This window comes from Columba livia, chromosome 4 (assembly GCF_036013475.1).
Source record: "Columba livia isolate bColLiv1 breed racing homer chromosome 4, bColLiv1.pat.W.v2, whole genome shotgun sequence".
Lineage (NCBI taxonomy): Eukaryota > Metazoa > Chordata > Aves > Columbiformes > Columbidae > Columba > Columba livia.
Genome location: NC_088605.1, coordinates 67,086,483 through 67,147,430, shown reverse-complemented (window position 1 = coordinate 67,147,430; position 60,948 = coordinate 67,086,483). Strand labels below are relative to the sequence as shown.

Genomic DNA, 60,948 nt, shown 5'->3' with positions numbered 1-60,948 from the left:
ACGGTAATTATAGAAAAGCATAATTGCACAACACAAGCACTAATCAAAGCTCAGAAGAGTACTTTGGCAATCATTAGGATTTCAGAGCTATTAGCATTTACCTTTGTCATTGGGCACCACACAACAAGCATTATTAATTTCATGTCAATCTAGCACGTAATTTCCCTGATCAAATATCAGTTCATAATAACTAACCCCAAAGATTAGTTTATCTGATTTTTGTGAAGTATTTTAGAAAAAAAACTTAACTGGTGATTGCTTTGGAAGTAGCAATGTTGTCCTTGGTCTTAGGTTATTTCTCGAGGTGTACAAATTCCATCAGTTTATTTGCATCTGCTGGCCTAAAAATGCTGCAGAGCATTGTCCATGCTTTCCCTCTTCATGTCTTATAGGTATAATTTTCTGATCTTCGTGTGTCTGTGAATGTGTTAATAATCAAAGTATTCTTAAACTATGCACATATTTTGTGCTGCTGTGGTACATATGTAACTCATCATTTCTGCTCACTGTTAACTTCTAATCTGATGTACAGATAGTTCTAATTTATTCTATGTAGAGAATTTATGTGTCATTTGTTTGTTTGTTTGTTTGTTTTTCTCCCCTACAGACCAGCTATTCTTTTGCTCAAACCTGCCATGACTGCCTAGCATGAGGAAAGAACATTTTACAGTTCATACTGTCCAGGGATGGAGATGAAGGAAGCACTTGAGCAAATCAAAGTTGAATTTAAGAAAGAATATGAAGCTGGAGGACTCATGACATGCTCATGGAGAAGGGATGATCAATCATTAGGAGAGGAGCTGGTTTTCAATAAGACTGAAGAGGTACATGAAAGCAGAAGTAAACAGTTGAAAGCAAGAGTAAGTAGTTTGACACTGTGGTTTGGAGAACGGGTATCCGCTAGTGCAGGGGTGTCAAACTCATCTTCTTCGGGATCCACGTCAGCCCCTGCAGTCTAATGAGTAAAATGAGTAAATATAATAAATATAATGAATAAAATAATGAATGATATGCTTTTTTCCCAGGTAACGAATTGAAATAGTGAAATTTACTAAAGCACAAACAGCTAAAGCACAGTTATTTAAGCTTGTATTGTATATAAGTATTTGGGGTATGTATAACGGTCTTTACATTCAATAGAAGAAAAGCCGTGTTTTGTGCAATAACAGAAACAAACAAAAACAGGTCTCTAAACATGAAATGTGACTCTGTGGACCTTCTTGGTTCTTTTTATAACCCTCTTTATGCATTAATTTTTAAAAATTTAATCTGTTCTCTTACTGACATATACAGGCTTTAAAAAGTTCTATACTGTATGTACACCTTTGAAAGGGAAGGGTTGTCTATAGGAGAAGATATTGGCTGGTTAGTGAAAATATATTTCAATTTGTTGAAAGCAAGATACAACTTATCAAAATGTAGGTGAGGTCATTTCCCAGTGTTGGGTGTAGTAAGTATTGAATATCTTTTCCTTCTCTCAGCTGACTCACTGTCACAGTGCTTTTCTCTGGCTTGTGGCAAGATTGTTTTTCTGTTAGCAACTTATTTTTTAACACACCATTCTGACACCTTGACAGTTCATGTGCTAAATCAAACTTTACAGTTACTGGCAGGCAGTTATTAGATGTATTGCACTTAATTAACTTTGCACCTAATTACAAGCAGTGCTGGCCAATTACAAAGGGCATAAATATATTAGTGCCCTAGCTGTCACATCATGAGAATGGCTGTTTGAACAAGTCAAGCAAAAGCAATTACCACATTGTGTTCATGGTGGAGTGTAGCAGAGTGCAGAAAGAGGAATGCACTGTTTTACTGTTTGTAGGAATTTAGTTTTGCACTTTGCATTTCAGGTGACCCAGATTGAGCAAAGAGTATGATAAAATATTTCCTTTGATCTGTATAAACACTTCAGGAGTGCCTCATGGTGAAGGGAAAGCAAAAGTTGCATGGTAAGAGCTGACTTAAGTTTTGTCAGATACCCACCCTGTGTATCTGTAGATGATAAAGCATGAGGATTCCAGCATCAAGGAAGAAAAGTGGTCTAACACAAGGTAGATTCTACAGATCATAAGCAAAACTTGTGATTCAGAATGACACTGTGCAACTGTTACACATACAATCGTTGCCAAAATGAGAAGTAAAGCAGAATTTGGTCTTGTCTGTAGAGGGGTATGTTGTAAAGAACAAATGTTAGCACTCAGCTGCTGTTATGTGGAAATCTGTCTTGTGTTAGCACAGGAAGAAAACATCTCTGCTGGAAAAATAAGCAAGATACCCAGAATGATTTTATAAATTTCATAAGTGGCTTTGTAAATAGAATCTATGTAAGAGAGATGTTTGTCTGTATCAACTGTGTGTTCCAACCACCACATGCTCTCGTTTGTATAGGAAAATATAGCATGTTACAGGTGGCTTAACTAATTGTTGATGCATATATAGCCATAGAGGGATGTTGTCTTCATTTTGCAAGAATCCTGGCTAAGGAGGAAAACTGAAAACTGTTAAATATATATATATATTTTTCATTCCTTAAAGATTTCCTTTGTCTGCTTAGCAGCAGAAGAGCCCCTGAATTAGCAATGTTTTGCAACAAAGCTAAACAAATCGTTTGTTTTCTCTTTCAACAAAACTTAGTCCCACACTTACTTTATTGAGCAATGCATAGACAAACCAACTTAGGCCCAGTCATAGCAATTTCATGGTCAACAGACTGTACCATTTGTTTTGTACAAGATATATAATGCTTTGTACAAGACAGTACTGAGGTCATATGAACCAGTTTTCATACATATTGGCCAAAAAAAAGGTCACTAGAACTTGACTTTGCTTGAGGCAAATGTAAAGAAACAGAGGGAGTCGTTATGTGGTGCTAAATTAGTGTCTGCAGGGCTTGTATGCAGTTGTTATTTACAAGCTCTGAATAAAGAGAACTGTGAGGGTGTATGTAAACCTTTCCTAGCCCAGAACAGCCATTCATTCTTACTTCTAAATAGGCTGCCTGTGTTGTTTCTGATAACTCATGGAAAAGGTAGCTGGCCTTTAACAAAAGTGTTGGATGCCTTTGCAATTGCACTTGCATGAAAAAGTCAATTGACTCCTTTGTGAGCAGCTGCATAAAGTAGAAAGTGTGGAGATAATGTGTTTTCAAAAGTAGCATTACATCATTGATAAAAAACATTGCTTAATTCACCTTGGGTGGCCAGCAATTTTAACCCTGTGTAAAATTAGAGACATTGCTGTAGAAAAATAAACCCATGCAGGAAAGTGTCCTGATGGAATGATGTGGGGAGACAAGCACTGGCAGGCAAGTAGCCCGTGCAAGGGCACTTTGGCTCTCTAGCCCCTCTTCACTAGAAGAGTCAGGAGCTCAGCCCAAGTGAGAATTGAAATCAGTCATGGGTTCATGTAAAGCTCTATTATTTCATTTTTCCATGGCAAAATATACACTACTAAGTTTTTCACTGATGACAAACTGTAGGGTGCAAGGAATTAATGTGAAATAATGTGGACTTGACTCTTCCAACACACAAAGTGAGTTATGTTCAACACTAAGTGTGTTAGAATGTTACTTTCTTAAGTGAATGCACTGGCACCAACAAAAAATAGGTGAATAATGTTTAAAAAATAAAAGTAAATCTAAAGCCCTATGCATTTGTGGAAAATCAGATAAAACAGCAATGAGAAATTATTCTAGCAATATATGTCTGTATCTTATGCATTTGAATTTTTTTTCTGATATGGGTGGTCATTGCTTTGGCCTTGCTACATGGTTGCTACTTTCATCCACTTGCTATTAGTTAAAATATTCAATTTACGTAGTCAGTTTATGTATATATAAGCTTTCCATTGGATAATAAACCCATGGTGGAGGAAATGGGAATATATACAGAAATACATATCACTACTTCTCAGTTTTCAAATAGGATATCAGGGCAGGGGTTTCTGTGGATGCAGGGTGAGAGGCTGCTGGCTGGCTGGTGTGTGAGAGCATGGGGACCAACGCCTTTGCCTGCTCCCTCCTGGACTGGCTGTGATGAGAGGCACTGCTTGGCAGCGCCGGGAACAACAGCCCTGCCAGACACCAGAATCCAGCTTCTCCTCAGGGCTTGCAGGGACTCAGCAAGTGCTTGAGGTCCTGCCTCGGAGAGGACAGGTGCTACAGTCACTCAGTGCACTGCTGGGATCTGGTGCTTGCACAAGGCAGGAGCTCGTCCCCTCACTTGAAGTGTGGTCATTGTATTAAGCATTGATCATGTGCCGACAACAGTTGCCCTGTTTTATTCCTTCTCTCCCCTACATGCACATCTGCACGCACACAGAGAATGGAAATAATGGGGAAGGGGCTGGGAAGTCAACTATGGCACCTCTTTTTCCCACTTGTGTAATATTTCACTAGCCACTGTGGGGTCCTTTCGTTGTCCATATTTATCACATTTGTGTTAATGGAACGTTGGCAGAAGACAGAGCTACTTAGTTCTTTTTATTCTGTAGATGAGAGATTTCTCAGCCATGACTTCTGAAGATGTATAATCTTAGTGCACTCCTAGGATTCAGAGCCTTCTAAGATCCAAGGATGTCATCTTACCTGTCTTGTACCCTGTTTTGGAAGCACCTAAAGAAAAACTGCAGTGATATATGAAGAATAGTCAGGTATATAAAAGCTCTCTGTTTTGATTTTGCATCCAAGTCTGTTTTGTTCATGGAACTGCATACTTTATAGTTCGACTTTTACACTCTGTTCTAATGACTCTTTCCATCTGAGTGCATCATACTATAGGAAGCTAATTGACTTTGACTTCTCTGCTTCTGTTCCCAGTGGGATAATACCAGTTGTAATTCTTTTATTGATTGTTTAGAGCAATTAGCAGAAAACAAATTTCTCCAAAGAACAGATAATTTGCTTTTGTTGCTCTCTACCATTAAAGCTAAACAATTTGTTATCTGAGAAAAAAAATAATAGGAAACACATTCCATCTGTTTATTAGCTGAAGAGAGACAGGTTACCTCATCATTAATGTCATCGGTAATTAGCGCTCTTGTGCTGCCACCATCTGCACTAGTGGCTGGCAATCTGTCAGCAGCTTCAAATGCCAGGGCTGATTGTGTTTTTCCGTGCCAAACAATGGCAGACCGTATGTGATCCTGAAATTTGTAAACAGTAGTTGGCTAATGTAATCTAACTAGGCAGTTTTGTTATATATGTGGCTGCTACCCTGGGAAGGACATGCGACTTTAAACCTCCAGGGCAATTCCCTGTCATTGGGTCACCAGCACCAGGTCCAGAATGTCACTCTCAATTAATCAGGTCTCTGGTCACAACTGGTTTTTGTTTGCTTCCGGGATGAGGTCTGGAAAGGCGCTGCGGACAGAGTGACAGGACCTGCGCTCACATCAGCATCACTGCTCTCCATGATAACTGGCAGGTAAACTCCAACATGTCTCACAGAGGCCTTGTTAATCAGATAGGCTTCTTATTGTTATATAGTAGGTAACTTCTCGTTCAACTCCCAGTTGAAAATAATGGATTGTGTTTGACACCAGGCAAAGTTTCTTCAAATAAAAAACAAAACAAAACAAAACAATCCAGGGCAAAAGGAAGTATTTCTATAGTATTTAGGCACTAATCTTAGTTTTGTTCTGTTATTCTGGATCTAAAAAATACATCCTATTTGAGTTTGGTTTTGTTGCTTTATTTTGGGGAGAAAAAGATCTGAAAATTCTGAGTGCATAATCAAATAGTTTCTGATGGTCAAACACTCTTGAGATCCTACATGCAGTGATTTAAAAGCTTATGTAAGAATACATGTGTGGTGAAGGAGAGCTGTCTGCCATGTTTAAATTTGCATCATAGTTACTATAAAATAAATGATTATACATGTAAGTGGTTAGTGAGTTGCTCATTCAGTAATTTTTCATTGGTAGCCTCCTGTTCTATGCATTCAGCTTTGTGAATAATATATACAAATACAGGTGAAAGTTAAATGCTTTCTTTGGCACGATTTTGAAGCCTACATTAAGTTGTATTACTTCAGGAATTGTATCATGGAATATTTCAAATAGTGATTATCTATGAAGAGTATTTATTGCTAATACCTGGACATTTTTCCGTCCAGGGCTACTGGAGCAGAAAGCAGTTAAAAATGCGAGGTCCCACTGGCATTGTATAAGAATCCATTCCATAGTTATATGGCAACATGCAATTTCCAAGGGACTGCTAGAAGTTTGTATTTGATGCATGAAGCCTAAGTATGGTCAGGAAGTAATCTCTCTCTCTGATGTGAGAATGTGGAGCTGCCATTGAAAACTCCGAATCTCAGTGAAAGGTGAAAGGAAACATGAATTTCAGAGAGTCCATTACAATGCATTTATAAAGATCTGGTGTTAGCATGAGGTGCAGTTGGATTAGTTGGTCTCTTAAAAGTGGATAGACCTAGATCATTAGAGGCAATAGCAAAATGGGGAGGAGTATGAAGCATACAAAGAAAGTTACAATGTCGCAATATATTAAATCCCCTTCTGTAAAAATGTTTGTATGTGTGTGTATATATATATATATGTGTATATAATTTGGAAGATGAATAATGTAAGGAAGGTGATACTGCAATGAACAAGAAAGTAGGAATGTTCTATGACTTAATATTCTAAAATGTTTATTTATGAAAGGTAGTTTGCACTTGTGGACTGCTGCAGCTTGCATTGAAATATTCATTTGGGTTTCAATAGGTTTTAGTCTCAGCCCATCTTTTCTAATGTTCATTGGATAAATTCACATCATGCAAATTTTTTCAGAATTTTCTGCCTTCTGATACCATAAGAAATAGTCCGTCCTAAGGAGTGTACACAAAGGTGGAATAAATATGGCATGAAAAAATCAGGTGTTTAATATCCAGTGGGAATAGCAATATGGTTTATAAATCTTTTTTCCTCCTTCTTTTGGTGTCATTTTAGTAATTTGTTTATGTGGTGTGTCAACTTACATATCATAGAATATAGTTTTAAAGATACATATCAGTTTAACTTGAGGTAATGGTGGATAAATACAGAAAACAAAGTCATTCTAGCTTTGGCTTAGAGGAGTAAAAAGAGGTTTTAATGATAGTGTAGGGATATTCCAGAATTTAATTGTAACCCCTCAACAACTTTTCTACATGTAAAGTGGAAAAACATTACAGATACTAAAATTAAATATCATGCCTATACTATAAATCCAATGTAAAGGTTTATTGTATCACTGAGCTCTTTAAAATGTTAACATTCCTTGGCTTCTTTTAGAAGCATTAACTAATTCCAGGTGTGTCACCTCAGACAACAAAGCCCACTGTTATTAAGCATCCATCACACAGAGCATGAGGTAACAATTCTCAAGGGGCATGTTTATATGTGAGAATATGTTTTTATGGTGTGGTGACTAACATTCTTTTATTTCTCATTAGTTAAACTGTGCTCTATTATATAGAAATTAATTTCTGTTAACTTCTACATTCAGTTAATGTATACACATCATTTAATGAACAAAATATACTTTAAAATATTGAATTACAGCCTTTCTGCCCCTCAGGTAGTAGATGAGGCTGTCAGACATGGTGGTATAAATTAATATGTAATGCTGCAAATTCCATTTAGACCAAGAGGACTGAAAGCAGCTCCTAGAGGCAGGGCTGGAGCCTTCTACTTGAGACCACTGAAATGAATTGAAAAGCTTATATTGACCTCATTAAGTGCTAAAATAAGGGTAGGGGTGAAAGACAAATATCTGTGGGGAACAAATTAGGGATGCAGGTTATATTTCTCCTTTAGCACTGGAAGTTGGGCTTGGAGATGAGTAAGTGGTCAGTCACGGGTTGCCTAAATAATTATTCTAAGGTATTTCTAAGTGGCTCTTTGTGAATCAGTATGATTTAGCTATTTACAGGTGCAAAATGCATTCATTTTTTTTACTTGAGCTAAAGAGGAAAGCTTAGTGTTGTCATCATCACAAACAATGGGGGCCATGATCTGAAATGCAGGTGGCTGAAGTCAACACAGATGTTCACAGAATCACAGAATGTCAGGGATTGGAAGGGACCTCAAAAGATCATTCAGTCCAATCCCCCTGCCGGAGCAGGAACACCCAGATGAGGTTACACAGGAAGGTGTCCAGGTGGGTTTTGAATATCTCCAGAGAAGGAGACTCCACAACCCCCCTGGGCAGCCTGTTCCAGTGTCTGTCACCCTCACTGAGAAGAAGTTTCTTCCCAAATTTAAGTGGAACCTCTTGTGTTCCAGTTTAACCTATTACCCCTTGTCCTACTGTTGGTTGTCACCGAGAAGAGCCTGGCCCCATCCTCGTGACACTCACCCTTTATATATTTGTAAACATTAATAAGGTCACCCCTCAGTCTCCTCTTCTCCAAGCTAAAGAGCCCCAGCTCCCTCAGCCTTTCCTCATAAGGGAGATGCTCCACTACCTTCATCATCTTTGTTGCCCTGCACTGGACTCTCTCCAGCAGTTCCCTGTCCTTCTGGAACTGAGGGGCCCAGAACTGGACACAATATTCCAGGTGTGGTCTCACCAGGGCAGAGTAGAGGGGGAGGAGAACCGATCTTGACCTAAAATTCACAAGTATCCTGCCTGGCCTACGTGGACCATGTCAGGATTTTGCTGCCTGGCAGAGGTGAAGATGATGGGGAATGAGCAGCCGCTTTAGACCTTATTATCTCCTCTGCTTTTTCTATTACTTGCACTATAATGCTGCTGCTATAGAAAGATCGGGAAGAAAAGAATTTAAATTAAAGGAAGCAAGATTTAAAAAACAAACAAAAACAACAAACAGAAGGAACCAAGGTTGAAAATAGGGAATATAGAATTGAGCTCTAATCCCAGAAGTGATGTGATTTCTGTTTGCAGACTAGCGTTCATTATGCTGAAGTCAGATACTTCTGCTGCTTAGGTCTTTTATTAATTCATGTAAAGCAGAATATAGTGCCTCTGATATTGAATCTTCTCCATTTCAGGCTAAATCATATATTACTTTTCAAGACACCTGTGGAGTTGGGATAGAAGAAAATAAGCAAGACATGACATGATTTTTCATTTAGAAAAATATCATGCAATCATATAAGATTGTTATAAATTGTTTCTTGATTGTGAATTATACACACAGAGACAATTAATAATCAATTGCATTCAAAGATAAGTTAAGAAAGGTCATCTTAAATGTGACTTATTTGTCTCTGATTATCACCAGTCAAATGTAATTACTTATTCGTCAAATTGCAGCTCTTGAAAAATGGGTTAAATGTCACTGTAAATTGCAGTTTTTTTAAAAAAAGGTAATTAATATATATTTCTTGACAATTTTTAGTTAGGTGTTTTGGTTTTTATTTGTGGTGTTTGTTTGTTTGGTGTTTTTTTTGTCTGATTATACAACCAAAGCTCAAGCAATTAGAGCTGACTCAAAACAGACACAAAATACCCATTTAATTGTAATAAGACTTGGACCTAACTAAAGGAGCAGGAATGTCTTAGCACAATATACAAGGGCTTGCAGTTGGCAGAGTCTTAAGTAGATGCCACAACACAGTAAAATTTAATAACAAAAATACTTCTGCTTCTGACAAATGAGCAAAGTGTTGTGAAATAACTTCACTGAGTACTCTTAGTAACTATGATAGCTCCATTATAGGCACATGAAATTTGGGATTCAGCTCTTAATATCTATATTAAAAGAGGCTGAAGACAGGCAGAATAGCTCCTTGCATGAGTAAATGACCAGCAAAGTAGGAACTAGGGCCTTTCAAGAAATTAGCTCTGTGATAATTTAGTTAGATTATTGCAAGAAGGATATTTTACACTTAATTTCTGGTTATGCACTAATATTAGTCCTCAATGTGTAATGATCTACTACTGAATTTCACTTCCAAAGTACAGTAGGTATGTATATATATGGGCGTGTACTAATAACTTCCCTGGTTATCAATCAGAATTTGCCAATAATGGAAGAAAATTTTCAGACCTATCTTGTTCTCTTTATAGTGGGATGGCCTGCAGCTTTTGGCTTCTGAATTTTCAGGTGATTTATTTTGAATTTCGACCCCTTCCCTCTTTGCCCTGTGGATGTTTGTACAGTACAGCCAGAGCCAAGAGGAATGTAAAACTGTAAATTTATTGAAGTATTGCAGTGACGTCAACACACTCCTCAAGAGTCATATCCTTGGTAACATACTATTTGAATTTTGCTTTAGAAATCTAGCAGCATGGGCAATAGCCTGTCTTTGTGAGGGTGAATGAGCAAGCACATACTCAGAATAATCACACCAGCAGATGTTTATAGGAATATCTGTAGGCAGCACGTTTACTTGCCAGATTGCAAGGTATCAGAACATTTGTGAATCATTTTAGTCATCAGACTCTCTCTGACTAATTCTGGATGTGTTCCCTCACCATTACAGATATGAGCCTAAGCATCCTGCATGATCTATGAATGGAGAGCTCTTGACAAAAAAATTAGGCAATATTCATAATGGTGAACACCAACTCCACACATTTTAGCCTACCCCTCCACCTTTCTTTTTTATTTCACTCCCAGTTTCCTCCCTTGCTCTTTACAGCTTTTCTTCATTCTGTGCCATTGTTGGATACCTCTTCTTCAGATTTATTGTACCAACAGTCAAGGTTTGAGAGTCTTCTGAGACATGCTGGCACTGGCATTTTCAATCTGTAAAGCTGTTCAGAACACTTCAACGTGACCGTCTTCTGGCAGTGCTGTGAGCAGCGCATCAGTGGTGGGTATCAGATCTGAGCTAATGCAGGTCAGATTTCATGGTGCCTGTTGATATTTATGGGGATGGAAAAAAATAGAATGGACTTACCCAGATGTTGTAGCCTATTTCAAATGCAAGTAAAAGGATCATGAAATTGAATCCCTCATCCATCATAACTGCTGGAGGTAGAGCGTAGCTGGGTCAAAGCCAACCCCATGCACCAGAGCTAAGCTGTGAGCTAAGGCAAAGAGAGGTTTAGTAAGAATAATCGTTGATAGAAATCCACTGAAGTGACTAGGGATGTGTTTGCCTACTGATGCAATCCCACTGCAAGCTTACTTCACCTTCTTTGACCACAGTGTGGGAAGCTTCACTCTCTTCCCTTCATATCACAAAGCATCTCATGTTGAAGGGGGAGCACATGTTATACTCCACACCAAAGCAAAAAACATGTAGAAAAAAATTGCACTAAAGCTTCTTTCAACATCTTTTCTGCTGAGAAAGGTTGGCTGACAGGGATATTAGATTCATCCATTTGATTCTCTTACCACTAGCATTGGCATGTGAACAGAGAAAATTAGCAGGTGTTTTTTACTTTTCTTTAAATGTTTGGATCATGACAAACAATTTGATTTTGGGTACAGAGCACTCTTTAGTAAATGTAGCCATACCTAAAATATGCTTCTTTGGTATGAATCAGAGCTGTGTCCTGGAGCCAGAATAATCTTGCCTCAGGTCCTGGTGGACCTGAACTGACAACCACTTTATTGACATCTGTGGTAGGACAGAGAATTGCCTCTTATTTTTTCTGACTCTGTTACACCTAGTAGTTGGATTTTGGATACCACAATCACTCCTTAGTGATAAAAGGACACTTTATTTTGGCTTATATCCTTTGAGATAGAATGAGTTTTGAACTTAAACTTCTGTAAAGTTTCACAAATTCAGATCTAAGAAGATTTCACAAAATTCTTTGTACAAACATGCATGCTTACTGTTGAATGTTAGACTCAAAGCTCAATATAGATTATTTTCAATTATGAATCTAAGCTTTGAGAATGCTTTTTTTTGGGTGTCAAGCTGATACAGGAAAAGAGGGTAACCTTTCCAATCTAGATGCATAGATTGCATATACAAACTGGAACGGAAATTGCCTACAGAGCCTTCATGCTTCAAGTGCATTGTGTGAGTACTTTTATACTCAGCCGTGAACCCATTCTGTGGTAATATTCCAGTTTTTTTGTTTTATAGTATCAAATGAAGACTGAGACATTAAAAACAGGGTGTAAGAAAAATGGAAAAATGTCAGTAAAAGTAGCTGATGAAAACCTTATTAAAAAGCTATGCATGTCAGACCATGTTCCTTCTGTAATGTATATGTTTGTAATAACAGCTCTGAATTCTGCAGGGACCTATAGGGGTTGAAGAAAATTGGTCAAGCAAAAAGAGAAGTTATTGGAAACTTGAGTGCTGTTGAGTCCCATAATATGCAAACTGCACATCTGCATAAAATAAACGTGTGCCCTGCTGATAGCTTTTATATTGTTCCCCTTGTGTACATCAATTTGTTTGCTGCATTGATTTTACTCTAGTAAATGTTTTATGGTGGGAATTATGTCCTCAGTTGCCATAAGTTATCAAGATTCATTGTCAGTTTAATATCAATAACAAGGCAAAATGTGAAACTAGACAGGACAGACAGTGCCACAAGGAGAAAGGTGCTCTCTTACCTAGAATGGAAAGCTTCTGGTGTTAGTATATCTGTTAGTATACCTTTCCCAATTGAGAAACAGACTAACAAGGGGAGAGAATGATCAAAGCATGCAAGTATTCCTGGAAGGAAGCTACAATGTGGAATCAAGTCCAAGGACACTGACATGAAGAGTCAGGCTGTGCAAAAGGAAAAAAAGAAGGAAAACAAAACCAATAAAAATGTGTAGTGAAGGGAAACTACTTATTTGTCTAAAAAGACAGAGACTGAAGAGACAGGAATAGGGTCTGAAGTTGGAAAAGCAACAAAAACTTGCACAAAAAGAGGTTGTCTTAATATACCAAAGTACCAAAATTATTTATTTGAAAATCTTAGAGTAATGTGAATTCAAAATAAAAGGAAAAACCTTGTACTCAGCAAGGTTTTGAGATGGGACAAGCACATCTTACAAGGAAAGCCTTAGGCTCTTGGTGTCTTTATGGTTCTACTCTGTCTGAAAAAGGCTGTTGATCTGAGGGAGCTGCCTTGAGTAAACCTGATGATAGCAAGCCATTAGGAATTATGAGGCTAAAGAAGTGGAAGAACGCAAGAAGTTCAGTATTTCCTTGCCTATAGGAACATGGAATGGTAGAAGGCAGGAGAAGAGAGGCAACGTGGGAGAAAAGGCTAATAGCTTGCAAAGATGGTGGTCTGTTGTAGGAAGTAGTGTTCACTCCTCTGGCAGGTTGAATGCAGTGCCTGTCAGATGCCTGTAAATGTGGTCTTGAACTGCAGTCCTGGACTTCAGCCACATACTTTTAAGTAAATACTTTTTCAAAACATGGTGTTACAGGATCTGCCTCTACAGAACTCACTTTGCACTAAGTGGACCTTATGGGACATACTCTGGCTGAAGAAGATGATCTATGTACTCAATAATCTTTCCTCTTCTGCCTTGTGGAGAAATCTTGAGATTGGCCAGCAGGCCCAGAACTAAGGATGGTGCTGAGCTGCTGCTGGAGAGATTATTTTATACTTGAGTACTGGAATTTCTTTTCAGTCCTGCCATCATCAGCATCGGCTATTTGTTTGTTTCTTAACCCATGCAAGGTACTTCTTTAATATTGGAGTTGAGAATTAATACATACATGCCTTATAAAACATGAGGAGTCTTATAGAAAATGATACATTAGCAAATCAGAATGATTTTTAATTCAATATTAACTATAAATTTGAAATCAGAGTTACATTCCAGTGTAACTGTTAGCTCCACTACGCTTGGAATAGTCTGGGGACATGCACTGAAGTTTCAGTTGATCCCATAAGAAGTGAGGAAGGGCTTCTCTTGCATGGCACTCATTTCACCTGCTGTCGGCCACCCAAGGGCTGGGTGTCTAGCACAGGCAAATTATCTATGATCTTCTATGATTACTGGAGAGAGACAGGAAAACTCCATTCCATTTATCTTATGGTATCAAAATCCTCTTTGCTCTTCACAGTAGAAACTGGAGCTCAAGTCTTTATACAGCCTGAATGGTTTATGAAAGACAGGTTGGCTGTGAATTCCCTAGAAGAAAAACAGCACTGCTTGTATAAGAGCTTTTCCTCAGGTTTGCTCAAATACTAAGTAAAAAACTACCATCTGTTTGGCTTCAAACTGAGGAAGAGCAATGTTTATACAGCCATGCCCAAGTACATGACAGAAAAAGCAGGTATACTATTTATTTTCTGCTCTATATAAAGAAAAACATCAAATGAACAAGTCTATTTAGTGTGACAGGCAAATTCTCAGTGTAATTCCATTTAAAATTCAAGTTTCTTCTGTTTTTAAATATCATTTGACAAACAAATAAATCTTAAAAGTTGGTAAATACTAAACAGGGAAAAATGTGGCCATATCCCTGAAAACTTTGCAGCTGACTTTCAGAATACACAGACACTTATGTAACTGTGGATATTACCAGCTGCATTTCCAAACTACCGAGCTGTTTTATCCACTTGGTATTTGTTTTATTTCCACTTGATAATGTACTTGAAAGAAATCTGCCTGAAAACACCAAAGACCATTGAAAGAAGAAACACTCTAAGTTGTTCCAACTAAAATAATATTGGTTTAAATATGCTGTATGCAGGCACCATTACCTGAACATGGGTTATATTGCACAACAGAGCTGATTGCAATGATAGATTTTCCCCCTAAATATGTCTTCTCCAGACAGCAATACTTAAGTAGGCACAGTATGTCACATTTTATGGCTAGAAGAATGCCCAGGACACTAAGTCAATCTCTTTCAATTTGGTGTCTCGCGTCAGTGAACTAAATACTGATTTAACAGCTGCCACAGACTCCGCTGCACATGTCATCTGAAGATGCGATGTACCAGAGATCATGCCAGGTGGTACATCAAAGTAATGGGAACTGTTTTTCTTCAGTAGACTGGACACAATGGGCAAGTAGAGTATGCTTCACAGAATAGCATTAATCGGTTTGTCCATAAAGGAAAGGAATAATCTGTGTACAGTATCAGGGTACATGCCCCAATTGTAAACTGTGAAAATTAAGTCTTTTTTCCTTTATTTATTCTATTTGTCTCAGGGTTAATCACTGTAGCAGCAAAATAACTCCTTTTGGTCTTGCACAAAAGCTTATAATGTATCGCAGAATTAGAATCACAGGTGGCTTGTTGTCGGTGAGGCAAGAAGTTCAGTTTAAGATACTATAACATGGAGGTTTATTGTTTATTACCTTAACGACTGTATAATATGCAGAGACATGCAAATGTTTGAGTTCAAATGGCTGTTAACATTCTTATTATTATTGAGTACTGGTATAATAAGGAAGTAACTCCATAAAAATCCATAATTAAAAGGTACTCTATATTCTCTTGGTAGTAGAGTTTTAATCTGTTAACCACAGAGGTATTGGATGGGAGACTAGAAAATAATTTAAATGGACAGCAGTCCAGGTACAACCAAAAGAAAAATACACTTTAAAACAGTGATTTTATATATATATATATATATTTTTTTTTTTTATTTTTTTTTTTTTTTGGCAAATAGAGCATGCTGAACACAAACCATGTTCTTAAAACCCATGATGCACAGTGTCAGGTGAACATAGAGTTTAATGTTTTCTAGGAGACCAGTTGGAGATGATTGACCAGGCTGACACATTTGTCCCTGAAACACAATTTGGGAATGAATACCTAAAAATATCTACTCTGCTGTTAGCCTGTTTTTGTTTTTTTTTTTTTTTTTTTAAATTTATAACCCATGTCATACTTCTCTCTTAATTTTGAGTTATTTTTTAATGAAGGAGTTTAGTTGGTTGGTTGGTTGGTTTGGGTTTTTTTGGTTGCTTTTTGGTTGGTTAGATTGGTTTGGTTTGTTTTTTTTCCCCCTCTGTAAGCTATTTAAATCTATGTTGCCCTTCACACAGAATGGGAGAGGGTCCATTAACTGTACCAAGAGAAGTGAAATAAAAAGAAATTGAGCACCAAATTCAACTGAAATGTAAGCAAATGCAGTTTCATTGAAGAGCGAAACCTGCTTTCCCATTTATTTAGCCAGTATAACTCAGTTTTTTTTTTTTTTGCAAGAGCCTGCATAGCTAGATGACTGGGCAAAGTTACCTAAACATGCTGTGTTGTCTTAGGCCTGAAGTCTTATGACAACCCATGCTTACTCATCAACTGTTTCATTCTCCTGAAAATTAGTGATCTTAATGTGAAATGTATAGTTGCACAAATGCAAGAACTTTGATGCTGTGTTCAGCATGTCTCCATAATATCTATAGTGTGTGCTGTTTTGACTGAAAGTATTTTTGAAAGTTAAATCTTCAGTTTTCAGTTCCAAAATTGTAAGGACTGGCAACAGCTATCCAAAAGTGGCATCAAAAGAATAAATGTGCTTTGACATATTTCTTTGTTCTTTTAAAGTAAATTAAACAATTAGTCCAAATGAAGCACTTAATCAGTGAAACCCCGAGGAATTTCTTGGCTGCTGACAAATTATGAATAATAGTAAAAGAAGAGAGTGCAGAAAGGAAGGAGGGGTCATGAAAGTAGATAATCTACGGGTGACAAACAAAAGCCATTCTCAAGGACTCTTGAGCTGGCTTAATTTCTGCTGAAATGTTCAGTTTATGTTTCAAAGTGTCCAGTAAGCCAAAAGTGTTAGAGTGTGAGCTTCTGCAAAGTGCTTTGTGCACTCATGTTATTTCTGTTTTAAATAACTGATTATCCTTCGGTTTCATGTAAAACACTCTCAGTGCAGATCTTTATATCTATTAGTAGAAAGCGTGTTCACTTGCAAATGTAGCGTGAATCGTATAAAGACAAGCTGAGCTTTCTACTTTTTTGCTCTCTGTTAAATCCCAGGCACCAGTACAGGTTAGGGGTTGACCTGCTGGAAAGCAGCACTGCAGAGAGGGACCTGGGAGTTCTGGTTGACAACAGGTTGACCATGAGCCAGCAATGTTCCCTTGTGGTCAAGAAGGCCAATGGTACCTGGGAGGCATCAAGAAGAGTGTGACCAGTAGGTTGAGGGAGGTTCTCCTGCCCCTCTGCTCTGCCCTGGTGAGGCCCTATCTGGAGGTCTGTGTCCAGTTCTGGGCTCACCAGTTTAAGAAGGACAAGGAATTACTGGAGGGAGTCAAGCGACAGGCTACCAAGATGATTAGGGGCCTGGAGCATCTTTCTTGTGAGGAAAGAGAGAGAACCGGGTCTGTTCAGCCTGGAGAAGAGAAGGCTGAGAGGGGATCTCATCAATGCTTATAAATATCTCAAGGCTGGGTGTCAAAAGAATGGGACCAGAATCCTTTCAGTGCTACCCAACGATAGGATGAGGGGCAATGAACACAGGATGAAGCAGGTTCCGTCTGAATATGAGGAGAAACTTTTTTACCTTGAGGATGCCAGAGCACTGGAACAGGCTGCCCAGAGAGGTTGTGGGGTCTCCTGCTCCAGAGACATTCAAGACCTGCCTGTACTCATTCCTATGCAATCTACTCTAGGTGAACCTGCTTTAGCAAGTGGGTTGGACTAGAAGATCTCTTGAGGTCCCTTCCAACCCCAACCATCCTGTGATTCTGTGATTTTATTTTGCCATTTTCTTGCCTGACTCCACCACATTTTGCTCTTTGCTTACCCTTCTATCTTGTCTGACTGCAACTGTTTAGGGCACAGGATCTGTCAGTGTTGCTGTAGGTCACGCTCATTTCATCTGCAGTCTTTCATTGAGTAGGGCCTTCATTCCTGAGGAAGTTGATGAGGCACGATAATAACATATGAACTACATACACAATATATGTGTGTATGTATTGATATCACTCAGGATCTATTTGTAATCTCTGTATAATCTGATGGCATTTTCACTCTTCTCACCTTGGAAAAAAAATGTCTGCTTTTAAAAACCTGGGATTCTTGGGGGTGTTGAGGTAGCTGTTCAGATTAGGAATGAAAATATTTCAAGAAAGTAAGGTCTGCATCTTGTAGAAGAACATGCTGAAATGCAACTAAGTGGCTTTGCATCCAGAACACTTCATGAAGAATGAAACAGAAGTACCTATGCAGTGCTTCAACTGTTTTTAATTCTGATTTTAGAAGTTTATTAATTTTAGGAAAGGTGTTAAATCGCAGATAGTTTGATGAGATACATTTATCACAGATGCATTAAAAGACTACAAAAGAGCAGAACTCCTATTTTGCTACCACGCACCTCATGTAAAGGACACAAACTACAATTTTTCACTCTTTCTGCACACTCCGAAACTGTGTCATTGTTGCTTTAGACTTCAACAGGGGTGGACAAGAAGGCACCATGGTTTGAAATAGGAGAAAGGAGGGAAGGGAGGGGACTACTGTTCAGCTGTACTTTTGTCTGTCCTCATAAGCTGATTTTGTTTTGCACAGATCAGGAGTCATCTCAGGACCGTGTCTACACTTGTCACCAGTTTGTATTTTAAGGGATAGTTGTGTGGGTGTGTGGCACAATGTAACTATTTGTAGACTTGGTTACTGTGCAACTGAGCATGCACAATTAGTTTCAAACTTAGAAACATTAGTCAGACTATGCCAGAAAGTCCCAATATTTTAAAAGTACATGCATGTCATTTTACTGGAAATCTTTTTAAGGCTGTTTCATTACCTATTACAAAATTATATCTGACATTAATGCTTCATGAAGTGCCCCTAAGATCTGCTGCACCAGTCACCCATCAGGTGCTGCGGGCCAAACCCGCAGGTTTTGTAACTCCACTGAATTCAGAAGTTTGCATGAGGAAAGAATTGGGTCTGTTTTAGCTAAGTGTAATATAGTGCTCTTTGCAACTTCCCAGGTGTATAATTCTCATAGCCGTCTTTCATAGAGTAAAGGACATTAGTTTTAGAAACAGTAGATTTTACAGATCCCGGGACATTTGCCCTGACCATCATTGTGCTTTGAGAAAGTATGATCTCTGGCTAACTTTCACTTGTGGGGAATTATATCACAGACATATTAACAACCACACCCCAGTTAAAGTGTGTACCACTAGGGATTGTCTTCAAGCACAATAAGCTCACTATTATTTCCTATTTTAAATTCTGTGGTACGTAACACAAATTTTTAAAAAATAAGGAAAAAAAGAAAAGGTCACAGTGCAGTTTCATTTTGTGAAGGTGGAAGACACAAGGTAATCTATAAAAAAATAACACCTGAAAAAGACACTGGATAATTTTGGAAATGAAAGATTTTAAAAGCCCCACAGTCTCAGCAGCTTTAATAATACCTTAGGGTTGTAATCACCTTTCCTGGTGATAGACAGACAAAAGGATGTGTTGTTGGAACCTGGTCCTATTCTGGGAAGTGCCTAAATCCATTTTTAATTTTATTCATACAATTAAGTCCCATTTCTGTCATGGCCACTTCAAGGTGTGCTGTTGCCTTGTCTGCTTGAAGGGTGAATGGAGACTTTCTGTTCTAATTCCTACAAAGAGCCATGGGTGCAATATATTCTCAGGGGCAGGGAAGGACTGTTGATTCCTGCCTTGTGGCTTTTACCAGCCAGTTCATCCCAAGGAGGTGTGTGATTGGAGTCTCATTTCTGTTACACTTTTCCAGACATCCTCACTGGGTGACCTACACAATTCTGTAAACTAAGTCATTCCTGCTTTTAAGACAACTTAGCTCGTGAGGACTCAGGAAGTCCTTGATGTTGCCAGTAGCCATATGGTCCCATAATTAATTATAATTGAGCTGATCAGTACTTTGGAGCAAAATGTTAATATTATATGTATTTTTCCTGTGTTCACATTTTTTCTTCTTTGCAGCCATACAGCTAATTTTGAAAATTGATTTTCCCAGAGCTAAAATGGGAGAGAAATGAAATGGGGAAAATAGGAGGAAAGAACTGGGAATCTGTAAATGAAAGATTTCTTTTAAAGTGCCCAAGCAAAAAAGACTTGGGAATGGGGAAAGAAAACTTGAAATAAAGTGAATCGCAAGCAGGATAAACTGTGTGGAAATTATTGATGGAATTGCTTTCCAGCATTTCTACCATTTTTTCTCAGCAAGCCAGAATAACAAATTGTTGGCATAGTTCTAAGACGGACATTTTAGTGTTTCTTTCACAGTTCTATTTCAGGGCTATGGAAGAGAGATTCCAATTTGTATTTAATCCTTAAACTTACACATGTGCCTTTTCCTAGTGAACAGAGAATCAGCTATGCACTTTATTGTTTTTTCAGCTTTCTCAGCAGGGAAGATTGGCCTCTTTACATTGGAAGACGTCTGCCTGTGGTGTACGCATTTCAGAGCCTTCCCACCTGCTTTTGACAAGCTGGATGAAATATATCAGTAAGTAACATGATTTTGAAACAAAAGTAAAATTGTGTATAGTCAGGAGTAACTGAATAAGTTAATTCACAGTTCAATTTGAACAAACCTGTGACTAATATTAATCCAGTATTAATGGATTATTAACTCAACATTTATTAACATTTATATGCCAACAGATGAAAATGTTTCACATATGAACAAGGTACTGTTCTGTTCATAATTAAATGTTTGCCTGTGTAACATTTTAGCAGTAGAATAAAGAGTAGCTTTATGTTGAGCCAGGCTACTGATTGGAAGAACTGCGCTGTATTAAAATGGTTTTATTCAACCCTTCCTGCTCCCACTGTGGGAACACAGTATTGTGTGCAAGGGCCATCCTAGTGCCTTCTCAGTATTAGGGATGATAATAAAGTCATATTATTTCATACACTGCAGAATACATTCAATTGATGCACTTGTAATATTAAAAATTAAAAGCCCCTTAGGCAAATACTAGAAACACACACAGTTGTGTTATCTAAAGGACACCGCTGATGTGGGAGGAAGGAGAAGAACACAGCGCTACCCGAAACTGGTTACCAAATGGGCGCTGTGGTATGTGTATGAATGGCAGTAAGACTGTGTTTAAGGTGATGTAATTGTGAGTCAATCTGACAAAATAGCTACTAACAACAGCCAAATTCAGCCAGCTTTCCTCTGACACAGAAGAGTCAGTGGAAGCCTCACAGAATATACCAAGGTCATGCAGTCTGTTCAAAATACCTTTCAGATAGCATTTTGGTTCTGATCCTATGGAGACCTAACAACTTGGTTAATTTTGATCATCACACATGACCAGAGAAGTCAATTTTAAGCCTGCCTATTTGACATGAAAGAAGTACTTTAACAATATGTAAATGTTTAATTTCCATGTGGTCTGATCCAATTAAGTCAAAATGGCATCTTTGCATTAATTAAAAAGAGGGGCCCACCTCAGTTGTTTGAGTGCTCAGTCAAAATAACTGCCCTGAAATTAGGATCAGAAGCTTTTAGTTTTCGTTATGTCCTTTAAATTATATGCACCATATCAGGTGTAAGGGATTGTTTTTGAGTCCTACCATGATTTGAGGTATTTTTTCTCCCTCCCTGCTGTTCATGCAACACTAAACCTTGTAGGCAACGTTCCTGACAAGACCGGGAAGGGAACGGTGCATACCAGAAGGTAAAAGAAAAAGAATGCCCTGTACAGTATGATCTTTTGTCTTTACTTACTTGTTTATAATAACGACAAAATTGTTGGGCTCTTCAGATAATAATCTGTTTAAATCTCTGGGAAAGTGCTTGTTTTTATCAGCATTAATTGCTTCCAGTGGGACTAAGCACGAGTAAAGGTAAGTCTTTGTATCATCAGGGACAAATTAGTAAAAGTACAAAGGAAAGAGAAGTAGAATGAAAATAGTTCTTATTATTCTTAATTTTGCTGTTTATTGTGTTCTGACCCTAACAGCACACTTTTCTGTTTCTTGCTTGTGATGTTACCTATTAGTGTTATAAACATTGTTTAACTTGGAGGACTTTTTTTCCTTTATTCATTCTTATTTTTCATGTATTTACATAAATGCTACCAATTAATGTTTGGTTTTGATGCTGCTTTCAGTGGGAAGCCAGGCTTGTGAAGATCAAGTATCCAAAGAGTTTACTGTTCTATTCGAGGAACACAGCCGCTGATAAAAAGCTTGAGGTTGATTTTTCCTTAGTGACTTTACCTGGATGCATATGGAGAAACATGAGGTATGCATTAGCTAAGGAGGAAGTATATTATTTATTTCATTTTTTTAATCATTGTGTTTACAAATTTAGGTGGACTATACTCCCTCTTTATTGGACATTTTTGAAAGATTACTGATGGAGGGATTAAAGAGTAAGATAGTTTTAGTCTTGTAACAGTTTCATACTCTATATAGTTTACTAGATGTATAGTATTAGGTATAGCTATAGATGTTTTACATTTTTATTGTATATACATATGACTAGTGTATCTAAGATGAATATTTACCAATACTTTCAAAGAAAAAATACAGCATTTGTTTCCTGCTTTTATTCAGAGCCTTATCTGACAATTTTGTAGTGATAACCCTGCTGGCTTGATTTAAAAATCTGTTTTAATGTAACCAAAAGTAAAAGGAAATCAATATAAATAGAAAATAAAAAACCATTTTTTTCCCCAGCTGCTCACTATCACTTCTGAGAATGAGCAGGCAAGTCAACGTTTCCATGAACGCAGCAGCCCAGACATGAGGTGAATCCCTTGCCCAGAGGTTCTTCAAGGCAGCAATGTGAGCTGGTCAGTCTGCCTTCAGTGATATAACAAGGTGAAATTTGTTGTTGTTGTTGTTTCTGGTTATTAAAATTCTTGAAGGCTCATGAGGGTCAGGTTTAGTAGCTAACTTATTTTCTCTTTGTGTAATACATAGCTTTCTAATATAAGCACTATATAATCTCTAAAACAGTGCATTTTTCAATGGTATAAGTGCACCTCACTGCAATCACTCTCTGGGACATTAAAGAATCACCTATATGTAAAAAGCAAAATGTTATTGCCTCTTTTATTGTGGTTCCTGATTACCTGACTTACCAATCACACATAGGATTTTCCTCAATGGAGGTAAGTTTCACTGACCACAGGACCAGTGGGCATCATGATTCACGAGCCTGAGGTCAGACAAGTACCATGATCAATTCCTACATTTAAGAAAATGTCTTTCTGCTTCTGGTGCACAGCTGCTCTCTAACTAGTCAGCCCTGTCACCCTCGCCCTGGCTATTTCACCTCAGAAGGAGAAAGCAGCCCAGTCACAGGGAGTCATGCTGGGGCACACAGTGAACATGGATCCCAGTAATGGCTAAAGTAGCAGAAATCTTTGACCACATGATGAAAGGACTTCAGGCAGGAGGAATGAGAGAAGTCCAAGCTCTGAGTAAAAATAAATAAATAAGAAAACACTGCTGCAAAGAACCAGAAAAATAACTTTCTTTTCTTTTTTTTTTTTTTTTTAACTTTTCTGTGAGAGATCTTATTCTTTCACTGGAATCATTAAACCTTTCTGTAATTAAGTGTAAAGCTTGTGGTGTTCACATACCCATCTCTGTAGGAATTCCTTGAATATTTTGTTTAGCATGCAGAGGCATAGCTTACTTTGACCAATGGTAAGAGACCATCCTTGGTTTATTTTTCACTGGGGACTTCTACACCACACAGGCTTTCTGTTTGACCTTTACATTTTCTTCAGAGGACAAGAGGTTGAAGCCTGCAGGACAACCAGAAATACCCAACATGGCACAGCTGCTCTGGAGAAAACCTGAACTGCTTTTGAACACAAGAAGCAGTAAACATCTGGGGATCATTTGAAACTGTAGCTGCTCACTCACTATGGAAGACATGAAAGAAGCAGTTCATGTTTCTTTTCTGGGTAGGGGATTGATCTTTATCACCACTTTCCCTAAACTGTATTAATAACAATCACCAGGGACAGGATAAGTACGTATATTTTAAAAAGCAGCAGTAGTTGCCCCAGGTCACAGAAGTAAAAGAGGAATTTGAACCTGAGTTTTACTTATTTTTTAGCCAGAAGCATGGACCTCTTTTGTTGGATACATACAAATAAATCAAGTTAACAACAGCAACCAGAAAGAAAAAGTCCCTCCTGTAAAGCCTCCAAAATAATGACTCTCTACTTCACCAAAAAGAACTACTTTTTTTTTTTTTTCATTTTAATTTTAATTTGAGATAGATGTATTTGAGAAGGTTGTTCTTGCTTCCTAGAACATTTGGTCTAGTATGTTCTATACCAGGTCACTGAGATTGTTTCCATCTGTGGAGCCAATAATCTCTGTAGCACCCAGAGAAGTATCCTCCAGCCACCCAACATGCATGGCTTGCTTTGTGTGGAAACCAAGTAGAGGAGGAGAAAAGAAGGAATGGTCTTCTGTAAACATACCTGGTGAGGTCAGTTTACTCTACTGTTATGAAATATCACAGTGAACTAGATGATATCCAGCTGTTCATTCCAACTTAAATTATTCTATGATTCTACTAGAAACTGTGTACCTCGGTAGCAGATCAGAGATCAGAAGTGATGCGGAATCTTGCTGGCTGCAGGAGCCAGACTCTTGGTCAGTAAGAGATGTTTAACTAGAGTAGCCTCTTTCCCAGCCTCTGCACTCACCACGCTACATTGCTGCCTATCTAATAAATGAATTGGTTTTCTTGGTCAGAGATTTTTCAGGACCATGTGCAAGTAGCAGACATGTCTTAGCTCAATGACCACTGACGCTTGTCAGCCACCTGCTCTCCTATCAGTGAATCTCCAAGGATGCCAAGGTCTAGTGTCCTTCCCAGACTAGAAGAGCAGTGGAAGCTGTATAGATATCAAAAGCAATACAAGATAGTAGTGACGTAGGAGATTTTCTAAACTTTTCCTGACTATTTTTAAAGGAATCTTTTCTGCACAACTAGGGCTCGGCAAATTTCCACAGCAGCATACTTGGGTCTTGCTGCTGTTACAGATATTAATGGATGTTAACTTGGTTGAGTCCCACTGTGATGCTTTGAAAGCATACACTTGTGTGTATAATAAATTAGTTGTTTTCCTTGTTCACAGATTTTTTGGGGAGTAGAACTACAAAAACATTCCTTCCCATAACACAGAAGCAAGGGCCACATATCATACTGCATTCCTTCCAAATGGAATATTTCTTTGCTGTACCTGGAAAGAATGTCAGGATCCCAGCTGATAAAAATTGGATTTCAGTGCAGTCAGAGGGGAACATGAAATCACTGAAGAAACAGACCACTTATAAGCCCACCAGCACAACTTAAGGAATGGTCCTTATCTGTCACAGACTAATTGGCTGGGGCCTACTCTTTCACATATCAGATCTCTCCCTGCTGGTCAGAGAATCTGGAGTAAGATAAATCTATGCCAGAAATAATTTATACTTATATGTGTATATCTGTTCATAGATCACAATGTGGCCTGCTTCTTATACGCCTCTTCCATTTGTAAACATCATCCCTAATTTAAAAAGGCGATGTATACATCTACACTACAGTAAACAGATTTTGTAAAGTTAGACACTGCGGTCGTTCATCTTTATTGGGTCACATGTCAGTAAGGGTTTTGTTAAGTGCTCTATTATTTTGAAAGTCAGTTTAATGACTGCATACTATAAAAGTTAAAGCAATTATATGTAATGCATAATGAACAATATGACTTCCAAATGTTCACATGTAATGCACATCAGATTTCAGCTGAAAAAACAAAACCAAAACAAACCCCTCAAGGTTACAGTATGCTCTTTAGAAGAGCCACATGTTGTAACCTCAGAGCCTCAAAATATCAGCTGGTTTCTGTGCATGATCAGAGCCATGGAATCTATGCCATATTCTTCCCTTTGTTTTCTTAAATCTGGCTGCAGTGATGATCAGATGTGTGGTTCTGCCAAATGTAGTCAGTGTTTGATCCACATACAGATCAGTGAATTGATCTATATTTTTTTTTTTTTTCTCATGGTGTAAGTCATTCTGACATTTTTTGTAAAGGTTTTAACAAAGACAGATATGGAAATAAGAAATGACCTGTTCTAGAATCCATCTGTAGTTGCTTTTCTTATATTACTCTTGGTAAAATGAAAATATGTATAGATACCAAATGAGATCAAGGACCATTGCACTCTTATGCTGGAAGAGGTAACGTTTTGTGAAACATTTAAAATCTAAATACTGTGGATAGATAAAAGAAACAGTTTTACACCTTCCTAGAAAGAAGAGTAGAAGTGAACAGTCACGGTTGCCAAGAACACCTTGCCTTTGTCAGAAGAACGTCTCAAAGAGGCCAGTTGCCCTCATTCCAGTCCTGCAGCAGATTTCCCACCCATCTTTCCTGTCCTATTTGCTGTGTATCTGCTTCTACTGTTCTTGTCCACCACTGATGCCTTTTTTACCATCAGAGTGTTAATTTTGTTTTTATTGTCAGAACTATAGATTTAAGTTACCATAGTAAACTGAGCCTGAGCCATTCAGGAACTGCTTACCTGTCCCTTTGTCTCAGCTTTTCTCTCCCCAGATACAGTGGCACACAGGAAAGAGGTCGAGCTAAAGGCAAGGATAGCAGCTGGATCCGCCATCAAAATCAGGTCTGTTTATATTCATGCGGTGCCACGCTGAAGTTATACATCAGTTCAGTCAAAGAAAAGTTTCAAATAAAGATCATTAAATATAAAAACGACAGTGGGGAAGCCTAGCTGGACCACTCAGATATCTTAGAATGGATTTCCATGAATTCTTCTTTTGTAGGTGAACATATGTGTCTGAGAAATATGGCCTCAGGCCATGAAGTTTTGAACACTTTATTGAAATGAAATGATTGTGATTTTGCTGAGGATTGCATTGAAAAGTTTATATGAGGGGTTTGGCATGATTATTTTTGCACCTACAGAAAAGCTGTAATCTTCTGTTCTGAAGTAAATCAGCTCCATGGGAACTTTGTAGCTATTCAGATTAGTTTCACGCAAGTTGCTTATGAATATTCCCTTCAGGTAAATAAACCATCACTACCCAAATAGGACATTTAAGTATCACATTTGGAAACAAAATATGTTATAGGTTGAAATAAATTTTTATACATGGAGTTTTATTTAATACACCATTAATGTGATTTTAGGTAAAGCTGTCCAACATGGCAAAGCAAACGCTTGAAAGAGTTTTTATTTTACTACTTTGCTTATAGTGTGGTTGGTATAAACTGCTTTTGTTAGTTTAATAACAAGGGTGGGAAGAGGCCAAGTGCTGGGAGATTAATTTAAAAACTAGCCTAGAAGAATTAGTCACAGGAGAGCAACTTCAGGGTGTCTGGCACATATCAGCATTTTATTTCATTGTAACCAAAATATTGCACATGGATTCATAAAACACATTTGTTGGGTTTTCTTTTAAGTTTCGTGGTTTGTTCTTTCTTTTAAAACCTGTGGTAGGTCAGAATTAATGGTAGCAATTTCCTTTGCTAATGACTTCAAATATACTCTTTTTAAACACAAGTAGATGCCTTTTTAAAAAAGGACTGAAGGCCCTTCTAACAATAGCAAGATAAAGCATGAAATGACACTTCTAAATTATGTATCTACATTTGTATTAAAAACTTCAGTAAACCTCAACAGAATTATTTTTTAAACTACTGTAAAATGTATTTAGTGTTTATATGTGAACTGTTATGTATTTATATGCAGATGGTCTTTGTACAACAATACTAACATCCATCTGAATGTTATATGTGAGATCATTAAAAAATGTGTGATTATTGGTATGTAACAGAAACTTACGAGTTTAAAAAAAAATATTTATTATCTCTCTCATTTTTCTGGTCAATCTTTCTCCCTTTTGACAGAGAGGAAGAAACATCACAATCCGTTCTTTTAAGTAGGATTTTGTAGTTGTATAAGCTGGTTGTTTGCTTTCTGTATTTTAAAGTGTCCAACAGGGTAGCAGAAGGATTTGTTGGTGTTCTTGTCAGGAACTTCATGGTTATGTGTATAGGGGACATACCTCTGGGTTAAGCATTTGTATCCTTGGACAGCTTGAAGGCATTTTCATAGTACAAAATTGTGTTACTTGAGATCTTATATCTGCTTATGTCACAGTTTAAAGTAATCTGTAGAGAAATTAGGGTTTTTCATATTTTATTTTTAGTATTTAGAGCATATGATCATTATTAATCAGATCCAAAGTAAGTGCCAATAAATTCCACAGGCTTATAAACCAGAGATGTATCAAGTGGCTTTGTTCTGCAAAGATGAAGGAAGTAAATTACTTCTTACATTGTACAGTTGCAGGCTGTGATTCCATAATTGTTGATACAAACAAAGTCTTTGCTGATGCACGGAGTGATGTAAATGTGATCTGGATTAGGCACAGGAATACGGTTGCATTTCAGCTGAGTAAGCCAGCACATTTAGTTCAATCTTTCTGTCATTTTTATGTTTTCAGATGTTCTTTAAAAACATACACACATCTTAAAACCAAACCAAAACAAAACCCCCAAGTCCGTGGAGTGAGCCTCCTCCAGATTGGTAAGTTGTATTGCACGGCTGCAGCAATTTTGAGCCAGTAGTAGAAGTCCATAAAGTGGAGGTTCTTGTCTGGTCCATGACTTAAGAGAGAAACAAGTGTCTACCCAATTAATGGACATATGGTTCGCCACCATCTAGCTAGGGGTGTGGACATATTTAGAGAAGACACAAAATTCTGGCTACAGCTGGCCCGTTATCAGCAGCACTTGTGCTATCTCAGCAGAAGGCCATGAAGTGTGATTTCCAAGCTGGTAAGGAGAGATTTGCTCAGATAAATGTCTTATGAGAGGAGGTGGTAGCGACTACAAAAAGGTTAATTCAAGTGAGAAATGTCATACATTAGAAATCAAAACAAGAATTTTCTCTTAGCAAAAAGAGCCTCAGTCTGATAGGTGTACTTTGGTGATGAAAATGCTGTATTAAAAGCACCCTAGTCTCCTCTTTTTTCCCCTTCCAAATGGCAGCTTCAAATTTCATCAAGGTTGCATCAACACTTCATCTTTCTAAGAAAGATTAATAGTGTGCCGTAAAGTTTCCTGTGGGTCTGCATCTGTCTGAGGACCTTTACAATCTTATCTTCCCAGCAGGCTTTTTTTTTTTAAACCCAGCAGAAACAACAGTGGAGGTTTGCCCCACTGACCTCAGGCCGTCTCTTTCCAGAGTCACAGCAGCTTGTTTTCCGAGTGGATGTAGCATTGCACTTCAGAGGTGGCTGCTTTTTAATTATTTTGGTACTGTTTGTGAAGGGAAGAACTAGATAAGGTATTCACTGAGGTTTTTTCAAAAGAAGTGATTAATAATCAAATTGTTTGCTCATTGAGGCCAGTCATAGGCTTTAAGACGAGCTGAGGCAGGGTACTAGTGAATGTTTAGGAAAAATCCACCCCTGCACTGTTGGGTTAGTTTGATATAAACAGGAATCAAATGCCTCTTCCTTTGTTTACCACTTCATTTATTCTATAGAGTTTTCTAGTTAATAATGACTGAAAATAAATTATTCACCTCTCCATTTTCCAAGCGTGGAAGTGTCAGTGCACTCCTTCCTTGCTGTAGGTGTTAACATGTGTAAATAGTGTTTCTACTTTGTATCTATAGCGTGTTAGTTTGTGGCTTGTGCACAAAGACTGGTTGTGTTGGTTTTCAGGTACTGTTTACATAGTTCCTCTGGAACCTGGTTTAAAGATATCCCTTTTGATTCATCTGCAGAAAGAAACATATTTTTATGGCTTTGTACAAATGACTTGAAATCGTTGAAAAGTGAAATGCCATTTAAACACATTTCTTTACCTTCGTTTTGCCAGTGTCGTTTTTCTGAATCACCTTTGTAAAGGAGTGGCAAAATTTTTCATGCATTTCTAAACAGCTCAACACATGCAAGTTTTTATTTAAGTACTTTTGCTGTCAGATGTTTTGCACAAGTGCTGTCCTGGGGCAGCTTGTTGTAAGACACAAGGTTTCTGATACAGGCAAAGTGCTACTGCGGCACCTGCAGAGGAGTCATGGCTGTTGAGAGCACAGCTCTGATTATAGTTTATTTCCTGTTCTCAAGCATGGCGCTTATCCCACCCTATCATATGATTTCAAAGGATCCATTGAACAAACAACCTACATGCAGAAGTGATGTTTTGGGCTTTTTTTTAGCTTATTCTTTTTATTAAGCTCATTATTAATAATGAGGGTCTGATCATAATCCTGGAAGCTTTACTACTCTTCATTTGCCCTCTAAACCTGGAGCAAACAAAAATATGACCTGTGATGAGAAGGAGATTAGTACTTCCATGTCAAGTATTTTTACAAGAACATAGTGGTTGTGAGTCCTCCCACACCACTCTAGTTCTACTTCTGCAGTGTCTTGAGCTTTGATTTCTGAATGATTTTCCTCAAATAAGAAAAAAATCTTAGACAGTAGATGGTATAGGAACAAGCTTTGATGATCTGAGGATTTCTGCCTCATGATGCGTATGTGCATGTATTTTCCATCCCATGCTTCCAAGTCCCAGGTAATGCCACTGGGTAGGAGCATGATGTGTCTGAGCCCTTGTGGAGAAACTTGTGGGAATGTTGCTGGTTGTTCCAGGAGTTTCGTTTGTGCCCCACAAAGGCCCACACACTCACAGCACACACGCAGATCTAGCAAAGCAGGGACTGAGCAGAACAGCATCAAAGGCCTTTTTGTGAAAATAGGGACAATGCTATAAAACTAACCTTGTGTTAACCTATTGAAGAACAGAGAACCAGAATTCTGAATGCCAAAATATAGAGAGACGTGTGAAAGGGAAAACTTATACAAAAGTAGACTAGCTGAATAAAACTATTTATCTTTAAGCCACACAAGTCATGGTAATTAAATTAGGTCAGGCTGGCTATAAAGCTACAAAAAGCAGGCTGTAACTAATTTAGAAAGAGACAGAGAAGACCTGAAAAGAAAACAGATTGACAGCCCCCCTATTATTTTTTATCTAATCAGGGCGAAAGAAAGAAGGAAAGAAAGAAAGAAAGAAAGAAAGAAAGAAAGAAAGAAAGAAAGAAAGAAAGAAAGAAAGAAAGAAAGAAAGAAAGAAAGAAAGAAAGAGGGAAAGAAAGAGAGAAAGAAAGAGAGAAAGAAAGAGAGAAAGAAAGAGAAACTAAACCTCCTTGATTTTTTAGGCTAGACAAAAGCATGTAGTCACATATTTGATGTGTGAAGGTTTTCACATTGTTACTAGTGTTAACTGAGGGTTACATGCATACAGATTTTACCCCAGAGAAAAACAGAACAATTGAATGGCTTGAAGTTCAGAAAGTGGTGGAAAGTTTAACAAAGAATAAAGCTGATCTGAGCTTTATCATTACATTATGATTTCACTGGCTCCTTTTGAGCATTGTCATCTGCTGCTATGTAAAGATAAATCCTAAACAGCTGTGGAAAGAGGACAATTAGATTTCTATTTAAAACCATTTCTTCACAAACCCCACCTGCCAGTTTGTATTAAAATAACTCTTTTTGAAAATAGTTTTGAATATTTACTTCTAATTTGAATGTGTCAGGTTGTATAGGGTGTGGGAACTACCATTCTCGGAAGTTAAGAAGGGAAAGATAAGGAGTTTATTTATAGGTGTGAATCCAGGCTAATTAAATGAAGTTTAAAATAGTATTTCAGTTGATTTCTCCAATAGTTTTCATCCTCCAAGTGATTAGAAAAATTAACATTCTAAGGCTGTCTGAAGGGTGAAGAGGACTGTGTGAACAAAATGGGGGAGGGAACAGACAAAAAGCCCAGCTTGGTTTGTGTTGGTGTTTAGTAGCAAACAGCACTTTCCCACCCCGCTTCTCTTTTGTGCCTGTTTTAGTTTTAAGTAACTTCTAAAGGTTTTCCAGCAGCAGATGACGCTCAGCCACTACATTCATATGAAATAAGAAATGAATTTTGTGAAGAAAATATTTGAGATTTCAACACAAGGGGTTGCAAATTCACTGTGAAAGTGGAAATTCTTTTCCATTGCTACCAATAGGTCCCTGAGGGTGAAGTTTTGACCCTGGCAATGTCAATGGAAACTTTACTCTCTTTCATTAAGGCAAGAGATATCCCTCATCATCATACTTGTGACAATGGAATGTGGATAGTAAAGGACAAACTGTCCCATTGGGGTATTACTATTGGGTAACACCTTTTCTACACAATGAGAGAGAGAGAGATTTTGTGACATGATAAGAAAATATAAAAGCGCATAAAGTCAGATAGGAGAGCAGACAGGGAAAAGCAACATTAACCATTTCTCCTTGCAGAACCTGTCCCTGGGTCTGGCCTGATACCTTGAAGGTAGAGAAAGAAGGAAGCAAAATCATATGAAAAGGGCTCTAAGAGGGAGTGTGGACTCTGTTCGCTCCAGGAAAATGTAATATAGAGAACATAAACAGTCAGAGCTGGCTTGCCATTGTTTCAAAGCTGAACTGGCACCAGCAAACAGGGTTTATTTTTGTTTGAGAGAAGAGGAAACTCAACCTTCAACTTGAAGGGCACTCAAGGCTCCTCATCAATAGAAAGACAGAATTTTAGCAAGAAGCTGCAAAACTAACAAACCCCAGAGCATTGGCCCAGAATTTGGCCCAAACACAGGCTCAGAGATTCTCAATTTTTTGTTCCAAAACTTGTTGGCAAGACCTTGTCTTTCATTCTTCCCCATCTCTGCCTGCTTCCTCATACATCTTACTCTTCATCACTCTGCTTCTGACTCCACACTGCTTTGTGCCACTGCCCTTGTCCCACCGCCTCCTCTGTGACATCTGCTGTCACTGGCAGCAGGCAGAGCCAGATCAGGACAGCAGGATGTAACCTCTCAGGCTCTGTGCCCCTGCAAATGTTAACACTGCAAGACCCTTTTTCCTTGTCTGTCACTTTAAGTTGCTTGTGTATAAAGAATTGTTAGTAGAATGGATCACCTTCAAGGACAGAGGCATTTCATCTGACTTGTGCAATATTGAATTGATACAGTTATGTTGTGAAGAGGTCAAGATGACAACCCTTTTCCTTGGAATTTTTTCTGCTTTGAGAACAGATTTGAGAACAATTGCTGTGGTATTTACTGGCACAAGACAACCTGCTCTACCTTAAGACTGAACTTTCAGTTTTGCCTTGGCACATCCTGATTTTAAATAAGTTAAAGCCTCTTGTGAATGTCATAAGCTCATAAGGAAGGTCGGCCACCTTTTTCAGAAATGTGTGTCTGCCATTCTGCCTTACTCCTTTCCTTGAGACCTTACCAAGTAACATCTTTGCTTAATGTTTAGTGAATACAGTGGAGCTCTGATTATATCAGAAACTGCCAATGGAGATGGGCTGACACCAAGCTAAGAAAAAGCTGTTACCTCTGTAGGCACAAGACGAGGTGCAGAGTCCTGCTAAGAATTACTAGCGAGAGAGTAATACAGAACCGGACTTTTAAAGGTAAACCACACAATCAGTTCTGAACTCCAAGATTTCAGTACAGCAATTTACTGTTCTGTGCAGTGTCCTCATGTAGGCAATATGTGCCAAGGGACCGAATTAAACCTGCTGAGTTTTGACAGGTTGGCTTTTACTTCATTTTTATTGGTTATAGGTAAAAGAGGACCTGCCAGCCTACTATAGATTCTAGAACTACAGAGTTTGGACCATAATATCTTGGTTTATTAGGTTTCTTTAAAAATAACCCTCCTATTTAACTAGAAGCTGTAGTTTCTATTATTTTTTGTATTTTATACTTAAGATAAATTGTAGATGGCACAAAGCAGTGGAAGACCAATAGCCTTTAGAAGCACTCTCCAAAATTAGAGTTTGTGAAACACTTTCCAAACATCTGCACCAACCTTCCAGATGACTGGTTAAAAAGATCTTCCTTTAATCTAAACCATGTTCCTTGGGATTTCTTTATGTAATTAATTCTTCGTCTTCTTTTTATACTTTGCCAGTGAGAAACTGAGCAGTGGTTGTTACCTCTGAGTCCTTTCCACTGACTCTTTCAGTTTTGGCATGTTGCTGTACAGTTTCGTTGCGTGGGGATCTCCTCAAACAAGGGAAAATTGTGAAACTGTCAGATCAGATTTCATATATTACTCTTGGCATTATACTCACTAGACCTGGTACACAGTGCATTTTGAAAGACTCAGATCTTTTATAACCATTTCCAGTCTCATACATACATTTTAAGTTCCTCATCTGCAGTCACTGGGAATATGATTATTAAAGCTGAGGTAATTTGGATGTTTTCTTTCTGTAAGGACATATAGAGTGATCAATAACACCAAAAATAATTTCCAACGTTTCATTATCCTTTCTGCTACACTTCTTACTGGTTTATTGACACTGAATTTTTTTTTTCTCTCTCTCTTTTTCTTTAATCAAGGTGCTTGGATGTAAGAATAGGTTAACCCAGTTTGGTTTATATTCAGCAGCTTTGGCTTTTAGATCAGATTAATGCTTCCTTTTATTATGCTTTTTGCTTTGTAATTTTCTGAAAAGTGTTCTTTTATCTCCATGTGTCTTTGATTTAGTAGATTTACATGCTTATATAAATGGCAAAATGTTGAAAACTATTTCAGCAAAAAAAGGGCACTAAATTTTTCTATATCTCTCTGATACACAAGGTAGTATAAAATCAGTGGGATTTGTGACTGCTTTGGTGGAAGGGCAGTGTTTACGTTACTCAAGGTATTGGTCAGAAAGTATGTCTATGGAACTGAACACTGAGATGGATTTAGAATTATGAGCTCCTACTAGGCCTTGTGATACTATAAAATAGAGAAAGCAAGGACACTAGATTTTTTTTTTTTCTTTCTAGATGGTTGTGTCAATCTGAAAGCCTAATGATCACTCATTAGTACCTTAATTATTAGCCATTTTGTGGGTTGGGATGAGTGTGATTTCTCTGCACTACTGTGTTCCTCCTCAGTTCAGGGAAATCAACCAAAACTGAAGATATGTCGACCTTTTGAGGCTTAAACAGAAGACAAGACCCTTGGTACCAAATTGTTTAAGTGTATTTATACAGTGAATCCCTTGGCCAACTGAGTGGGCCACACAAAGGATTTCCAGAGCTGAAAACATGAATCTTGACAACTTGGGCTACGGTCTAAATTAAATGAAAAGGCTGAGCTTGCTGAAGAACACTAACAGACAGAAATCCCATGTTATTTGTGGGATGGTAACTCAGCAGTTGCTTCAGAGATCAATCACACATGACTTCTTTAGGAAAGAAGAATACATTTTCTGGAACAAATGACTGGCAACAGGTTATTCAGATGTCTTTTCTGAATGTAAACAAAACAAAGCCATATTATATTTAATGCTTGTGTTATAAACAAATTGCATCCATTTCTGAATACTCTTCTTCATTTCCTTCACCCATATGAGCACTTAAATTTAGAAGCAGGAGTTATTTTGTAAATCTCTCTCAAGTATCTGATTGTACTTTCGTTCTTATTTGTACAGGTCATGGATGAACAAGTCAGAGCAGAATATCTATGTTCCTTTGTTATGAATACAGTGGACTTTTTGATTGTGGCTGTCACTGTTTCCAAAACCATTCCTTAGTATCCTCTCCATCCTGTCCAGGAGATTAGTAACTTCCTTAGAAGGATTATTTTCATCCCTCCTGTTTTTCCTTTCCATTTTTCTTGGCCATCTACTTGGCCATGTAGCCTACTATTCAAGTTCCATCTGCTTTTCCTAGCTCATATGAAAGTCCTTTTTGTATACACCGAATGTTGATCTCCTACCCCAGTGTTTGTTTTGACTGATTCTTTTACCGGTTCCATATCCTTATCTTTTGAAATTTCAAGTGGTATATTCAGATAGCGTATAGTATTTCAATGTAGCTACTTTCAGTTATGTTTATTACTTCATACATCATCCTGAATTGACAACACTAATCTGCCATCTTGCTTAGTGAAGGGCTCGGCACAAGACATGAGTAGACTTTCCTTTGTTTTTTTTTGTCTTCAGCACAGTAAGCTTTCCTTCCTCTAGTCACCGTTTTATTTTTTAAACAGATGGCTGTTGCTTCTCTACATATTGGAATATGTATGTCAGCGAGAGTAAGTTGGTGTTTTATCTTGCAAGGTAAAGAGCTTCTCCAAGCCAGTGGCATACCAAGAGTGTGGCTGGGTTGTGTTGGAACATGTTGGCAAAAAATCCTTCCCAAACCATCAGGGAAGAAATCCTCATGGATTCTAATCTTAGCTGAAAGTCGCTTTCTTTTTTCCAAATTTAGCTCAGCTATTTTTTCCTGCACTGGGCAGATATCTGTAATGTCTCTGAGAGGACATTAAAACATTTTTCCTTAATGAGGTTTGTGGATAATATTGCCTATGCTGGTCTTAATAACAAACATAAAGAGGCCATTTCCTAGAGAAACTCTGCAATTCATTAGCTAGTTTTATCTTTCCTTCAAAAAAGAAGAAAAAAAATTGACTGATATGCCTATTCAACACTCTCTGAAAAGAAACAATTCTTCAGCCAGACCATTCCCTTCTCTAACAACAAAGCCAAAAAAAGAGAAGTCATGCATTAACTTTTTTGATTCCCAAACAAGAAATCATATAATCTAAGAAATGTTTTAGATTTAGAAAATGTGATGGAACAAAAGTAAATTCTCAAAAAGAGAGCTTCCATGGTCAACTTTCCATAGGTCAATGTTAGCACACTCCATTAAATTTTGTCTCTGAAAAGCAGCTTTTGCAGGCAAATATCAGAGGCTGAAACAAAGGACAGTGCATGGAAGTGAATGAGAAATATAGTAAGGTTATCAGTGAATGTAATGTGAGGGAAAGTGGTCTTTAATGAATAAAAAGGAAAGTTTCTTTTTTTTGAGGGGGGGTTGTCCCTTGTTTAACAGAACCTGAAACTTTTCTTTAAGTGGTATGGCCAGAAAATCTGTGAGGTTTGCTCGGAGTGTTTCACCTTGTGACCAAGCACATTATGGAAGCTGCTGTACAGCGCCAAGTTCAGTGTGGAGATTATTACACCACTTAACCTTATCCTCAGGTCAGGTCCTCCTAGATCCATTAACTGTCATTTTGTTTCCTCCTGCTCTCAAAAGCCTTTGAGATGGTCTGAAAATAAAGGGCCTGTTTTATTAGGCATGGTTCTAGCTTTGATCTCCTAACCTTTAGCAAAGCAGCGCAGCACAAGAGCACTGCAGCATCACTTTGGTACAGCATAAGCAACCCTGTGTGACACTGGTAATCTCAACATTGAGACACGATTTCCTATCATCAGCACTTCTGTAGTGTTATTAGCTGGTAGAGTCAGTTATTTCACCTACTGGTAACAAGCAAGATTCTCACAAAATGATGAATGAACTTAATTCTGCTTAAATTTTGACATTTCTTGAGAGTGTTCCACCACAGTTTAGGAAAAGAAGATTAAAAATGTTCACTCGCCTAAAGGAAAAGTGACTGGTGTTGGGCTGAACAACAAGGCAATGGAGAATGCATGGCCGGTACACATTGCACTCCAGCTATTCTCGGATGGAGGATGTTCCTCTGGATGCAAGCATAGATGCAACTCTCCTGATTGTATCTTACTTTGCCCCAGGATCCTCATATACAATTTGAAATATGGCCTTAGGCAAATAACCTTAATCATGGTTCTCCTATAACTAACATAGAACCAATAAGTCTTGCTTAACCTGGAGAACTGAATAGCTTTTCATTTATAAACACATATGAAGCATTTAGATTTAAGACAGTACTGCATGGGCAGTACAATAACAGGAGGACTTCTCATCTTATTAACCAAATTAATTAGTCAGCCTTTCCTAAGTGAACAGTAAAAGGAAACAAGCTTTTGTTTAAATAAATTATTTGTTTACTTTGCTATGATTGTTCAGGACAGACTATTACTAGAGGTGGTCTTTAATACAAGACTCATGTTATCCTTAAACCATAACTCTTGAGACCACCCTTTTCCTTATTCCTCTTCCTCCGAGCAGGAATGTTGCAGCAGAGCACAGTTCAGCACTACACGCCCCATTAAAGGAGCTTATATAGCATCCGAGGCCTATAGGTCTGGTGGGAACTTTTGGCAGACGCAAAAATGCCTTGGAAGACTATAGGAATGCTGATGACCTGACAGTGATTTATAATATTGCATTAGAAAAATAAATACCTGTATAATATGGCAGAAACTGTCAGAAGAGATAAAACAAAGATCTGCAAGTAACTATACTGTGCAGCTTTCCAAACCACTGAACCTGCTGGTTAGCCTAGGCCTCTATTTCCTTCGAATCCTCATAAAAATTTATTGCAGATGGGTACTAAGAAACTACAGGAAAATCCTTCTCTGTTCTAACAGCATCTCTGCTTTATGATAGTCTTGCCATTCCTTTTTCTTTCCTCCCCTAGCAGGGGAGGTTTTCTCCAGCCCAACATGGTTTAATCCTCTCTTAAAAATGGCAGAGAAAAAAATTTATCAGCCTCTCTGGGATAGCCAAGGGACGAAGTACCAAAAAGCTATACATGAACATGAGAGACTTAAATCACACTTGCAATTGCTGGCACGGTTTCAGCTGCTGTGCAAAGAACCCTGACACTATTTTCAGCCCAGGTATTATTTTGCTCTGGGGGTTGGTGGTAACTAACTGCCCAATATATCAGAACAAGACAGTTTTGTGTAATTTGGCTTCTCTGGTGCTACGTATTCATCAATACATCAGGAGCAAAAAGAGCCCAACTGAAAGCAAACCTGGGAGACAGCGTGGCTTGGAATTGACTGGAGGCTGGAGTAATGGAGCAGAATAGTGGCATGCTGGGGACCAGGGCCTGGCAAATGCCATGCCCTTTTGTACCACTCCCTGAGCAGAAAGGCATTACAGACTCAGCTTCAAGATCCAGTCAGCCATGCTGTACTGATAAATCTCCTCTCACACCAGCAGACCTCAGGATAGCACAGACCTGGCACTGGTGGCTGTCCACTTGTAGCCACTCATTTGTATCAGCCCAAGCACAACAGGTTTACAATGAGATACTGGGAACTGTGAACTGCAGTTCCCCAGCATTCTGCTTATTTCTGAGCACTGCACAAGCGACCCAGGCTCTCTAGAGGAAAATGGACAAGCAGCATATTATCAGATGACATGAAGACAGTAGTTTACAGAGATGTGGTCCATCCTAAATCCCTGATGTGCCCCTTTGACTCTGACACAAGTACCTACCTACTTATAAGCTTAAAGATGACCAGTCTAAATCATCTTGACTTCAAAAGGCCTACTCCATAGTTTCAGGATGTGCACCTGAGTGGTTTATTTGCAGAACCAGCACTCTTGCCTAGCCAGATGTTTGAAAACATATAACCTATCATCACAGAGGTAGAAATTAAAGATTTATATGTTAAGTTTTTATGTGATTAATTTTTTTTTTTTTAAATTTTCCCAAAGGAAAATCTGATTTACAGGTTACTAGTGTAGTATGTCAATTTATCAAAATGTTTCTCTATGTGTACACTTGTTCCAAAAAATGAACAGTGTCTATTTTTTCCTGCCACTTGCTGTAATGTGTTAGTGAATCTATAAGGGAATTTCATTCTGTGGGATCTTATTCCTCAAGCAATAAAGTCTGAGAACTGTAAGCTAGATTTGCTGGAAATATCAGGAATTAGGATGTAGAATTCAGGACATGGAGAATTATATCAAGTACCAAATACCAGTAATAGATATCTGTTCAAGCTATCTCATTTTTTCCCAAATATTTATTGGCACGGCTTGTCTGACAGCGTATATCACATTTGCTTCATTGGTAGCACATGAAATGCATATGAAATTTAAGCTTATCCTATATATTGTTGTTAATGCTAAAAAACCCCAACAAAACCAAAAACCAACCAACCAAAAAACCCAAACCCACACAAAACCAAAAAGGAGAATTATTAAGCACTGAAAAATCCAGACTTTTTAAACATGAAAAAATGTAACAAGCATGCACAAGCATTTTGAGAACTGATTGACATTCCATAATGAATAGCACAAGAACACATTACAGCAAACCAAAATCTTAGTAAAGGATATCAAAAGCAAAAAATCTGTGTATTAAAAAGCAAAAAACAGGACAAATGCAAGAGTTAACCAAGTATCTGATTCAGTTATAAATGCCCTGAATTAAGATTGACTATGTAGAGATTTTTCAGTCTGATTTTAATTTTATAACTATCTCATTCATTAGGAGGTTACAGAGAGACAATCTCTTACCTCAAGAGAATGCTCCTCGCTGCTTTAATAAGGCCACAGATCAAATAAGTTTTACATTGACTATGAAGTGTCCTTTGTGCATTCCTGGCCACAGTAGGTTAAATCTTGAGATAACCACTTCAGCCTGGCTGCATACTTTAGTATTTTTCCCCCTTCACAGTTGTTAAAACTTTATGTAGAGCCTCAAAACATCTCCAGATGGACAGTAACTGTGACTGCCACTTACTTATGAAACCAGTATAATCTAGCACAATACACAAAGTAGGGTAAGTGTGGAAGGAAAACAAGTTCTGAATAGAGGACCTCCTTGGAATATTGGATCAGCCATCAGACACACCAATTCTGTTTAGACAGGGCTGTTATACACACCCAAACGTTCTGCAAAACAAAGCACACCCCCAACCTTTCACCACTGCAACGCCTAAACACTTCTGCCCAAGGGTGGTCTTCACCCTCCTTGAGGCAGTATTTGTGCCTACATCTTTATTCACAAAATGAAGCATTTGTTTCCATAGTTTTTTGGCAAAGCTGAGACACATAAACCATGTTCATCCTCTCAGAGGAATATCGTATCTTGGCAGTTTTATTTGGGTCTGACCTTTTCCAATGTGCAACAGCAAAATACAAAGAAACAGATCACTGTACCATTGCGCTGCCATTCTGTCTCCAGTGGATTCCCCTGCACACCTCCTTCAGCCTGGTTGTGTGAAGCCAGGATTTTCATGACCATAACAGAGAATTTAGTCAATATAAGAACATTATTATTATTGGAAATCATGGTCTTTGTTCACTCATTGGGAAATTCTTGCTAAGCACACTGAATAGCAATACATAGTTGCTGCTACAGATTTTTTTTTGTGCTGGGTACAACAAAAAAATACATACTTCTTTGCATAGAATATGTATATATCGCAACAGGATGATTAGGTATGGAGGCATGAACTAAGAAAGAAAAAACCAAACACAAACCTTGGCAGCTTTACAGCAACTAAGTCTATGGCTTAATTCCTCACTCCAGATAGAATAGGTGCTTCATTCAACTGAACTTAAATCCAACGCCTATTTTTACTTGCATGTATGTTGGCAGAGACACATTCGAGTGCAGCGTGCCTTCTCAGTTATTTCCTTATTAGTCACGTATCACAAATTTCCAACTGTATAAATTAGAAATTAAAAAAAAAAAAAGAAGGGAAATTGTGATTTTTATTTGTGGTATTTCATCCCCTTTCTGCCTTTCTCCCTTTCAATTCATTGCAGCCATGTTACGTGGTAGAACACTGGTTCAACTGTTGAAGTTACATACCTGCTGCTGGTAGAGAGAGTGTGTTTTTAAATATGTTGTGCAAAAGGACAGCGTCTCTTAACACAGGGTAGTAGTACTGTTCTTTAGTTTGCCATTTCATAAAAAAGATTGCTTACCATGTGTTTTTAACAGAACCCAATCTTCTTTCTGAAGAAATTGGCTAAGAGAGTTAAAGACTATTTAATTTTTTCTTCTTGGTCTTTTTATATCACAACTAGACATTGGCAAATGAAGTATTTAATTAAGCTGTGAATATTGCTGTGTATTGCAAAGTTAAACAAATGCTGTGTCATTCAGCTATCTCAGATGAACAAACTTAATTAAAAAAAGTTTGTTATAACTTAAACATTCTTGGAGTCTTTTAACCATCTGTCATATAGCCAAACAACACTATTCTACTGAATAAGAAGCTATAATTAAGGCTTTTGTTGAAAAAAAAACCAAAAAAACCCAAAAGAAATCGGAAGTTCTGATATTTTTGTTTGGGTTTCCTTCATGTTGAAAACAACGCTTTAGCCTTTGGCATTTCAGCCCAGCTCTGTTTTGTACCAGAGGTGACAGAGCCACGGTTGCATGTAAATGTGCTGAACAAGAACCACATCATAAACAAAAGCACACTGGGGCCTCAATAGGCAAAGCACAAGACCAGAATATTAACCACAAATCCTGCCTAGGTAAAAATTCCTTTTGGTTGGTCATGGCATATAACAAGGTTTCATGCCTCGCTTTCTGGCATGCCTGGTGCCACAGACTCCCCAGGAACCTTATTTCATTCAGATGTCTGCTTCTTAATGAGCTGATCTTCAGTGGAACAGCTATTTACTGATTCATTGCTGGGTTACACCTTTATCACATGATTTTTTCTCACAGTAGTTCATGAAATAGAAAACTCTCTGTGTCAGGCAACTCAAACCAGAACCAGTTGCTCGTGCAGCCAGCATTGGGAATACGTGATTCCCTAATTCAGCAGTAGAAATTATTTAGAAATTCAATAATCCATCAAGTGGCTTAAGCACCAAGTAGGAACTCTAGGGTACATTAGAAAATATACGGTGTCATTAAACAATATTGTGTTAATAATCAGTATATACAAAAACTGATAAACAGTGATGTAAACACGACTGTGTCTTCTTCATGCCTTATGGCTTTACCTACTTCACCTTTCAATTTTTCAGGCTTGCACCTTTGAATATAAGGAGACCAGTATCTATGGGCTAATATTTAAAATTCATCCTGTCCAAATGCCTGCATTTGTGGAAATGTTCAACACAGTCCTTTAGTGAATTAGGGTTGTATGAGGAAGACTGGGAAAGAAGTAAATGAGAACCTGCAAGGAGAGAACTAAGAGACTTTATGACTTGACTCTTCCTTGTAGTTTAAAGTCTTGATTCTAAATTTGACTGTTTTCTTATACAGAAAGTCCCCTTGAAGAAAAGGTACTGCCTAAATTTACCATGTTGACAAAATAAACAAAACATTACTTTTTCAGATAGACATCAACAATTAATAAATCAATATTTATATCTCTGTTTTCCCTGGATATTTTTTGCACTAAATTTGCTTCTTGAAGCAGAAAGTAACACAGTTGAAGAACAGCTGGAAATACTGAGCAAGCTAAGTATGAAAGTGCTAACTCTTGGATATAGCTATTCCATGTTATCATTGACCATCATTATTTCATCAACTTAGCACAAAATAGGATGCATTTAATTTGGGAATTAGTATGCTTAGCTGGAGGGAATGTTTTTCTAAATTTCCTTCAGTCGTTAGTGAACTTGAGGAGCTAGATTGCAGTATAGAGTTGTATTCTTGTGCCAGATGATAGATCTGTTTAAATCTAGGTGGTCTCTAGTGATTTCACCAAAATTGCTTGACTTTAATTCACAATAACTGGAATTGAAAATAGTCTGTGTAATCAACAGGCTCTGCTGTGTGTAGCACCATTAAAAGGTGACATAAAAAAAGCTTGGCTTGACACAGAATATAGCCATGGATGAGTGAAAATAATACATTTGAGTGTGGAAATGCTATTCTGTAACAAGATTCTGAATTAGTAAAATGTGAATCTGAAGTCAGAATTGGTGCCGTTTTTCTAGATGAAGGAGAAGGATGTAGGATTAATGAAAAGACAGGTTAGTTTGTCTCCAGCACAAGACTGCAAAAATAAAAGGTTAGAGAGACAAAGAGGAGAGAGGCATTTTCCTGAACCCAGCTACTCAAAAACCTTACTGTCCTCTCTCCACCCAGCCTTTTGCTTTCAGGACTGTTTGGACAAACATCAGTCGGTTTTGTTACTTTAGTCTTTTTTGCTGATGTTCTGTGGATTTCCAGCTTATTTCTGCATAATCTGAAAAAATTCATATTTGCATTACAAGCTGACCAAAATGTTCTTTAATTATTCCCCATGAGCTTTGCTTCGTCCTCTGAGTGGGCACCACTGTATTGCTACAGTGAAGGGCTTGTCAACGCTCCCATTATGGATGTCTAATTTTGCAGGATACTGCAACCCAGCTCACTTAATTGCACAGAGCTATAATTCATTTTACGAGTTTTCAGGAAAGAAAGTGCCAGTTACTTAACATTTTTTAATTAAAATAAATTGGCTTTGTTGTTTGTTTGTTTGTTAGTTTGGTGGGGTCTCAAACATGATGGGGAGGGGGGAAAAGCAACTAATCACAGCAGAGTCAAAACATGCCAGGTTGCTTCTTATTAAGGTAGCCCTTAATTCCTGTCTCTATGTTGCCTTTCTCAGCTACTGAGTTTTAGACTTGAGTGTCCATCACCCTAAATGCCTTCCAGAGGAAATTACTATCCAGCTGACTTTCTTTTTTTGTAATGTCCTTGTTTCTCTCTCTTGTAATCCTCATGTGACTTTGAGGACTATAATCTCAAGATTAGAGATGATCATTTTTTTAATGACTTACTAGAACATAAAATTTTGACAAGAAACTGAGGGGCACCCACTGCTTCAGCTGGATACCACAAACCACCCATGTGTGGTCCACATGTGGCCTCTGTTACTATGAGTAGGTGCTTTTAGATACTAAATGAATATCAATATATTTAGCTCTGGGATATATTCTACTAGTGGCTGGGGAAAGCACACATTATCTTCTTGTGAGGAATGTTATTGCCACTGCCAGCAGTTGCCCACTCCTCCTAGTGATGGTAAGAAAAGTATCTTCATACTTGTGAGGCCTTCGGAAGTTTTCAGAGCATCTGGATTTGGTTCAGATAAAACTCTGTAATTCTGAGTACTTATGCATGAAAAATCTTCGAACTATTTGAAAATTGTCAATAATATCTTCTGCATTTGTTCAGTCTGAAGAGTTTTTACAAATTCAGATTGGAGCAGTTGAGGGTGAGAGAAAGTTCACTCCTTCTCAGTCATCCAAATTGGCTGAGGCAGTTTTATAAAACAAGTGAAGTGGATGCACACACAAAAACTGGGGACTGCTTGAGATTGCTCTAAGCCAAAAACGAAGCAGAAAGAAAGAGCAGGCGTTGCTACTATAGCTTACATCATATGTAACTGAAATAAAAGGGAACAGGATCGATATAAAGAGTGCGGGTGAGGCAGGCAGACACATGACATTGGAGTTACAATGTCAAACATGAAACTCTTTCTTCCAAATGTAAATCCAGAGAATTGTCAGCAAGTCCCCATTCACATGGAGCAAGTGAAAATGTGATTGTGAGGGGCCTGATGATAATCCTCGCACAAACATTGCTCTCCTTCAACCTGGCGTAAACTCAGAAATCTTCTGGCTGCACTGGGACTGCTTTACATTGCCGTCAAATAGAGCTGGAGCAGAGTTTCTGCCCATATCATAACATGTTTATCCCCAAGGCGAATGTATGCGTCTGGTTTTTGTATTTGAGTTTTTTCTTATGCAGTTCAATAGTTTTGTGCTAGTAGCCTCAGGGATTTTTAAATAAGATGAACCCTTTTACCTACAGGACTATAAAAAGAAAAAAGCTAATAAGGGGCTATGAGGTGTTATGGCAAAGGTGATGAGGTGCCTTTATGGCACACCCTGAGTACAACAGGCAAAATTTCCATTCCACCATTATCTCGAGAAAGGTGGAGAACAAAGCTTTTCCCAAGTATCCCTCCTCTGCGCGTGTATGCGCAGGAAATCTTAAGACGCTGTCTGTGGCACATTAAATGTTCTTGCTCAGCCAATGCTCCTAATTCCCAGCTGAAAATGAATGGAAATCCACTGCTGGCAAACCTGAAGCTGTCAGAGATTTAAGCCATTACACTGAGTCATGTTTATATTCTATTAATGGTAGATCAATCTTAATAAAGATGAGTTCCACTGCTAGTTTCAGTTACAGCCTATGTGGTATAGTGACATCAACTGCCGTACAGTATATATTGAAATTTCTTGCCAGTGGGAGGGCATGGACAAATTCTTCACAGCCACCTTTTTAAAATGGTGGGTATATTAGCCTCTTTTCTTGCCAGTGAGATCCTAGGAACTTGGCTTCCAGACTCTTGAAATTTGGCTTGGCCAGATCGTTTAGTGTTGAAATCTCAGTAAGCAACATTGTGCGGATTTGCTGTGTAATCATCACCCAGACAACCACACCAGGCTGTTACCTGCAGCTCACACTCTGCACCCCACTCTGAGAAAACAGAACTAGCGGCACCAGCACAGGACCAGCAAGTTGAGAAAGGAAAATACACTTCTTCCTATCCTTCATTTTTTGAATTAGGTAGAATCTTTTCTTCTACATTAAAAAGTATTTAGATGTTTCCCGAGGTCAAACAGAGAATACTGTATTTGCTGTTTTTAAATCAGTAATCCGAAAAAAAAAATATAGAAGAATGAATATATGCTTCAAAAGACATGTTTTATATTAATATATATAAGATGGATTACAACTTAAAACATTATTTCCCATATTGCCGTCAGAGGGTTGCATTTCCTCAGGGCTTTGTTTCAGAGGTATCAAAACATCAGTAGATGGGGCTCCAGACAGTTTTACATAGATGAAATTTTGCTGTATCAGCCCTAAGCATTCAGCTCTTAACATCTCAGTGAGCTCTTGGCAGAGGTTTTTGGGCCTCATCTGACCGTTTCTACCCTAGGAAAGGAGTTTAAATAAAAAGCTCGTAAGACTTTTAAAGGGATACTTTTAGTAACAGGACAATTAGTAAGAGTAGAAGGTGGGAAGTATGACTATAACTATATTACAGGTCTTTTTCAGAGCTCACTTCATCTGTGAATACAGGTTACACTGCTGAATTTGTAGTTTTAACGATAAGCTTCTTCTGTTATCAGTCCTTTAACCTCTTCTGAATTATGGTTCCAACCCACTTGGATGAACAAGAAGGAGAAATACTTTACACTAGCTCCCACATTTTTTTGTATACTGGTTTACCCAGCATTTATAAAATCTTTCCATAATTTATAATAAAAATGTATTTATATGTTTTCCCTGGTGTGTGAGGGGAAAATTACATTTAACTTGCTTGTTGAATAAATAGCAGGTAACTGTGAAAAATAGTGGCTAAATTTCTACTGAGAGGGGGGGCTTTGATAGTGTGCTGAAATTAATGCTAGGTTTCCAAGGGTTTCCAACATAGAGCTATGGTGAGCAGTCTTCTGTGTTTCCTGCTCTGCTTTGTAAAAAGCTGTTAATACTAATTAAGTTACTTAATATGACTTAATAATAGAAAATACAAAATAAAGAAAAAAAAAAAAAAAAAGAAGAAAAAATTTAAAATTAACAATAAAAATCCAGAAGTGACTGTTAGCTGTTTTGCCTGGCAGTGCAGGTGTTCAAGGTGCCGACTTTTGGTAAAAATTGTATTTCCAGGCATTGCATATTGGCGTTGGACCTATAGGCATTCTCCAAGTTGGTGTTCTAATACTTGCAGTAGGTCCGTTCCTCCTCCTGTTGGGAGCTGGGCTGGATTCGCTGTCCCTGCAGCACAGGCCTTGGCCCAGCGCAGCCTCGCTCACGGAACTAATTTAACTTCATTCTGTCCTTTAAGTATTAGTACTTTTTCCTTGAAGTGCTTGTAAACACATTTAAGAGCAAAATATGTCAGCCATTTGGATTATGGTGTTTGGAACTGTGTTTTGTATTTCTCAAAGATAAAGCAACAGTTAATTTTCTGCTTTAGTTATAATGCTTTTCCTCAGCATCAGTTGCTACTAAATAAGTCCCTGTAATTTTTCAAGGGCGTAACTTGCAACAAGACAGCAATAACAATTACATATTGTTTTCAAATAAGATGCCATTTTCATTTCTGGCAGGCAGAAATGGGTTTTTAATGTGTAACATTTGTTTAGTAAAACTCACAGATGCTTCCTTGACAATTGCAAAGGAAGAAAAGAGAGGAAAACAAACCCAAAGAAAAGGCAGAAAATATAAAGAACAAAAGAAAGATTCAGCTTCCATCACAACTATTCGTCTTGTGTCCAAGGCTGATTATGCACATTTTGGCTGGATCAGGCATCTTTGCTGAACCTGTGTGTAGCAGGGGTGTGCTGTGATTTGAGCCCCTGCTTTGCTGTAGCCTTGCCTCCATTTCCCACAAATGAAAATCTGTGTGCTACCAGGAGGCCCCAGCTTCGTCAAAGTCACAGCATTTTGGCATTTGTGTCCCCATGAGAAAATTTGGCTAGGCAGGACAGACTTTTCTGTTGATTACGTATGCCTGTTGTATCCCCAAGGTCTGTCTAACCCTTTTAGTTAATAGATTGTGTGAATTGCAGTGGACAACATTTTTTTTTTTCCTTTGGAGCAAGAGAAAATGTGTTAAAACCTTTCACTGATTGACTGGTTTTGTGGTAAACTAAAAAAACCCAGCATCCTGATCTCATGATTCCTGAACTTAAAAAGAAAATAAAAGCCTTCTTTGCAAGGAAAAACCCTTTAATGTCAAGGCATTGGATACACCAGAGGAGACATAGATACACTGCATAATGTAGGACAACCTTGCAGCTGAGAGTCTGGAGTCCTTTTAAGTACAAGAGGCAAACCTCTATTATTATCTCTACAACTATTAGTATGAAAGGATGTGGGGCTGAGAGAGAAACCTCCCTCGGGTCACCCAGGCAGCTGTAGAGCTCCAGGGAGATCTTGGGTCTCCCAACTTGTGCAGCCCCTGGCTAATCAAACGCACACTATGAATCACTTTGAGCCAGTCCAGTAAAAGCAAAAATTGTAGGGGAGATGCTTTACAAAACATAAAAATAAGAAATATCAGTACAAATACATATGATAAATACAAATGGCACCAATCTCATTCCAGCAGATGCAGTGCACTGTGAAGTGGCAGTAGTCTAACCTGAACAAATAGAAAAGCCAACATCTACAGGAGAGCCAGGACAGTAGCTACAGCCGTTGCTTTTTCCATGTCTGTTTTTTTGAGCCCTCTCATGGATCTGGTGAGTGGCAATAGGCACTTTTTTTACCTGAACAGACACAAATGATAAGAGTTTGAAAAGAGTCCATCACCTTTGCCTCACGGCTGGTGCAAGGGAATGAGACAAAGATGGCTGTGAGTGCCTTGATCTAAGTGGTGGGACAAAATGCAGGGTCTCCAAGTATTCTGTGTTAAAAAGGAAAATTGGTGTTGTCACAGGGTATCTTTAAAGCAAGCCTGCTTACCTGTGAAGGTCGTGTTCCCCACGCCCAGTAGGAGTCAAGTCACTGGAGATGGTTTCATTCTCCCACCTGTAGGTTGGGTTCATCCAGGACTCAGCTCACCAGCCCTCTTGCCCTCAGCTTCCCACACTTTCTCTGTCTCCAGTCTATTTGGACTATTTCCTCACTTTCAGCTTCTCTGCCCTGTTTCTTGTTTTATGGAGACACAAAAATCTCCAGAGAACAGGTAAATGGGTCATGACTAGTACATCTCCGTGCCTTTGTTTTGGAATGTAAAATCTTTGTACATAGAGCAAGTTGCCTGAATCTTATATGAAGCAGCTTCTGTGGACTTTCCCTTGTCTGATCACAATGCCCTTCATTTGAATAAATGTCTAGGCAATCCAGTATTTATGAATCACAGCAGAACCAAGAAATACTGCAGCGAAAATAATGTTTCCTAAATTTAGGTACTCTGCAAAAGTGTTCAATTTGTATTATAATCTGATACCAGCACATTATGATGTTTAAATAAAAATTGTGTCCCTTCGTAACATCTGCAGCTCTTCCCTATGGCTGCCACTCAGAAAGAAGAGGCAAGGCGAGCTAATCTCCACAGTGAATGGGACATCGCATCCTGACCTTGGTGTACAGACAGGGTGTTTTTCTGTCATCACATAAACAACTCACTGGCACAAAAAGTAATCAGCAGGCATGGTTTTGTAATGGATGGCACGGTGGGAAGCAAGCAGTTCCCAATTCACAGAGCAGCCATGCTGCCTCAGATCGGACTATAACTTGTGATAATATTGGGCTCAAAATTTCCTCTAGAAAAGGGATTCCCCAGAGGGCTGCAGTACAGGAGGTATTGTACTTCCTCATTATCCACCACAAACTACAAACAAAATCCCTGGGAAGCAAGCAAAATAAAACATAGCAGAGAAATGCATCTAGTTCTTATTCCGTAGTAAGTCCGGTTGTATTTTTATTTCCCTCTGGCAAGTGAGAAATGCTTTCCTCTTGTCTCTCCTTTCCTACCTGTACATGTTAGAGCTGAATACTAGGGAGAATTGTAAAAGTAAAAGGAGACTTAAAAAACAAAATAAAACACAAAAAAAACCCAAAACCAACCAAACAAAAAACATACCACCACAAATGAAAAAAAGCACACACACACAAAATGAAACCAACCAAAACCTCAAAGGATTTTAAATTTTAAATACACAGTAATAATCATGTTCTAACTCATAGCGATGCTTTGAAAAGTCACTTGCATATAAACCTGAAGAATCTTTAAAGATATTGGAAGCCAGATTCACTGGCCAGATTCAATCTGTCCCCTGACAGATTGATGTGTGTTTAACCTGTAGAATTTCCATTAGTTTAAATGCAGGTAGGATTTCAAACTATGCAGATCATATGTACCTAAGAAATATGCACAGATTTTAGTACAGGACACCTGTATGTTCAGTGTGCCTTCTCACATACAATGTACTTGCTACACTGCAAATGTCTGAGCAGAAGCTCATACTATGGCTTTCTGTTGCCATGCACCACCTCTGCGCTGCTACAGCCGCTTCTTCAGGCTTTTCTTGCCTGAGGCTTTGCCTGATGCAGTTTTAGTTCTTCACACCCCAGAACTCCATCACTCTCCTTGGGAGATTGTTCCACAGTTTAGCAAATATTACTATGGCATTTTTCACCCCTGACATTCATCCTAAATTTTACTTTTCTTAATTTAATTCTGTTCTTTACAAATATTTTTTTCTCCATAGGTATTAAGGTGTTCCTTTTTTTCATTCTAGATAAAGTCAAACTACTAGCAACTGAAAATTTGTATTATTCCTTAGATGGAGAGACCTAATCTTGAGGAGGTATAGGTAATTACGGATTGTACTTAGGGGTCCGCTGAAACTTTCTGCTTGATTAACTGCCCCTGCAGGGATGATAATTGTTGTTACATATGGAAGTCTGAAGGACGGTGCAGCAGCACGGCCCCTGCAGCAGCGTTACAGGGCAGCGCTGATGAGCACTGAGAAGTGCTCTGTGCAGTGCCGGGCTGTGACAGAGGGAACTGTGTCCCACCTCTAAAATACTGGAGACCAAAACAGACCCATGAAACCCACTGCTGGAGGGACTGCAGATGATCTTCTCCCCAGTCTGTTGCAGCCCAGTACAGAAACAGGGAAATAGGACTATTAAAAATGAAATTCATAAAAAGAGGAAGCAATAGATTATACTCTGATTTCACATTGGCTTAAATCAAGAGCTGCTCAAGCAATCCCATAGAATCCACTGGGCCTGAGTGCCAACTGAAGCAAAAGGCAGCTCAGACTGAGGTGATGTGTGCCTCCAGGTTTGCTTTTACTTAATTATTTTTCCACTGGTGATGCTTACAAATCAGTCACAACTGGTACTAACAGAAGACTCCATGAGCAATTCCTGGAGCTTCCCAAAGCTTACCTCTCATAATTCAGATTTAGCTTCAGGCATTTTAAAGTTAATAAACTCATTTGAGCAAAGGGCTTATTTGAAATCCACGTTGGAAAAAAGTGAGTATAAGTATGCTAGTGCCAAGCTATAAACACATTTATACAGTGCAGTAAATCAATATTGCTGCCTTTCCTCAGAGAGACTGGGCCAATTAAGCCCAATGTACAGGACATGATGATGGAAATTGTTCAGCTTATTATGGGAGCAGTAGCAAAGACTGCAACTGTATTACCCTGACTGAGCCTCATTGTGACATTCCCCAGCCTGGCCAAATTTTATCCAGGTTGCTTTAAGCCTGTCGTGCATTGACTATTGGAAGAGAACAGAGACTTGGGGGAGTGAGAATTATCTGAAAAAAAATGATGGAAGTCAAAGAAAGGGTTCAAGGAGGGCGATAGCTTATTGTTTCACTGTCTGAAAAACTTTGCAAATATTTTTCCTTGGAAGAGCCACTCAAATACGGGCTGGGAACACTGCACCTTTTTTCTGTAGTCAGCAGCACCTGCCTAAATTTAAGCCTGTAAGTAGTCATGTCTGTGGAACTGTTCATAGGTTGGCTGTCTTCCTCTGGACTGGGGTTACAGTTATTAACTTTATGAATCCAAATTTATCTTGATAAACGTGCAGGGCATGGAAGGCATTGAGAAAGGCAACGAGAATAATGTACAATGAAAGTGGAAAGTCATTACAAGCATTGCGTAGGTGCGGCATGAGGATGAGCAAATGGGAAGAAACAGAAAAGGTGATGCATATCTACTTCTTCTACTAGTACAGAGCCTACAAATGTCCTTGGACCCTGTAATGCGATAATGCTGCTACAGTCACTGCACTTCCTGTCATGAATTCCTGCATAAGAAGAGGTCATATAATCTGACCAGTGACTTTTTGCAAACATGAAAATATTGAGTTTTTCTTACCAGAGCATTCCACTCAACTGCCTTAATTAGAGGGCTTCTCCCCACCCTTCACCACCCTCCCCCTTTTAAGTGTTATGCAAAATATGAAACAAGGTTATGAAAAAAGGACCTGATGTTACGGAGAGCTGGGTAGATTTTGGTGCATTAAGCTCCTGAAAAATGTTTATATTTTGTGTTTAGGTAAAAATCATTGACTATTAAATGTAAAGTTAACATTGCCTGAATAGGTGCTAAATCATAGAAAGTTAAGTGTAGCTGGGAGCTGACAGCTGGTAAAGCTGTCTTTTAAAAACTCTATAAAATGCATTAGAATGTGCACAAAAAGTAATTTTGTAAATGAGAGAAAAGAAGAAAAAAGCCCAGTATCCCCTTTAGAAGGGGAGAGTTCACCCTTTGAGACAACTAAAAAGGGGATTTGAAATGTTATTTTAAAGTTTTCCTTTTTGGAGCAAAAAGTTCAAGCTCACTTCTTTTGTCGTTGACCCAACCACTAATGTAAGCTGGTCCTATGTACATTTTACCTGTGTGACTCTGCTGTTACCTGTTTAAAATGGGAGAAAGAGATTTTCAAATCAAGTGTTGAAAGGCAACTGTGCAGTGCCTGCCCTGATCCTGATGACCCATCTGCCTCATCAGGGGCCTGAACACTTTGGAGAGATTCTTCATCCTCTGGCCAGGCAGAGGAAACAGCCGCCTTTCCTCTTCTCATTCATACAATTTGCCCTGTGAGTGAGTGTGGGGGTTGTTGTTGTTTTGTTTATTTTGATTTTGGTTTTAATTATACGTAAACTTTGTACTAGCTATTTTTCTGTTCGTACCTTCACTTGTCTCATTACTCATTTCACTGCTCATTTACTCACTGGGACAAAAATGGATTAAGTTGATACAGGCATAAAGAAGTGTCTGTCTGCGAACAGAAACAGAAAAATTCATTCACCTCATGCGGTTAACATCTCACTGCACCATCATAAAACAGATATATATTTACCCTTGAATCACAGAAAAGGACAAGCAGAGAGAGAAACACATAGGCAAGAAACACATGTCATAGAACTGAAAATCCAGAAACATCTCATAGTAGTAAGGCAACATACTCACGGTGCTATCCCTGGCAGGAAACAGCCGATACCCCTAAAGATGCATTCATAAGCAGCTCTTTACTTGGCAGTCTGTTGCAGAGGAAACACTGTCACCTGAAGAAAAAAAGGAGACATCTTGGTATGGGCCATGGAAACTTTTCTTGCACAAAGGCCGACTATTATCTAGGTGGAAAAAAAGCACACAGGCAGGAAGCCCAGCGGCCTCTGGCTGAAATTTATCTCTTGAAGCACCCCTGGCCATATGCTGCTACTTACCTTAATCCATTTACTTCATCAGTGAAGCAAGAATATATTTTTCCCACTTCTTGGCTTCTGTACAGCCTGAGTTAGTGAGGTGGTCATACTCATAGTAAAATATATCCCAGCTCCCATCCTTTCTCTACCGAAGCTGTTATCTGCAGGGCAAAAAGAGTGTAGAGTGGAAGATAAAAATCTCATGTGTGAGCTGTTGATAACTAGAAAATTATTCCTCTGTCTGGCTGCCTCTATGAGTTATGTCAGCCTAGCTATTCCCCTCAACATGGTACTGTGCCATGCATAATCTTTCATAGGTAGTTTCTTGATATACTGACTGCTTCTTCCAGTACCTTAGTCCCATTTGCTTTTATAGCTAGGATCTCTAACTTAATTCGTCCTTTTTATTATTTTGAAGAAATTTTGAAAGGCAACTCAGAAGCTTCTCTGCCTTTTTCCAAGTGTGCTTCACTACTATAGTGTCCATTATATTGAGTTTGCATCGTCCTCATATCTGCAAGGCACGAGAAATTTCACTCCTTGCAAGTCCTTTATAATAGCTGAACTTCTTGTAAGGATTGCCAATACATTTCATTACTAATGTCTGCATTTCAAAGCTGCCAAAGGCTTCACAAAAGCACCAGTCTGGTGGGGCTCCAGAGTTGCTTTTTCAGACTCACATTTAGCCTTTGCAGAATACCAGCTGCACAGACACATACAATAAATAACTTCATGACTACTAGTTTTCATTTGTTCATTCCCATGCCTTCTTTTTTTTCCCCTTTTCTTTCCCTTGACGTCAACCTATGAGCCAGGGATGAATGACTCCTTTTCATCAGTAGCTACTAACATTATAAAAGATGTCCCATTTCCTGAGATGGGGTGTATTAAGTAGGTGAGGTTCTGATGCTCCTTTACTGATATCAGGCTTACATTCAGTGTAACTAAGCCAAGTTTAGCATCATTATTCCTGATTCTCAGTATAGCAAATGAGATAAAAATATGCTCCAGTGGTTAAACACTCAGAATAAGATACACAATTGGTTATTATCTTCATATGAGGCAGCCAGATTGCCATAGCCTCCTTATTTTCTCCTCCTGCCCTACGGAAGATTTGCCTTAGTAGAAAGTACAAAACCCTAGTGGGGTTGTCAGGTGTAAAACATTTCATATAATCCCCCCAAACAGTTGACTTATTTGTGGCACATGATGTCGCATGATATGGAAATTAAATATTTAGGTTGCATTTCAGCATTAAGTCCACAATAGGTTGGTAAAGAAGTCTGCTTGCTGTTTGTTTTTCTACAATATAAACTTGTAAAAGTGTATTAGGTCCTCATCAATTTGCAGTTTATCTTTGAACGTTCCCCAATAGTGTTCCCAGTAGCATTGTGGGGAGGAGTAAAATGGCCATGGGGATTTCAGAACAAATCTTTTGCAGAGAAGATAATAGTTTACAATACGTACATTTATTTACTTCCACCATAATTGCTACATCTGCTTTATTGTCACTAATTAATTAAGCCTCATTTAATTAATTGTGTTCTCTGAGGAAGCTGGTGTTGACAGTTGGCAGCTGGTAATTGAGAGGGGAGCTGTAGAATGCAAAGTTCTTGACAGCAGCCCTGGTTTGGAGTCCTCTGGCTCTCCATGCCCCTGCCCACGCACATGGACTACGTTGGGCCATGGAGCACGCTGGAGCTGAGCCTTCAGCCTTCCTGAAACTGCCAGAAAAACCTTCCAATGGAGAAATAACAGTCCAAAGTCTGAGCTGAGTCTAAATAAACCCCAAACCCAGAAACAGATATGTAGATAGCATACCCTGAGTTTCCTTTTAGTGCTCTTAGTGAGACCTTCTCCTCTGTTTATTTACTCATTTAGAGTTATATAAACTTTGTCGGATCAAACTCGAATGTGATGGGACAGACCTTCTGTTGATCTGGATCAACTTAATATCAGCCCCATATGTCTGACTTGCACATCATTCCTGTGTGTGGCTGCATGTCTTGTTTTACACAGATGGGCAATCATGCATACAAATGCTCCTGTAATTTATCCCAGAGTTGCTGAACTGTTTATATGGGCAACTTTCCATCTATTCCTAACACATCCTACAAAGGTGTTTTCTCTTGTTCCCAAAATCTTATTATCCAGTAATTAAATTTTAGTAAAACAGCTATACCTTTGAGAGCTGGAGATTCTTAATCTCCTAACAGGCTCTTTGTGACTAGGGGAAAAAAAATTCTAACATTTTCCACAGTACTATGTTTACTACTAATTTCTTGTCAAAATGGCGGATGTTTAGCACCTCTCATCTATGCTCTCACTTGAGTTTGGCAACAAAACCTTTGCCAACAATCATTTTACAAACAAAACCTGCACATTCCTCCCTGAAAGCTATTTTTAAGAACACTTTATTCAAAGAAAATTCTTTTTATAATTTCGTAGCTTAGAAGCCCAGCTCCCAGTCTAGCTTTACTGATTTCAGCACCGTTGCTCCAGGAATAAATGTGACTCACTTGATTGTTTGTGGTGGCACGATGTCGCATGCATTTGCCATATCCTTGGCAACAGTGAGGCTGCCCTATAGCTATTAAAGAGGAAAGAAGTGGAGTGAATCAGAATAAGCCATAGTCCCTGCAAAATGGGGGAAGAAGAAAAGAAAGAAAGGAACAGCCACAAAGTGGGGTTTGGGAAGGTTAGGCAGTGGTTTGAAAACAACGATGCAATGAACTGAAATCCAAAAGATTGCTTGTCTACTTTCTAGCTGCATCAATAGTCATTTCTCTGTTAATTACCTTCCCTTTTGTGGAGTTGGTGCCAGTAGCAGTATCATAGTGGTAGTGCTGTTGTACTTGTGACAGTCGAAGGGTATACAAGATGCAAAGCTTGCACAATGCCTGTGTTTGGGGTACATGCCACGGGATCAGCCACCAGACAGCTTTCAGGAATGAGTCTGAATGCCTGAGTTTATTTTGGTTTGCTTGCAAACATCTGAGCTCTTGGATTTGGGGAAAAAAAAATGTACTGTATCTCATTCTCTTTAACGTTCCACATAGAAATTGTATCAGTGGTTTATAGACAGTAACATGGTAGTTTTCACTGCTTCAAATGCTTTACCGTCATGCTACTCATCCAGATGGGAAGGTTCTCCAAATAAAAGCCTAGTGAGTTCACTTCTAGCCACTTCAGCTCGCAGATATTTGTCTTACTTTTTGCTGTTGGCAAACCTGTTCATGAAGGACATAACTAGAGGCTTATTAAAAATGCAAAAGAATTTCTCTTCCTGTGCTCTTTCATTTCATCTTTCCTGCATAACAAGTTATAAGTGAACACATGTCAACATGTGACTGCTGTAACACAGGTGATTGCAAGAAATAGGAAATATTTGGGTTTTCTTCCGAATGTTTTCTGTCCCAGTCTGTACCCAGGACACTGCTTCCACTTGAAAACGTTTCTCGCTGTGGTTATTTGAAGCCCATGGATTATAGCAAAAAGGGCTGATTATGTAAAATCACAGTGACATTGGGCTGTCAAAGCAAAGTATCCTCACCACAAATCACAGCCTGGGCCCTGAGCCACAGCTGGATTGTGGAGCAAGAGGGATGCCTTTGTGGGAGTGGAGTGAGAACGTGTGCTGCTGAGCAGGGCTGTCCAGCCGGTGCGCGGCCCCTGTCCAGGTCTCTGCTGCAGTTCTTCTTATTAATGGGATTGTGTCAGCCTCTTGACACAAGTCTCACGATTGGTTTTGTACATCTCTTGCTTCTGCATTGGATGGGGCACAGAAGACAGGGAGCACTGGCAGAATATGTGAAGCTTTAATATAAACAATCTGGAGCAAAGTATTCGCCTGTAAAAGACTTTTGATGTGTAATAGAAGCTGTACTCCTTCGCAGTGCTGAATAAATTGTAGCCCAGGAAAAACCAAAGACTTTTGCTAAGGGTTTGAATTTTATACACTAGCTCTGTCTCATATATCATGTTTATATATATATATTTTTAAAAAAGGAACATATGATTAAGTGGATTCTTTTCTTTCCATGAGTGCAGGCATGCTGCCGATATCCACAAACTTCATTTTAGACCACGTCAAAGGGAGCAGTCTTTGCCTTAGGACTGATACTTCCACTGATAATTTCAACAGAATCTATTACTCAGGAAAAAACTGGTACCTCAGATGCCACATAACCGGGGCAGGATTTAACCCGCATAACTTTAGGTGTCTAAAAGTTGAGCATCTAGTCTAAGCTGTTTGCTTTGTCTTACTCCATAGTGAATGAACAGAGAGATATTTCTTTACAGGGGAAAAGTTCCCTCCATAGCATGGCTGTAACATAGTTAATCCTTGACTTCTAATCAGCTGTAGCTGGGTAAGAGGCATTCCCCTTCATTATGCTCTTAAATGTTGAATCACCACAGCATCTTAATATGATGTATTGCTGGGTAATTTTGTGAAATTCTTCCCCCCTCTTATTATAAACTGTATAAAAAAGTGTAAAATTGCTCCCTTAGCAGGATGTTTTCATTTTAATTTCAAACTGATCAATGGCATGAACTATAATTTCAGAAAGGCTGCTATTATTGTTAAATTAAAAAGTCAGAAGTCAGTTTTGGGTAGAACAGTTTGGTTTTTAGTAGAGCTTATTTCTAGAATGAAGGCATAGCTTTGATAAATTTGGAACACACTCAAACTACAAATCAATGTTTTTGTTAACACTTCCAAAAACCTCCTCCTTGGCTTGCAGTGGAACTCCTGGCAACTTCTGCTCTAGCTCTACTAGTTAAGACCAGTGATATCTGTTAAACTACTGCCAGAAGGACCCCTGTCATGAAAGGGAGCTGGAGAGATCTTCCCCCTGAAGTAAAGCAAATGACATGGAAAAATGCTGAGAAATGCAATTCAAAGCCAGGATCATACCCAGGGACAAGATCTGGACTCTGGAAAGTTTTTGGGTCTTGGAAAGCTGGGTTCGTAGGAAAGGTGGTAAATTGACTTCTAATATAAGAAGAAATCTCTTAAAAATAGAGAGTGAATGAGTTTAGGTAAGTGTACAATAAATACTACAAATGCCTCATGGAAAATTCTAAGGAGAACAACAATGAAAATTCCAAAATTATATTTGCCTTGGTATGTAAGCATTCACTGTGGGAGTTGGGGTAAACATGCTCATGTGACTGCTGAGAAACCCTGGGGTTTGCAGAGAGGCCATGCAAAAAGCTTCTCTGGACTCTTTGGCTGTTGGTCAGCTGTTTCCAGCTGGCAGGTGACGTCTGACTGTACAACAGCTTCCAGCTGCCCAGAGCAAAGTCAAACAGGTCCCTGCAACCCACACGCACAGGTGGTTTCAGCGCCTGGGCCAGAGTGCCCAAAGGAGCACTGCCATGGCCACCATATCACATAGACCATGTGTGTGGCCATGGCCATGGACACTCTCATTTGCATCTCTTCGTCCGTAAGTGTCTCAGCAATGGATCTGGGCTGAAGAACATCTGGTTCTGCCTGGACCGCCTGATCTTACTTGCAAACTGCTCTGAATTATGCAGACAGAAACCAAAACCTCTGTCTTCTGCACTTAAGCTACTGAGGTAAAATTTACCTATTATCATAATTGTAAACTGAAAAAAAACGTGTTCTTTTAAGGTGCAATGGAAATCATCAGTACCTCAAAACCTTTTCTGAAGCCAAATTGTCTTCAAAGAGCAAGAGTTCTTTGTAATCACATAAAAAGCAAAGTGCTTTCTCAAGTAAATGCCATGCTAGATTGAGGTTTGTGCTCTTTAGTTGCCTTTTAGTGAAGGAAGAGTACTATGACATCTGCTAGAACAAACAAAGCGAATTATGGTCTGGCACACTTTGACTCACTAGGGCCAGGAAGAGATGTGGCACTGGTGTTTAAGCTAAAGAAGAAAATGGAAAGTTTGTGGTAGCACAGGCACATGCAACGTAGTGTGTGTGGTGAGTACACAGCATGCTGAACTAGGTGAAAGAGCTGCCATCCAGACAGGTCTTAGACTGTGCTCACACAAGTGTATTGCAAAAACAGTAGCAAGTGCAATGTCAAAATGCTCACCAAATAGCTTGTAGGCCTGGGAATACCCATTTTTCCATGGCTCCTGATATTAAGTATTGCTGGTGACATGTCGGAAAAAGCAGCAGCAGATCTAAAGTCTCAGCTACTCGGTTCCTAGAGCTGTTCTTTCAGTACAGTAGACAGTGGAGATATCAAGGTGAATCTTTTCACTACTAACTTACCCTAACCCCTGTGAAACATGGAGATCATGGTCATCTGTGTTCCTGGTCAATACCAACCAGAGTTTTATTTTTGAAAATAATATTTGGCAGAATTGGTGAACACAGCTGACTTTCACTGCCCTAGTAACATGTTCGGTTCAAAGAGCTGGGATTGTGTGCATCCTCCTCAGTGCCCTGTCTTACATACAGACACATGCATTTTAAACAGAAGCATGATATTTGCTGTGATTTTCCCCATTTTGTGATCCACAGTTTGACACATTTACTAAAACTATTCCTTTGTCTTTTTTAGTTCTGAGATGTGGGCTGAAATTTCTCTAGTAACTCTGCAGGAGCTTGGATGCCCATTTCTTATTAAAACTAACAGATGTTTCTTTTTCCTACTTTGCTCTGAAATTTTCAGCTATAAATCACAAATGTGGTAGGTCTCCTGCAACAGAGAGTACAGTAAAACATCAGTCCGTGTCCCAAAGCACTTACTCATCAGCCAGCAAGACCAAACTAGGTAAATAAAACTCTTTGGTAATCAAAGCTGAGGGTTATACAGGTTGCTCCTACTGGACTGTTTTAATGTCAATTTTGTGTACAATTTCTAATAATCCAGAAGCAGTAACTCCAGCTACCAGGACCATAAAAAGATTTTCTCGATGTTTTACGATGGAGGAGCTTTGAAGAGAACAAGACAAATTAACACGGGAAGAAAGAGGAAGCTCAGGCTCTGGCATGTGCAAAGATACATACCGCAAAGGGCTCCAGGAGAGAGGTTTTCCCTGGAGGAATTTCCAACACATTTACTGTTGGCCAAGCTGAAAGAAACAGGATAGCTCAGACTACAATTTTGACTAGCATGTATAATATCTCAACCCAAACTCTTCCTAAGCACATACTTGGTGTTTAACTGTAAAATGAGCTGAGAAGCTGTTATTCTTTAAAATGCAGAGATAGAAAAATGTGAAACCTATGAAGCCAAGGCAAATGCTGCTC

General features: G+C 38.6%; 3 long non-coding RNA genes across 3 annotated transcripts in view; 1 reads left to right on the top strand and 2 right to left on the bottom strand.

The window, feature by feature from the left end:
- The first annotated feature begins 607 nt into the window (after window positions 1-607).
- On the top strand, window positions 608-22,819 carry LOC110364848 (uncharacterized). Its single transcript, XR_002423889.2, has 4 exons — window positions 608-860; window positions 20,164-20,272; window positions 21,891-22,024; window positions 22,462-22,819. It is a non-coding gene; the product is annotated as an uncharacterized LOC110364848 (long non-coding RNA).
- Window positions 22,820-46,758: 23,939 nt separating this feature from the next.
- On the bottom strand, window positions 46,759-54,362 carry LOC135579448 (uncharacterized). Its single transcript, XR_010472550.1, has 3 exons — window positions 53,733-54,362; window positions 53,476-53,570; window positions 46,759-53,284 (listed from the first exon to the last, which is right to left on the bottom strand). It is a non-coding gene; the product is annotated as an uncharacterized LOC135579448 (long non-coding RNA).
- A 6,340-nt stretch (window positions 54,363-60,702) lies between these two features.
- The window catches only part of LOC135579397 (uncharacterized), a 1,985-nt gene continuing 1,739 nt past the window's right edge, over window positions 60,703-60,948 (bottom strand). The window contains exon 3 of the long non-coding RNA XR_010472441.1: window positions 60,703-60,770. This is a non-coding gene — a long non-coding RNA (uncharacterized LOC135579397). The remainder of the gene's footprint in view (window positions 60,771-60,948) is intronic.